The sequence below is a fragment of the Neoarius graeffei genome, chromosome 1 (genome assembly GCF_027579695.1).
Source record: "Neoarius graeffei isolate fNeoGra1 chromosome 1, fNeoGra1.pri, whole genome shotgun sequence".
NCBI lineage: Eukaryota > Metazoa > Chordata > Actinopteri > Siluriformes > Ariidae > Neoarius > Neoarius graeffei.
Genome location: NC_083569.1, coordinates 26,487,732 through 26,559,820, shown reverse-complemented (window position 1 = coordinate 26,559,820; position 72,089 = coordinate 26,487,732). Strand labels below are relative to the sequence as shown.

The window sequence follows — 72,089 nt, the reverse complement described above, 5'->3', positions numbered from 1 at the left end:
ACCATCTTAAGTACATATTGCCCTATGTTATATCTGACCTAAAGGGGTGTACGTAAGCAATGACCTTTAAAATCTGTCTGTACCTTGCTATCATGGCATATCATCAGAAATATGTCATTATGTTATGATTTACACACACACTGATGGAGATTATTTGACCTGCCCCAAGATCAAGCTGCTCACTTGCACGCAAGTCAAACACACACACATACATCTGAACATTCCATCAGAACAGTGATGTAATTAAAATGTGACCTGCTCTTACACACACACACACACACACACAAACACACACACACACATAAACACAGATATCAAAATGATGTCACTCACTCACACCCCCCCATAGACACACACATACACACATTCATGCACACACGCACATAGATATCAAAAAGTGATGTCATTTACACACAGATAACACTCACATATAATAACCCTCTGTATTCTTGTCCAATGGGGGGAACTTGCGAATAAAGATGTGAACTACATTGGGGTTCCTGTCTTTCTTGGCGACTAACCCCCCCAGAGCTCTGGGTGACACGAGGGCGGGGGTCCCGAGAAGTAAGTTGACCGTTTCCGACTGGGTGAAGCCCAACAGATACTGAGGTCAGTGGGCAATTCAAGAAATAAAGCCAAGCAAACTGAAAGGAATCTGTGATAGCTCACCTTCGGAGATCGTCAGAGGAGCATAAAAGCAGTGTGAAGAAAAGCAGTGTGCAATTAGTTGATTTGGTCATTGCCAAGGTTGTGGGTTTAATCCAAATAGTGGCTGTTTTCACAGATGTGCTGCTTTGAATGTGGCGAAAGAAATTTGATCTTGACTTGGCTGAAAGTGCAGATGATTCGGCTGGTTTGCAAGATGACAAGAAAGGTTTTCTCTATAAAATGCAAGTAAGATGGCAGCTTTGGAGAACGTGGGCATCAATCCCACTACCGCTTACATACAAAGCAAGCGCTCTACCACTTGAGCTAACTCCCCCGCTGTATTCAGGGGTTTGTCCAACTAACAACCACAAGCACCCCAAACTGCCCTTCCTGGCCTGCTCGTTGCTCACTGGAACCATGCCTGAGTTTCCATTGGTTGGTTGGTTGTTTATTTTCAAGTGAGCGACTGCCCAGAAGCAGACTTTTGTTCTGGGGGAGTGGATTCTGACTCCCATTTGCATGAATACCAGGTGGTAAGCTTCACGGGTTTTGCCCCTAAAACAACCCAATCTCCTCACATGGAGTCCCTGGCATGCTTCTCACACTTTTGGGGCATGCCTCAGGAAGCATTTGTTGCTTCATTGTTCAATGAGAGCAGTTGGCTGGAAGGTGGTGAAAAGTGCCTTTTCAGGACAGCAGCTTGCTTTTCACCAGCAGCTTTAAGAATACAAGCAGGTAAGCATCATATTTTCAGTTTGTAAAAGCTGTCTCAGCTGACTTTGCACTCGAGCGACAGTTAGAATTTCATAGTGGATGGTGGGAATAACAAGCCTGTTGAAAAATGTGAGTTGGAGATACTCAGGTCAGTGGGCAATTCAAGAAATAAAGCCAAGCAAACTGAAAGGAATCTGGGGGAGCTCATCAGAGGAGCATATCAGCAGAAAAGCAGTGTGCAGTTAGTTGATTTGGTCATTGCCAAGGTTGTGGGTTTAATCCAAATAGTGGCTGTTTTCACAGATGTGCTGCTTTGAACATGGTGAAAGAAATTTGATCTTGACTTGGCTGAAAGTGCAGATGATTCGGCTGGTTTGCAAGATGACAAGAAAGTTTCTCTCTATAAAATGCAAGTAAGCTGGCGGCTTTGGAGAATGTAGGCATCAATCCCACTACCTCTTACTTGCGCCTACTGTGTCTCACTGTTACCGCTAAAGTAAGCCCAAAGTAAGCCCACAGTGGCCAATCAGGGCTTACTTTTGACCAATGAGGTTGCCTCCCATGGGCTTACTTTGGGCCAGTGGGCTTACTTTTGACCAATGAGGTTGCCTCCCATGGGCTTACTTTAGGCCCTGCCCGCTCTTTCTCTTGTCATTCGTGATCGGAACATCACAGCGATTCAACGAGGTAAGCGGACTTGCATTTCTCCTAGGTAAATGTATATGTAACTTTGAGATTTTTGGTGGATGATACGGAGAAATGTAGTCGCTACTGATTCTTGATTTTACATAAAATGCTGAGCGTAAAATTCGTAAAGTTTCGTGATACACGGTGTTGTTCTTCTGCCTGTGGTAATTGACTACCATTAACGTAGGTGGCTGTAAAGGAAATCTCTTACTTATACGAAAAGATATTAAACCCAAACGGTTTAAAATTTGTTGTTGTGCTTCATTTCTGGTGAAAACGGGTTAAATGGTCAAACAAACAGCCTGCCCACCTGAAATCTGGCTTACTTGTATGAGGAAGGGGGAAATTGTCACATTTGTTTAATCAGACTAAACCGATTAAATGTAAAAGGCAAACTGCGTACTGAAATGTATTTGTATGTACTCAAAACGGTTTATTTGTTTTAAAACCGACCATGGTTTAGCCGATTCAATGAGGAATGTGCAGATGTAAAGACTGTAAACAGTGCTACCGAATGTCGAGTAAACAGAAGAATATGTGACGTTGATGTATGCTCTAGTATATTCCGTCATATTAATGTCTCAAGCGGTTTGAATATCGAAAATAGCAGATTTTATTTTATTCGTGTTAAAAAAGAAACAGTCTTTACAGTCGCCTAATTACGAGATCTTGCGGTCATGAGGAGAAACTCATTAACGACAATGAGAAAATAAGGCTATTGTGAGAAGTTTCGGTGGTCATTATTTTCTATCACCTGTGATGGGCAATTATGTAGATGGGTCGTGTTTTTCCAACATTGGAATGCCGTCTTTTGTCCACTGCCATTAAGCATGGGGGAAGGCAATCAATGTTGTAATCCCACACTTAAATAGAATGCATGCCAGCTGGTTAAATCATTACATGATTTACTACTACCCCATACAGGTCCAGCTATTTTAAGAGTAAGGGTAGACAAGTAATCAGTAGAAATTACATTAAATTAAATTACATGGCGTAATACATTTATTGTAGTATAGTATAGTTGTTTTGAAGATGACTACAGCTAACAGCCTATGTTCACTTTCTTTCAGAAAATGCATGCGTATCCAGTTTTCCATCGGCAGTCAGCCACATCAGCCCGGCTCCTCATGGCACCCACAAGCGAGGCCAACCGCGTGGAAAACAAAGTGTCTGCAAGGGCCCAACCCAAAGAGGAGGTACTGAAGGAGGCATCCAACTTTGTCAGGAGCAATGGGGGAGATCCATCTGACCAGTTTTTGGTGTTGGCTCACTGTCTGCTACAGTTTGGTAAATACCAGGGTCAGAGATTCATTTGGCTTCTGGAGAACTCGCTTGGCTACGCATTAGCCTTGCTACATAGCATTTCCAATGAAACAGCACTCCCAAACCCTCTGTCAGAAAATAAGCAACTGTTTCTTCAGTACACATCACACATTAAAGAGTTGCCTGGAGAAGTGGAGAAATATGCCAAGAAGAAAGAGCTTCAGGCTCAAGCGCAGGCAACAGGAGACACGGGCTGTTTGTTGTTGGAGTTTGGAGACTTTGAGGGCCGCTCTCTGAAAGAGGTGTACGAGGACCAGAGCCACGGGGCCCAGAAACTCGTCAGGTACGTGCTACAGTCAAATGCACGGCCCAACACCAACATGGCCCTTTTCAAGGCATATATTTTGAAAAGACGGTCAGCTGAGGGTACCAGTACCAGGGAGCATCAGCCATCTCCAGCCTCCAGTGCCAGCGCCTCTTCTCCTGCCCCGTCACCTACCACCATCCAAACGGGTCCACGGACGCCTGCCTCTGTAAAAGCTCTGCTGGCACGTGGCAAACACTTGCCTCCCTCACAGCTGGCCAAAAAACTTGTGTCACCTGTGAAACCCTGTAATTGGTTTTCAGTATTCACCAACTGTTAATATGCATGCATGCAGTATGTTGCCTTAATCATTTTGCCTTACCTTTCCGGTCTTTTTTTTTCAGCTCCAGCACCGCAATTGTCTGGCTCCAGCACTGCACATCGGCGCCCAGAACCCATTCCCCAACAGTTGCGCTTCCTCTGTGGTAAGCAAGCACCATCTTCCATACATTCATGTCTGTGTGTTGTCTCTGTGTACATTTGTCTTACTTTTCATAGGTGAATTTTGGCCATGGAGTACCTGTACAGCCAGACTGGCATATCACTTACTCCAACGCTCCACAACCAAGAGGAGGAGGACCAGCTGGTGGAGGACATTGATGACGAGGACATTGAGGACGAAGGCTTTGAGGAGGAGACAGAGGACATCACAGTTCCTGTGCTGACTGACGATGACCATGACATTGAAAGGAGGCCCTCAACCACAAGGCGTCGGGCACCTTCACCACCACCTCTACCAGAACTGCCGTCCACGTCCACGGGTGGAGGTCAGCGTCCAGTTGCTGCTGCCGCCGTTCCGTCCACGTCGGGTCAAGGACTGCACCCTGCTGCTACTGCTGCTGCCACCACTTCATGGGCTCAGGTAAGACACTAACAGATATTTCAATTCCAAGTTAATGTTACTACATTTTACATTTACCACTACTAATGAATACTTTTTAATTTTTTTTTATTTAGGGCGTCGTCGTTGGACCGGATGGCATTCCTGGGTGGGACAAAGTGCAAGAGCTGGCTGCTTACCTGGTGGACCTGCGAGATGCCACCTACCTCACTGAGCCACAGGTGACCGAGGTCATCCAGCTGTGGGCGGCACTCCCAGACAGCGACAAGGAGAGGATCGACTACCAGCCACATCACCAGGAGCGGCTGTCGTCTGGTCGATTCAAGGCACCGAAGCGGTCTGGAGTCACACCGAGTGTGGAGAGCGTCAAGCGCAGCTTGATAGGTCACCCTGGGGGGCCGGCTCAGTGGCCTGGTACCAGCCACTTGGTAGACGCCATGTGCACACGCTTGTGCACTTTGCACAAGTGAACTACCAGGAAGGCCGGTGTTTCCACTCCCAGGTGGACCAGAATTCTGGATGATTACCACCACATCCATGACTTGATCATTGCCAGCCCACGGTTGATGGCAGATACAACAATTCAGTTGTTTCAAATCAACCAGCGGACACTTATTCAAAAGGTCAGGAGATGAGTACACTCACTCAGGGACTGACTCCAGCACCCCAAATTCCCGTCGCCCCTGCCCAGCTTCCGCAGCCGCAGGAAAAACTGATCGTCCCTCCTGCATCATCTGGGCAACGACATGAATTTGTGTTCCCCCCGAATCTGGAGGGCCGGGCTCCTCTGCTACGCCCAGGCCGTCGCCCCAAAGACCGCCAAGACCGTCCAATTGCCCCCACCCCACCACCCGTTTTTCCTCTCCCTGCAACATTAGTCACCAGTGCACTGCCAGTGCCAACTCCCTTCACATTGGTACAGCTCCCAGCAATGACTGTTCCTGCACCACCTGTTCCCTTTCTCCAGCTCCCAGCCACGACTTTGGCTGCCTCAACACCTGGTGCAGCCCCATCTGTACCTGCGCCACCTCCGCCCGCTGGCCCGCCGCCTCCTCCCGCTGGCCCACCACCTCCTGTTTCACGGTACACAGAGAGGAACAGGCGTCGGCGAGCCACTGAAGAGGCCAGTGGTAGTGCGGAGAAAAGAAAATATGTAAGGGGTGCGACATATAACATGTGTAGCCAATGTGGCAAACCCAAGACTAAAGAGTATGGGCATAGTCGCTTTGGGAGCGCGACTTTCTGTTCCCAGGCCTCAGGTGGCAAGTCTGTTGAAGAGTGGTTGGAAGAACAGAGAGCTCAAAAGTAGTTCTTCTATTGTACAATATGTATATAGTGTGTGTATAAGTTCTGCTGCTATTGCTTGTATATAGTGTGTTTGTGTGTGTGTATATACCACATATATTATGTAGTTTTTACATGTACATAGTTTTCCTGACAACCTTCCCCCTTTACTCATGCACATTTCTCCCTGTAAATTGTACATTGGTTTGTGTGAGTGATTAAATACATGCTTGGTTTTTAAACTTGATGTTTCATCTCTTGTTTTTTACTGTCCAATTTCAGATACATTAAAAGTGATTGATTGCACTCAGATGTATTTGTCTCGGCCTGTGTATCATCATAAAAAAAACCTTTATCATACAAAATACACCACATATTGTGTTACTGTCTTTTTGCACTTAACTTCACCATCAAACAACCTGAACATTAAATGGACTGACTATATGAAGATAATTATTATTGGCAAACTTTTAGTAGTAATTCTACTAATATAAGGAGAAACACCTCTCCCTATTAGGTCTACTATAAAGTTACTGTATCCTGTGTATCATCCTAAGTCAACAGTTGGAGCAGCTAAAAAAAACCAGCATATTGTGTCTGTGCCACTTTATTATTACCATCAAACAATTAACATGAACATGGGAAAGCATTACTATTAATATACACAGTTCTTGTCACTGCTAATATAAGGTAAAGACATTTTCTTTTATTACCACCATTTGTCATAGCATTGCATTGCCATAAGTTAGAGTACAGTTAGCCATAGATAAACATTTCAAATAAACGAATGAATGCATCGGTGGAGGAGGCATCGAAGAATCCCGCGCTGCTCTTTTTATGGTGGAGGCATCAATGAATGGCGCGCTGCGCGGTTTTCTTTTTTTCTTTTTATTTTTTCCACGCCGAAAATTGAGACGGAGAAGATCGACAATCCCTCCCCATGCAGGAGTCTGTTGGGAGATGAGATGTGCTGCGCTGTTCTTCGTGGAGGAGGAGTCGACAAATGACGCGCTGCGCTGTTTTTTTATTTTTTTCAGAACGACAGAGAAGATCACCAGACCCCCATGTAGAAGTGTCGCGGTATCGAATCCCGTCCGGCGCGACAACCTGCAAACTTTCAACTCAAACACAACATTAATACACTTCCACACAAAAAGCCCACGGTAGAATTTCACCAAATCCCCTTCACTCCGTTGGCGTTTATTTTGGCGATGTTTCCTGCATGCGCCGAGAGCTCGAAGATTGGGCCCCTGCCTGGAGAACTGCACAGTCACGGTTTGAGAGTTAATAAGCAAACGTGTCTGAATGTTGGCCGGCAAATACTCGTTGAGACAGGATGAAGCATTCCAGAGTCAATGCCAATTTGCAGCGTTCTGATGCCGTGTGCAGCCCTGTTGACCTGACCTCACTCCGTAAACGAGCAACCAAGTGGTATTTGAGAACACCACCTCACCGTGACGAATTGCAATGTCCATGCTTCCACAGTCAACAGACATGTAGATAATGCCCGATTTTGGTTTTAAAGCAGCCGTCATGGACCTTGACGGAAAACCAGAGAGGCAGGAAAACCGTTCAAACGAGGTTTTGTCCCGATGGTCGTCTGCACGTAGGAGAACATGACAACCACTAATCCACAGAAAGCAATCCGGTCACGTTAAGGGTCTGTCTTTCTGGCTGTTTTGAGAGTACCTGATCTTAGCAAGGCGAGAACTGGACGTTAACGAAAGCAGAGCTCAAAAGGCAAAGCATGGCTCTGCCAGGTTTCTCAGGAGTGTCTATTCGCTTGTTAGGTGCAAGGGGAAACCACTGCACAGCAGAAAACAGGCGAAGCTTTTTCAGCGTCTCAGTTTGGGATTGTTCCAAAAGGCGCGGACAGAGCAGAGATGGCAGCTCGACATTTGTTCGCTGCCAAGTTCAAGAAAACCAGCACCGTTTCCGCCCGGTTTCGAATCGCGGACCGCTCTCGTGTTAAGTGAACGTGGTAACCAATGCAATACGGAAACCATGCATGTGTTAGCTCTTGCCTGGGCCTCAAGAAGAACGCGGGTCACACTTAAACAATTGTCACGAGAATAGGGGCACGGCCTTGGCATCGTAGAGATGAGCTGGTGGTCGAGTGTGACAAAGTTCAGCATCGAAAAGCGCTGCAACAACATCATGGGAAGAAATCAAATGCCATGTTTGGAGGGGCCAAGGAGGGGACTGAGGACTGGTCTTCCCACTAGCAACGTAAGTACTTGTTTGCAGGTTTGAATGACATCAGTTTGCCCCTGCGTACGTTCGACCCATGAAGCGGTGAAGAACACGGGCTCCTGCGTGTTTTCCTTTCGTTGGCAACAAGCGACAGGTGTATATTTGTCCACAAACAGAGAACTGTAGAGTCACTGTTTAAGATTTGTTCAGCAAATGTGTCCATACCTTGGCTGGTCAAAAGCAAATACGTGCTTCCGGAGTTGGCATGGACAGAGCAGAGATCACTGCTCAGCAGCCACTCACTGGCGAGTTCAAAAAATAAATAAATAAACCAACCCAGCGCTGTTTCAGACCGGTTTCGAACCAGGGACCTTCCGTGTGTTAGACGAACATGATAACCGCTACACTACAGAAACCTCAGCTCTTAAACTGATCAGCTGTTGCCAAATCACTACCATAGTATATTTCAAGCTTTTAGTATATTTCATAGCTTTTATGAAGCTATGACCTAAGTTTCAACTGAATGAATTAACATAAACATGAACTTTAATTCTACCATTTCAGAGTGTGTGTGGGTCGATCTAACACCAAAACAGACCTTGGCGTCGTTCAGACACATCTCTGATCAAAAATACACATTTCATAAACAAAATGTTCCCAAACAATGTCCAGCCGGACCTAAGGTCGTTTCAACTTATATAATTTTGACACAGAATAATTTTGCTGAATTCTTGGCCAAGAATTAATACTTATATAAACCTAACAATCCCCCCCTTTGATAATAGTATCACTATTATCAAATCCTAGCATCCTCATGATCATATATGTGATTACATCGAGAATTAATCTTGAGTTAATCTTTGCCCTTCTTGACATATATTGGTGCTCAGAGGGCAGGCATGCCCAATCAGCCCTCGTCCCACCTCACCGGAGCTTAGAGAAACTCAAAACCTCTTAATTCCCAGATACACGCTACTTCCTTCAGAGTAATTTGTTCTAAAACAGTGAGGGAAAAATGAAATTAGAAGGCATATAGACCTATAGTGAGAACAGAGTCCTGTAAGAATACAGAGTTTCAGAGCATAGAGATGTGTAATAATAGTAGAAACGGCATCAGATGAAAGACATAACACATTCGTGTGGTGTGCGCTTGTGCAGTCCAGTTAGCGAAGTTAGTCCAGAAGATGTTGTCTCGAAGTCCAGCTCGAGCGGGTAACCCTGCCCCGAGCAATGAAGTGGTCCAGAAGGCTCGGGCGGGTAACCCTGCCCCGAGCAATGATGAAGTCACGAAGGCTCGGGTGGGTAGCCCTGCCCCGAGCAACAATGAAGTCACGAAACCCGTGATGAGGACTGTCATGGTTGTAGTGAGGATGATTGGTTCCAAATGGGGCGCAAGATCTCTTCTCCTCTTTGTTTACAACGTCTTGAGGATTCTCAGTCGAATCTGTGTAGAGCTTAGAAATAGAGAGAGAGAGAGAGAGAAAACTGGCCAGAGGGAGATTAGATAGGGACACAAAAAGCGTTAATAGCAGCAAACTTGTTATTGTAACACAACTTTGTTATGGTGCCTTCTTCAATCGAGTGGCATGGATCCACTGTGGAAAAAGATCAGTTAAAACAGCAGTAAAAGTAATGGCAACTATGTCTGCAGGCCCATTATATTGTTTTCCCAATTGTCCAAATCATTACTTTAAAAAAGTCACACCAGCACCTGTCTCCCACGTGAAAGGGGTGTGTGGTGGAGATAATATTGTATTATTGACCTTGGTACAAATTTTATGCAACTTATCTATAAGGGCTGCAGAATACTCATCCATATGCATTTTCAAATCAGAGGTACCCGGAGCCGGAGTTCCCTTCTTCCAGGGGAGAATAATTTCTTGGTGTCACACGAATTTCAGCCAGAATGAATTATGGATTACAGAACCAAACCTGTGTCCTGCATGATCTTAATTTGTCTTTCAATGTTCGATTAGTACGTTCTACGATACCAGAGGATTTAGGAATGTGAAAACACCAGTTTAGTTTAGAGATACTTACAAAGGTTTTGTGTGACTTTTGAGGTAAAACGGGTGCCCTTGTCTGAGTCTATGGCATTTGAAACCCCATAACTATAACAATAATTATTATTATTGATTTCTTATTATTTTATTGTAGTTGTTTTGTTGTTCTGCTTTTATTGTTTGTCTTTCTTTTTTACTGTCCAGTGTTCTTAGGTACCTTGAAAGGCACTTATAAATAAAATTAAAACGAGTAACTACCTTCGTGTTCTCTCGAAAACAGGGAAAAATTTCTACCCATTTAGAGAATTTGTCCACAATCAAGATGACAAAATCAAATGAGAAAGAAAGAGCGTATGTCTCATGCAGAATATCAGGCTGATATTGATTGAACACACAGAATAACCACAGAGGTGTGATAATATTATAAATTATAAAACAAGAACCGTCTGAGAGTTTAGAACAAGAACCATTAACAAAGATCCCTAGAGGGCTGGAGGGAAGAGATCAGACCTGATACTAGTAGTATGTACGATTTTTAGACAGCCCAAGTATCATCCCGAGAATTAAGGAGGCGTGCGAGAGCGCGACCTACATTATCAAAAGAGGATGTGACACGAATTTCGAGATTGTTAGTAGAACAGAGAATAAATAGTCATATGTTAATTTAATTATCTATTAAATTACTGATTAATTAATTTAATGGGTCTGTAAATTTTACCATCAAACCATCAAAGCACATGCGGAGACAGCCCCCAGACGCACAGGTAAGCCTTGAGCAACAATGTCTAATGTTTTGGATAAAAACGCACAATGATGCATTCCCCCCCCCACGTTCCCCAGAGGCCGTGCCCCGGTGTCCACAAGCATAGAGGTGGAAGGGCTTGAAGTGAGCAGGTGACCCAGGGGCGGAACAAAGGGTGCTTCTGAGGGAGTGATAAGTGGCCACCATAGCGTCAGTCCAGGTCAAAGGATGTTGCAGTGGAGGAGGTTTTGTGTCTAGAATGACAGCCTTGAGAAAGTTCAAAACTTCAAAAGTTCAAATACTTAAGTGTCCATGCAATATTGCAGCTTAGTTCTGGAAACCTTAAAGCCCGTATGCGCCAGATGTTGGAGCAGGCGCAAGTGTCAGTGTCTTGGCAGATTTCTGGTGACTCAGCAGACACCAGAACACACAGACCACAGAGTCCTGAGGGAGGGAGAAGGTCACAGAGCACGTTATGAATTACAGCTGAAAAAACAACAACAGGAGAGTCAAATGAAACCTTGAGTCCAAACGCTATCTCCTCATGTGCGTAGAAAAAAAGGCAGAACAGAGATCATTAATGGCAGGAACCTGTGATATTACAGAAGAAGCAATCAATTCATTAATCTTACGTAAATCTTGTGTAAAGTGTCTCAGCACGCCTTGCTCGAGAAGAGACTGTAGGATGACATGGATCCAGAGAGAGAGGTACTGCTTATTAAATCATATTTTGTGTAGTTTCATGTCAATTTAAGTGCAACAAAATGCGGAAAGGTTCAAGGACAATGAATACTTAATGTATAAACCCAAGTCTCTGATTTATAAACAAAAAGTTATTCAAGTAAACGTTTGTTAACTGTTTCTTGCTGAAAGAAATTATGGTTAACTAAATACATTTTTAATTCAATTAACAGTATTAATGGGAATGAGAATTGGTTGTCTTGGACATTTTGACTTTATGTATATGGAATTTACCTAATAATATAAAGAGATTACTTATTAAATTTATTATTGTGAGAAAGTGGCAAAAATAATGATTTTCTCTGCCCATTGCAGATTTCTGTGTGTTCTTGCCTGCTGTTCTTGCATGAGTTGTTTATATTATAGCTATCTGTAACAGTCTGGGAGCCCTTATCTCAATGTTGACTGAGAAAGAGACAGAGAGACTATAGAGACGGATTATAATAGGACGACAATTATTCAAAAAATGTCAAAAATGAAGTAAAAAGCGGGTTAGCTCGCTGTTGAACTAATTGCATGCTTCCCAGACAAGACAAGTTCGCTAAAACGCGTTAGAAACAGGAGTATATAGGATATTTAAAGGTTAGAATTGCATATGATTAATAAAAATACCACTACATCAGCGGCGGTGAGAGGATAAATGGTTAATTATGGTTTTCCTGAGTGTCAGTTTGGATCTCTCTTGTATAAATGGCAGATTTGTCTCTGTGTCTGTATCATTACCTCCTACATCTACATTCAACATTTCAAATAAACCTTTTGTTATGCAAATAAAATTACCTAAAATAATACTAAATGACTTACCAACATTGGTAACAACCATGAAAACAGAGAGGAAGAGTAACATGGTTGTTCTGAGTGTGTCTCTTGCAGTCGATATGAATGGGAGTGTTGTCTCTGTGAAACTGTGTAAACTGTATCTTACACATCTCGCTCCACCCACTGAGGATTATAGATGGAGTCCTACAGATTGTGTTATCAGTCCCTTAACTAACAATATTGTAAACTCAAACCTCATTTTATCTGATATTGCTTATGTGGTGCAACAAATCCATTAAAGAAAGTAATTAATTAAAATCCTGATAATGTAGTTAATGATGCTTTGTGTTGTTAATTGTGTTTATGTTGACTTTGCTGAATTTGATAATATTACACTGTTCGTTAATATAAGGTTTTCTGAGCACATCCCTTAATTTATTCATTTGTCTTCAGTAAGTGCTTTATCCTGGTCTGACTGCTGTGGATCGGGAGCCTAACACTACGTGTGAGGAATTCACCCAGGAAAGGACACCACTCTGGTGTGTGTGACACCACTTTGTATGTGACACCACTTTGGCCTCTGATCAGGGCTGTGTCTCCCTGCTTGTATTGCTTGACCTTAGTGCAGCCTTTGACACCACTGATCATACCATTCTCCTTGATAGACGAGAACATGTTATTTCAAGGGAACAGCCCTCTCCTGGCTCAGGTCTTATTAAACTGATCGTTATTAGTTTGTTGATGTAAATGGTGATTTTTCTATGCACACTAAGATAAATTTTGGTGTTCCACAAGGTTCTGTCTGAGGCCCACTGCTTTTTTCTTTGTTATGCTGATGACACAAAGTTGTATGTTTCTGCAAATCCAGATGAGAGACACCAGTTTAATAAAATTGAGGAATGTGTGAAGGAAATTAGATACTGGATGCTTATTACCTTCCTTCTCCTTAAGAAACCAAGCCTTTATTTGTCACACATACACTCAAGGACAGACTTAAGCACACAGTGAAATTTAACCCATCTGATGCAGTTAACACACACAAGTGAGCAATGAGCACACACACAGAGCAGTGGGCAGCCATGCTACAGCACCCAAGGAGCAGTTGGGCATTAGGTGTTTTGCTCAACTGCACTTCAGCCAAACCTCATGGCCACCCCATGTTAACCGAAAGACTGCATGTCTTTGAACTGTGGGGGACACTGGAGCACCTGGAGGAAACCCATGCAAACACAGGGAGAATATGCAGACTCCACATAGAAAGGCCCTTGTCAGCTGCTGGGCTCAAACCCAGAACCTTCTTACTATGAGGGGACAGTGCTAACCACTACACCACCCTGAACTCTGACAAGACAGATGTACTTGTACTAGGACCACATGCAGCTAGAAGTTATTTTGCCTGCCCTAACTTTTTCCCTATTTTCTGGTTTTCTCCAGAAACAACAACATAGGTGTAGAACTGGGTATGGACGGCATGGGCGTGTCCCTACCAATATTTCTGACTGAAGATAAAGTGAGGCCATGGTTCTGCGTATCTCGCTCAAGGGCATTTCAGCCCAACACCACCCCATGTTAACCTAGAAGTACTTTGAACTGTGGGGTTAACCAGAGCTGACACAGGGAGAACATGCAAACTCCACACAGAAAGGCCCCCGCCAGCCGATGGGCTCAAACCCAGAACCTTCTTGCAGTGCGAACCACTACATCCCCCTGCTGCAAAAGTTAATAAGTTTTTAAAGCCTCCCCGTCGGGGAATTGAAACCCAGTCTTCCACATGACAGGCAGAGATACTGTCCACTATACTAACGAGGATGACATCATGAGTTTTGTTAGGTTTTATTATTATGTAGGTTTATATGTAGATTTATATAAGTATTATTCTTGACCAAGAAGGCAGCAATTTATATTTGTGACAAAATTAAGGATTAATTTCTGTTCAGTTAAAATGACCTTATGTCTCGGCTGGACATTGTTTGGGGACATTTTGTTTATTTTGATATGAAATGTGTATTTTTGATCAGAGATGTGTCTGAACGGTGCCAAGGTCTGCAATGATGCCACACACACCCACAGCTGCATATCCAACATGTATTTGGGATTAAAGTTAAATTTAAAGCCATGATTCATGTTAGTTTTATAGTTTATAGTTTTGTATTAGCCTTATTGCTGCACGAAGTGTTAAGACTTTATATGGGAGAGCTTTTTAAGATCCTTTATTATTTTGGACTATTGCATATACTATGGCAGTGATTTAGATTTAATTGTTAGATCTAAGATGCATTCAATGATTTAAGTTAGTTTTATAGTTTTAAGTTAGTTTTATAATTACAGAATATAATTTAGGATTGTTAAGACTTTATGATTCTAATGTTAAGACTTTATGAATTTAATCCTGAATCCTGTTTGACCTTCCTGATGTTGCACTTCTTTGTTTATGTTTCGTATGACTGTCTTTGTTTAGGTTTGTTCTTATTTTTTGTTTACTTTCTTATAACATATCTTTGTTGAAAAATTCCATCACCATCTTAAGTACATATTGCCCTATGTTATATCTGACCTGAAGGGGTGTACGTAAGCAATGACCTTTAAAATCTGTTTGTACCTTGCTATCATGTCATATCATCAGAAATATGTCATTATGTTATGATTTACACACACACACACACACACACACACACATACATCTGAACATTCCATCAGAACAGTGATGTAATTAAGATGTGACACACACACACACATAGACACAGATATCAAAATGATGTCACTCACTCACCCCCCCCCCATAGACACACACATACACACATTCATGCACACATACACATAGATATCAAACAGTGATGTCATTTACACACAGATAACACTCGTATATAATAACCCTCTGTATTCTTGTCCAATTGGGGGGAACTTGCGAATAAAGATGTGAACTAAATGGGGTTCCTGTCTTTCTTTGCGACTAACCCCCCCAGAGCTCTGGGTGGCACGAGGGCGGGGGTCCTGAGAAGTAAGTTGGCCATTTCCGACTGGGTGAACCCTAAGAATTTGGTGTCAGAAGTGGGATACTTCCAATCAGGTAAGGGGTCTCTTTTAATTGATTAGTTGGGGGGGACTTCTGCCTGGTTGGTAGTATCAGAAAAAAAACCAGTTGTTTATTATTTTGGTTATGTTATTGGTAATCCTCGTGTATAGGCACGGGATGTTTTTATTTTGGTGAACCTCGTAGACTTTTGTTTATGGGATGTTTTTATTTTGGGGATCCTCGTAGACTTTTGTTTATGGAATGTTTTTTGGTGAACCTCGTGGAAGAGCCACGGGTGATTGGTTAAACCTCGTGTAAAAGCACGGGAAGGCTATCCTCGTAATTTGTTTACGGGAAGGTGATCCTCGTGAAGTGAAGGAGCTGTCACGGGAAGACCGTGCTTTTTATGTTAAACCCATAATAATTACCCTAATTAATCTCGGCACTGATTCCTTCGTGCCACCATGGGGGGAAAATTGTATTGTATTAAGGTCCCTGGACCCCGAGAAAAAACCCACGGGATTGGATGAATTGCTGTGGTTTAGCATTCTACACAAATTCTAGACAATTTGGCCGGCTCAGTTTTGATTTATCCTCATTCAGGTATTTGCAATCTCTAGGAGCTGTATAATGTATCTTTTATTGTTTCAGCATTTACAGTGGTGTTTGAAAGTTTGTGAACCCTTTAGAATTTTCTGTATTTCTGCATAATCTGTGGTTGGTAGAAGAGAGCAACTGGACTTGCTTGAAAAGTCTTGAAGACGTTTCGCCTCTCGTCCGAAAGGCATCATCAGTTCTGTCTGTCTAGTAGGGAGTATCAAGTATTTATCCTCTCATGGATCATAATAGAATCCGAATCAGAATGCTGATGGCTGCATTGAAGGTGGCTGATAGATGTCATAGACACCCACCTCTGTTCAGTGATGGTTGTTCCAGGCTGACAAAAATGAACGATCCTCTCTGGCTAAGATGTCTGCCAGTTTTCTGGAAGTCCTCTCATACTCCCGCACTAGTCGAAGGGAACTCATCCCAAAGTGTGTAGAAACATATCTGTGAAGATACTCAGTCGTCCAGGTACATAGTAATCTGTGGTTGGTAGAAGAGAGCAACTGGACTTGCTTGAAAAGTCTTGAAGACTTCTGCATAAATATGACCTAAAACATCATCAGATTTTCACACAACTTCTAAAAGTAGATAAAGAGAACCCAGTTAAACAAATGAGACAAAAATATTATACTTGGTCATTTATTTATTGAGGAAAATGATCCAATATTACATATCTGTGAGTGGCAAAAGTATGTGAACCTCTAGAATTAGCAGTTAATTTGAAGGTGAAATTCGAGTCAGGTGTTTTCAATCAATGGAATGACAATCAGGTGTGAGTGGGCCCCCTGTTTTATTTAAAGAACAGGGATCTATCAAAGTCTGATCTTCACAACACATGTTTGTGGAAGTGTATCATGGCACGAACAAAGGAGATTTCTGAGAACCTCAGAAAAAGCATTGTTGATGCTCATCAGGCTGGAAAAGGTTACAAAACCATCTCTAAAGAGTTTGGACTCCACCAATCCACAGTCAGAAAGATTGTGTACAAATGGAGGAAATTCAAGACTATTGTTACCCTCCCCAGGAGTGGTCGACCAACAAAGATCACTCCAAGAGCAAGGCGTGTAATAGTAGGCGCGGTCACAAAGGATCCCAGGGTAACTTCTAAGCAACTAAAGGCCTCTCTCACATTGGCTAATGTTAATGTTCATGAGTCCACTATCAGGAGAACACTGAACAACAATGGTGTGCATGGCAGGGTTGCAAGGAGAAAGCCACTGCTCTCCAAAAAGAATATTGCTGCTTGTCTGCAGTTTGCTAAAGATCACGTGGACAAGCCAGAAGGCTATTGGAAAAATGTTTTGTGGATGGATGAGACCAAAATAGAACTTTATGGTTTAAATGAGAAGTGTTATGTTTGGAGAAAGGAAAACACTGCATTCCAGCATAAGAACCTTATCCCATCTGTGAAACATGGTGGTGGTAGTATCATGGTTTGGGCCTGTTTTGCTGCATCTGGGCCAGGACGGCTTGCCATTATTGATGGAACAATGAATTCTGAATTATACCAGCGAGTTCTAAAGGAAAATGTCAGGACATCTGTCCATGAACTGAATCTCAAGAGAAGGTGGGTCATGCAGCAAGACAACGACCCTAAGCACACAAGTCGTTCTACGAAAGAATGGTTAAAGAAGAATAAAGTTAATGTTTTGGAATGTCCAAGTCAAAGTCCTGACCTTAATCCAATCGAAATGTTATGGAAGGACCTGAAGCGAGCAGTTCATGTGAGGAAACCCACCAACATCCCAGAGTTGAAGCTGTTCTGTACGGATGAATGGGCTCAAATTCCTCCAAGCCGGTGTGCAGGACTGATCAGCAGTTACCGGAAACGTTTAGTTGCAGTTATTGCTGCACATGGGGGTCACACCAGATATTGAAAGCAAAGGTTCACATACTTTTGCCACTCACAGATATGTAATGTTGGATCATTTTCCTCAATAAATAAATGACCAAGTATAATATTTTTGTCTCATTTGTATAACCCTTTGGTGACTGACCCCTTGAACATGGTTCCTCCAGGAACGATGACGTTTCAGTCGTCAAGACAACGGAAAAACTAAAATACAAGAGCATTTTGTTTTGTGCACAAGAGCATTGTGACGTATCTTTCTGTTTTTGTATTTTAGTTCTTCTGTTGTCTTGACAACTGAAAAGTCATAGTTCCTGGAGGAACCATTTTCAAGGGGTCAGTCACCTAACTGGGTTCTCTTTATCGACTTTTTGGACTTGTGTGGAAATCTGATGACGTTTTAGGTCATATTTATGCAGAAATATAGAAAATTCTAAAGGGTTCACAAACTTTCAAACACCACTGTAGATAAGGCATTACTGGATATGCACAAAATAATGAAACAACAAATCAGTACTCTGGACATGAACAGTCAGAACTGTGTTCCTGGTGTGCATAAATGTCAAACCTTTGGTCAATCAAACCTGTATAACCAACTTCCAAAATCCTTATTTCCCTTATAAAATCCTTATAAGATGCAAATTAAAATAATTTACCTAAAATTTGAATGATAATTAACAATGATATATCCCGGTTACTTTTTATTCAATATTAATAACAATAAACTTTAAGAATGAATACAAGGCTTCAATGTTTGACAAAAAAAAAACAAAGTGTAAATGTTATGTGCTCTTTATCATCGTGGGAATTTATTATAGCTCTAAATAAATATTGAAGGTTTTTTTTGTTAAAAAGAATCCGTATAACTTTATTTGTACGCCCGTATACTATGTTTATTGAATCAAATCCGTATAAAATACGGACATTCTGTATATTCATTATGATCTCAACGAAAGCTTCACTGAATCGATTCTTTAGAACCAACTCGCATGCGTGTGAATCAATTTTCTTGATTCTTGACTCAGAAACTACGGAAACCTTATTTGTATTCCTGCTTTTAAAATGTAAACAATAATCACACTTTCATGCTGCATGAAATTAAAGTATGAACTTTCCTCAAACCATTAAGTGTGCATGAACTCAAACAAATGCAGTCCATGCGTCTGTATCGATTCGCTCGATCGAGTCATTTTTATGTTTCGTCCCGAAAAAGATCCGAATCGTTTATGAATCTCATCACTGTTACGGGAGGAGAGAAGAGATCCTCTTCCCTCAACAGAGAAAATCTGCTTCTTAATCAATTAGTTTCAGCGTTTGGTGAGTAGATCATCTGTATTTTATATTCATTGTGTGTCGATAGTCCGAAACTTGTAACTGGAAATTCAGGAGTGGTCCGCGAGCAGTCTACAAGACTATTAGTGTGTTTTAATAATTAATAGTGCATCGATTAATGCAGTTTCATGTCTAGATCTTATAAATGATGAATACGAAGTAGTTAAAACTAAGACAGAAGTATGTGACGGCAAAATTGTGATGATTATGTGTTAACATTAGAACTCCAGTTCCCATAATGCTTGTGAGCTAGGCATGCGCACTAGATGGGAGAGAACAGATATGGAAAAGGTGTAATAAAAGGCATCAAATATATTTACCCTACTTGTGAATGGAAATGCCGAAAAGTTTAATGTTTAACCTAATGTTTAATGTTGATCTAAAACATTTTAAAACTGATCGTGTAGTGGTATTTTTATTAATCATATGTAATTCTAACCTTTAAATATCCTATATACTCCTGTTTCTAACGCGTTTTAGCGAAATGTGGACTTGTCTTGTCTGGGAAACATGCAATTCGATCAACAGCGAGCTAACCCGCTCTTTACTTCATTTTTGACATTTTTTGAATAATTGTCGTCGTACAACCCCGATTCCAAAAAAGTTGGGACAAAGTACAAATTGTAAATAAAAACGGAATGCAATGATGTGGAAGTTTCAAAATTCCATATTTTATTCAGAATAGAACACAGATGACATATCAAATGTTTAAACTGAGAAAATGCATCATTTAAAGAGACAAATTAGGTGATTTTAAATTTCATGACAACAACACATCTCAAAAAAGTTGGGACAAGGCCATGTTTACCACTGTGAGACATCCCCTTTTCTCTTTACAACAGTCTGTAAACGTCTGGGGACTGAGGAGACAAGTTGCTCAAGTTTAGGGATAGGAATGTTAACCCATTCTTGTCTAATGTAGGATTCTAGTTGCTCAACTGTCTTAGGTCTTTTTTTGTCGTATCTTGCGTTTTATGATGCGCCAAATGTTTTCTATGGGTGAAAGATCTGGACTGCAGGCTGGCCAGTTCAGTACCTGGACCCTTCTTCTACGCAGCCATGATGCTGTAATTGATGCAGTATGTGGTTTGGCATTGTCATGTTGGAAAATGCAAGGTCTTCCCTGAAAGAGACGTCGTCTGGATGGGAGCATATGTTGCTCTAGAACCTGGATATACCTTTCAGCATTGATGGTGTCTTTCCAGATGTGTAAGCTGCCCATGCCACATGCACTAATGCAACCCCATACCATCAGAGATGCAGGCTTCTGAACTGAGCGCTGAGAACAACTTGGGTCGTCCTTCTCCTTTTTAGTCCGAATGACACGGCGTCCCTGATTTCCATAAAGAACTTCAAATTTTGATTCGTCTGACCACAGAACAGTTTTCCACTTTGCCACAGTCCATTTTAAATGAGCCTTGGCCCAGAGAAGACGTCTGCGCTTCTGGATCGTGTTTAGATACAGCTTCTTCTTTGAACTATAGAGTTTTAGCTGGCAACGACGGATGGCACGGTGAATTGTGTTCACAGATAATGTTCTCTGGAAATATTCCTGAGCCCATTTTGTGATTTCCAATACAGAAGCATGCCTGTATGTGATGAAGTGCCGTCTAAGGGCCCGAAGATCATGGGCACCCAGTATGGTTTTTCGGCCTTGACCCTTACGCACAGAGATTCTTCCAGATTCTCTGAATCTTTTGATGATATTATGCACTGTAGATGATGATATGTTCAAACTCTTTGCAATTTTACACTGTCGAACTCCTTTCTGATATTGCTCCACTATTTGTCGGTGCAGAATTAGGGGGATTGGTGATCCTCTTCTCATCTTTACTTCTGAGAGCCGCTGCCACTCCAAGATGCTCTTTTTATACCCAGTCATGTTAATGACCTATTGCCAATTGACCTAATGAGTTGCAATTTGGTCCTCCAGCTGTTCCTTTTTTGTACCTTTAACTTTTCCAGCCTCTTATTGCCCCTGTCCCAACTTTTTTGAGACGTGTTGCTGTCACGAAATTTCAAACGAGCCAATATTTGGCATGAAATTTCAAACTGTCTCACTTTCGACATTTGATATGTTGTCTATGTTCTATTGTGAATACAATATCAGTTTTTGAGATATGTAAATTATTGCATTCCGTTTTTATTTACAATTTGTACTTTGTCCCAACTTTTTTGGAATCGGGGTTGTATTATAAATATAATATTTTGAATAATTGTTCCGTAGCAATATGCTCTGTCTCTTTTCTCAGTCAACATTGAGATAAGACTCCCAGACTGTTACAGATAGCTATAATATAAACAACCAACCCATGCAAGAACAGCAGACAAGGACACACAGAATTCTGCAATGGGCAGAGAAAATCATTATTTTTGGCACTTTCTCACACAATAAGAAATTTAATAAGTAATCTCTTTATATTACTAGGTAAATTCCATATACATAAAGTCAAAATGTCCAAGATAACCGATTCTCATTCCCATTATTTGTAATTGAATTAAAAATGTATTTTGAGTCTCTGTCACATATTGAATCCAACAAAGAGTGCTTATCAGCTATTCAATTTTATTCAAATTACATTCAGTGAAATTGTTTGTCATTTCAATTTGCTCTTTTATATTTCTTTCTTTAAACTTATTGCTCCTTATGAGGCTAAGCTTAAACATGTTCCTTCTAATTTCGAACTATTGATATGAAATGTTCTGATTAACTGTTTGCTGAGTTTTAAACCTCCATACTTTTGCCTTTAAAAACCACAGAGGATATGGAATGGATAGGCCTTTAATGTATTTAGTTAACCATAATTTTTTTCAGCAAGAAACAGAGTTAACAAACGTTTACTTGAAGAATGTTGAGAAAAAAAAAGGAGAAAAAATTTTTCCTTCCAGTGGTGTTTATAAATCGGAGACTTGGGTTTATCTTTATTTAACCATTAAGAAAAAAAAAGTCATAAATTATCATGATTATGATACATTGGCTTGTATAAGTATTCATTGTCCTTGAACCTTTCCGCATTTTGTTGCACTGCAACCTGGAACTTAAATTGACATGAAACTAAACAAAATATGATTCAATATTCATGTGCATCCTGTTTATGTTAAGCAGTACCTCTCTCTCTGGATCGATGTCATCCTACAGTCTCTTCTCGAGCAAGGCGTGGTGAGATCATGCACCAGCTCGCACAATACACCTGTCAATCCAGTACCTAAACCCGATGGTACCTGGCATTTTACACAAGATTTACGTAAGATTAATGAATTGATTGTTTCTTCTGTAATGTCACAGGTTCCTGCTCATCATTGCTGTTTTTCCATTAATGATCTCTGTTCTGCCTTTTTTCACGCACATGAGGAGATAGCGTTTGGACTCAAGGTTTCATTGACTCTCCTGCTGTTTTTTTCAGCTGTAATTCAAATTCATAACGCACTCTCTGACCTCTCCCTCCCTCAGGACTCTGTGGTCTGTGTGTTCTGGTATCTGCTGAGTCACCAGAATTCTGCCAAGACACTGACACTTGTGCCTGCCCCAACATCTGGCGCACAAGGGCTTTAAGGTTTCCAGGACCAATGGACACTTAAGTATTTGAACTTTTGAAGTTTGAACTTTCTCAAGGCTGTCATTCTAGACACAAAACGCCCTGCAACTAAACATGCACTGATGTCTTTTCTGGGTCAGAAAATGGATCCCTGACTGCTCTTTATATGACAAGCTTCTCCGTTCTGCAATCTCTCATCACGATCCACTGCAACATCCTTTGACCTGGACTGACACTATGGTGGTCGCTTATCACTCCCTCAAAAGCACCCTTTGTTCCACCCCTGGGGTTACCTGATCACTTCAAGCCCTTCCACCTCTATGCCTGTGAACACCAAGGCACAGCTGTTGGCCGGGAGCATGAAGGGGGGAGATGCATCATTGTGCGTTTTTATCCAAAACATTAGACATTGTTGCTCAAGGCTTACCTGCATGTCTGGGAGCTGTCTCCGCATGTGCTTTGATGGTTTTAGATGCGGAAAAATTGGTCTTGTCTCACTCACTGATCTTGCACTCGTCACATCAAGTTAAACAGGTGTTGCAAAATTTACAGACCCATTAAATTAATTTATCAGTAATTTAATTGATAATTAAATTAACATATGACTGTTTATTCTCTGTTCTACTAACAATCTCGAAATTCGTGTCACATCCCCTTTTGATAATGTAGGTCACGCTCTCGCACGCCTCTTTAATTCTCAGGATGATACTTGGGATGACATTGATATTGTCTGTCTAAAAATCGTACATACTACTAGTATCAGGTCTGATCTCTCCTCCAGCCCTCTAGAGATGGGGGAAGTACTCTTTGTTGATGGTTCTTGTTCTAAACCCTCAAACGGTGTATAATATTTATAATTTATAATATTTATCATACCTCTGTGGTTACTCTGTGTGTTCACTGCCTGATATTCTGCATGAGGCATACGCTCTTCCTTTCTCATTTGATTTTTGTCATCTTGATTGTGGACAAATTCTCTAAATGGGTAGAAGTTTTTCCTGTTCTCGAGAGAACACGAAGGTAGTTACTCGTACTCTGGCAAAAGAAATAGTACCTAGTTATAATAATAATACTAATACATTTTATTTATAAGTGCCTTTCAAGGTACCTAAGGACACTGGATGGTAAAAAAGAAAAACAAACAATAAAAGCAGAACAATAAAATAACAACAGTAAAATAATAAGAAATCAATAATAATAATTATTGTTATAGTTATGGGGTTCCAGACGCCATAGACTCAGACAAAGGTACCCCTTTCACCTCAAAAGACACACAAAACATTTGTAAGTATCTCTAAACTAAAGTGGTGTTTTCACATTCCTCAATCCTCTGGTATCGTAGAACGTACTAATCGAACATTGAAAGACAAATTAATTAAGGCCATGCAGGACACAGGTTTGGCTCTGTAATCCATAATTCATTCTGGCTGAAATTCGTGTGACACCAAGAAATTATTTTTAGAAGACCTTTCCCTCTCCCTTGGAAGAAGGGAACTCTGGCTCCAGGTACCTCTGATTTGAAAATGCATATGGATGAGTATTCTGCAGCCCTTATAGATAAGTTGTATAACATTTGTACCAAGGTCAATAGTACAATATTATCTCCACCACACACCCCTTTCACGTGGGAGACAAGTGCTGGTGTGACTTTTTAAAGTAACGATTTGGACAATTGGGAAAACCTAGATATGGTGGGCCTGCAGACATAGTCGCCATTACTTTTCTGTTTTAACTGATCTTTTTCCACAGTGGATCCATGCCATGCGATTGAAGAAGGCTCCATAACAAAGTTGTGTTACAATGACAAGTTTGCTATTAATGTTTTCTCTGTGTCCCTTTCCAGTCTCTGTGCTCTCTCTCTGTCTCTCTATTTCTGAGCTCTACACAGATTTGACGTGATCTGTGTGCAGCCCTGGCCGACTGAGAATCCTGGGGTTGCTGCCTGCGGGACGTTGTGAACATAGAGGGGAAGAGATCTTGCGTTCCGTTTGGAACCAGTCATCCTCACTACAACCATGTCAGTCCTCATCACGGGTTTCGTGACTGCTTCATTGTTGCTCGGGGCAGGGCTACCCGCCCGAGCCTTCGTGACTGCTTCATCTTTGCTTGGGGCAGAGTTACCCGCCCGAGCCTTCTAATTTCACTTTCCCTCACTGTTTTAGAACAAATTACTCTGAAGGAAGTAGCGTGTATTTGGGACGAATTAAGAGGTTTTGAGTTTCTCTAAGCTCCGGTGAGGTGGGACGAGGGCTGATTGGGCATGCCCGCCCTCTGAGCACCAATATACATCAAGAAGGGCAAAGATTAACTCAAGATTAATTCTCGATGTAATCACATATATGATCCTAGGATTTGATAATAGTGATACTATTATCAAAGGGGGGGATTGTTAGGTTTTATTATTATGTATTATGTATTATTTTAGTATTATGTATTATTATTTATTTATTATTATGTCCAACTAACAACCATAAGCTCCCCAACCTACCCTTCCTGGCCTGCTCGTTGCTCTCTGTAACCATGCCTGAGTTTCCATTGGCTGTTTGTTTATTTTCAAGTGGGCGACTGCCCAGAAGCAGACTTTTGTTCTGGGGAAGTTTATTCTGACCCCCATTTGCATGCTTCTCACACTTTTGGGGCATGCCTCAGGAAGCATTTGTTGCTTCATTGTTCAATGAGAGCAGTTGGCTGGAAGGTGGTGAAAAGTGCCTTTTCATTACAGCAGCTTGCTTTTCACCTGCAGCTTTAAGAATACAAGCAGGTAAGCATCATATTTTCAGTTTGTAAAAGCTGTCTCAGCTGACTTTGCACTCGAGCGAGAGTTAGAATTTCATAGTGGATGGTGGGACTATGACAAGCCTGTTGAAAAATGTGAGTTGGAGATTCTGAGGTCAGTGGGCAATTCAAGAAATAAAGCCAAGCAAACTGAAAGGAATCTGTGATAGCTCACCTTCGGAGCTCATAAGAGGAGCATATCAGCAGAAAAGTAGTTTGCAGTTAGTTGATTTGGTCATTGCCAAGGTTGTGGGTTTAATCCAACTAGTGGCTGTTTTCACAGATGTGCTGCTTTGAATGTGGCGAAAGAAATTTGATCTAGACTTGGCTGAAAGTGCAGATGATTCGGCTGGTTTGCAAGATGACAAGAAAGTTTTCTCTGTAAAATGCAAGTAAGACTGTGGCTTTGGAGAATGTGGGCATCGATCCCACTACCTCTTACATGCTAAGCAAGCACTCTACCACTTGAGCTAATTCCCCTGTTGTGTTTGAGCATTTGTCCAACTAACTACCGCAAGCTCCCCAACCTGCCCTTCCTGGCCTGCTCGTTGCTCTCTGCAACCATGCCTGAGTTTCCATTGGCTGTTTGTTTATTTTCAAGTGGGCGACTGCCCAGAAGCAGACTTTTGTTCTGGGGGAGTGGATTCTGACTCCCATTTGCATCAATACCAGGTGGTAAGCTTCAAGGCGTTTGCCCCTAAAACAACCCAATCTCCTCACATGGACTCCCTGGCATGCTTCTCACACTTTTGGGGCATGCCTCAGGAAGCATTTGTTGCTTCATTGTTCAATGAGAGCAGTTGGCTGGAAGGTGGTGAAAAGTGCCTTTTCATTACAGCAGCTTGCTTTTCACCTGCAGCTTTAAGAATACAAGCAGGTAAGCATCATATTTTCAGTTTGTAAAAGCTGTCTCAGCTGACTTTGCACTCGAGCGAGAGTTAGAATTTCATAGTGGATGGTGGGACTATGACAAGCCTGTTGAAAAATGTGAGTTGGAGATTCTGAGGTCAGTGGGCAATTCAAGAAATAAAGCCAAGCAAGCTGAAAGGAATCTGTGATAGCTCACCTTCGGAGCTCATAAGAGGAGCATATCAGCAGAAAAGTAGTGTGCATTTAGTTGATTTGGTCATTGCCAAGGTTGTGGGTTTAATCCAAATAGTGGCTGTTTTCACAGATGTGCTGCTTTGAATGTGGCGAAAGAAATTTGATCTAGACTTGGCTGAAAGTGCAGATGATTCGGCTGGTTTGCAAGATGACAAGAAAGTTTTTCTCTATAAAATGCAAGTAAGCTGGCGGCTTTGGAGAATGTGGGCATCGATCCCACTACCTCTTACATGCTAAGCAAGCACTCTACCACTTGAGCTAATTCCCCTGCTGTGTTTGAGCATTTGTCCAACTAACTACCACAAGCTCCCCAACCTGCCCTTCCTGGCCTGCTCGTTGCTCTCTGGAACCATGACTGAGTTTCCATTGGTTGGTTGGTTGTTTATTTTCAAGTTGGCGACTGCCCAGAAGCAGACTTTTGTTCTGGGGGAGTGGATTCTGACTCCCATTATGCATGAATACCAGGTGGTAAGCTTCACGGGTTTTGCCCCTAAAACAAACCAATCTCCTCACATGGACTCCCTGGCATGCTTCTCACACTTTTGGGGCATGCCTCAGGAAGCATTTGTTGCTTCATTGTTCAATGAGAGCAGTTGGCTGGAAGGTGGTGAAAAGTACCTTTTCACGACAGCAGCTTGCTTTTCACCAGCAGCTTTAAGAATACAAGCAGGTAAGCATCATATTTTCAGTTTGTAAAAGCTGTCTCAGCTGACTTTGCACTCGAGCGAGAGTTAGAATTTCATAGTGGATGGTGGGACTATGACAAGCCTGTTGAAAAATGTGAGTTGGAGATTCTGAGGTCAGTGGGCAATTCAAGAAATAAAGCCAAGCAAACTGAAAGGAATCTGTGATAGCTCACCTTCGGAGCTCATAAGAGGAGCATATCAGCAGAAAAGTAGTTTGCAGTTAGTTGATTTGGTCATTGCCAAGGTTGTGGGTTTAATCCAAATAGTGGCTGTTTTCACAGATGTGCTGCTTTGAATGTGGCGAAAGAAATTTGATCTAGACTTGGCTGAAAGTGCAGACGATTCGGCTGGTTTGCAAGATGACAAGAAAGTTTTTCTCTATAATACGCAAGTAAGCTGGCGGCTTTGGAGAATGTGGGCATCGATCCCACTACCTCTTACATGCTAAGCAAGCGCTCTACCACGTGAGCTAATTCCCCTGCTGTGTTTGAGCATTTGTCCAACTAACTACCGAAAGCTCCCCAACCTGCCCTTCCTGGCCTGCTCGTTGCTCTCTGGAACCATGCCTGAGTTTCCATTGGTTGGTTGGTTCTTTATTTTCAAGTTGGCGACTGCCCAGAAGCAGACTTTTGTTCTGGGGGAGTGGATTCTGACTCCCATTATGCATGAATACCAGGTGGTAAGCTTCACGGGTTTTGCCCCTAAAACAAACCAATCTCCTCACATGGACTCCCTGGCATGCTTCTCACACTTTTGGGGCATGCCTCAGGAAGCATTTGTTGCTTCATTGTTCAATGAGAGCAGTTGGCTGGAAGGTGGTGAAAAGTACCTTTTCACGACAGCAGCTTGCTTTTCACCAGCAGCTTTAAGAATACAAGCAGGTAAGCATCATATTTTCAGTTTGTAAAAGCTGTCTCAGCTGACTTTGCACTCGAGCGAGAGTTAGAATTTCATAGTGGATGGTGGGACTATGACAAGCCTGTTGAAAAATGTGAGTTGGAGATTCTGAGGTCAGTGGGCAATTCAAGAAATAAAGCCAAGCAAACTGAAAGGAATCTGTGATAGCTCACCTTCAGAGCTCATAAGAGGAGCATATCAGCAGAAAAGTAGTGTGCAGTTAGTTGATTTGGTCATTGCCAAGGTTGTGGGTTTAATCCAAATAGTGGCTGTTTTCACAGATGTGCTGCTTTGAATGTGGCGAAAGAAATTTGATCTAGACTTGGCTGAAAGTGCAGATGATTCGGCTGGTTTGCAAGATGACAAGAAAGTTTTTCTCTGTAAAATGCAAGTAAGCTGGTGGCTTTGGAAAATGTGGGCATCGATCCCACTACCTCTTACATGCTAAGTAAGCACTCTACCACTTGAGCTAATTCCCTTGCTGTGTTTAAGCATTTGTCCAACTAACTACCGCAAGCTCCCCAACCTGCCCTTCCTGGCCTGCTCGTTGCTCTCTGGAACCATGACTGAGTTTCCATTGGTTGGTTGGTTGTTTATTTTCAAGTTGGCGACTGCCCAGAAGCAGACTTTTGTTCTGGGGGAGTGGATTCTGACTCCCATTATGCATGAATACCAGGTGGAAAGCTTCATGGGTTTTGCCCCTAAAACAACCCAATCTCCTCACATGGACTCCCTGGCATGCTTCTCACACTTTTGGGGCATGCCTCAGGAAGCATTTGTTGCTTCATTGTTCAATGAGAGCAGTTGGCTGGAAGGTGGTGAAAAGTGCCTTTTCATTACAGCAGCTTGCTTTTCACCTGCAGCTTTAAGAATACAAGCAGGTAAGCATCATATTTTCAGCTTGTAAAAGCTGTCTCAGCTGACTTTGCACTCGAGCGAGAGTTAGAATTTCATAGTGGATGGTGGGACTATGACAAGCCTGTTGAAAAATGTGAGTTGGAGATTCTGAGGTCAGTGGGCAATTCAAGAAATAAAGCCAAGCAAGCTGAAAGGAATCTGTGATAGCTCACCTTCGGAGCTCATAAGAGGAGCATATCAGCAGAAAAGTAGTGTGCAGTTAGTTGATTTGGTCATTGCCAAGGTTGTGGGTTTAATCCAAATAGTGGCTGTTTTCACAGATGTGCTGCTTTGAATGTGGCGAAAGAAATTTGATCTAGACTTGGCTGAAAGTGCAGATGATTCGGCTGGTTTGCAAGATGACAAGAAAGTTTTTCTCTGTAAAATGCAAGTAAGACAGTGGCTGTGGAGAATGTGGGCATCGATCCCACTACCTCTTACATGCTAAACAAGTGCTCTACCACTTGAGCTAATTCCCTTGCTGTGTTTGATCATTTGTCCAACTAACTACCGCAAGCTCCCCAACCTGCCCTTCCTGGCCTGCTCGTTGCTCTCTGCAACCATGCCTGAGTTTCCATTGGCTGTTTGTTTATTTTCAAGTGGGCGACTGCCCAGAAGCAGACTTTTGTTCTGGGGGAGTGGATTCTGACTCCCATTTGCATCAATACCAGGTGGTAAGCTTCAAGGCGTTTTGCCCCTAAAACAACCCAATCTCCTCACATGGACTCCCTGGCATGCTTCTCACACTTTTGGGGCATGCCTCAGGAAGCATTTGTTGCTTCATTGTTCAATGAGAGCAGTTGGCTGGAAGGTGGTGAAAAGTACCTTTTCACGACAGCAGCTTGCTTTTCACCAGCAGCTTTAAGAATACAAGCAGGTAAGCATCATATTTTCAGTTTGTAAAAGCTGTCTCAGCTGACTTTGCACTCGAGCGAGAGTTAGAATTTCATAGTGGATGGTGGGACTATGACAAGCCTGTTGAAAAATGTGAGTTGGAGATTCTGAGGTCAGTGGGCAATTCAAGAAATAAAGCCAAGCAAACTGAAAGGAATCTGTGATAGCTCACCTTCGGAGCTCATAAGAGGAGCATATCAGCAGAAAAGTAGTGTGCAGTTAGTTGATTTGGTCATTGCCAAGGTTGTGGGTTTAATCCAAATAGTGGCTGTTTTCACAGATGTGCTGCTTTGAATGTGGCGAAAGAAATTTGATCTAGACTTGGCTGAAAGTGCAGATGATTCGGCTGGTTTGCAAGATGACAAGAAAGTTTTTCTCTGTAAAATGCAAGTAAGATGGTGGCTGTGGAGAATGTGGGCATCGATCCCACTACCTCTTACGTGCGCCTACTGTGTCTCACTGTTACTGCTAAAGTAAGCCCAAAGTAAGCCCACAGTGGCCAATCAGGTCCGACATGGGCTTACTTTTGACCAATGAGGTTGCCTCCCATGGGCTTACTTTGGGCCAGTGGGCTTACTTTTGACCAATGAGGTTGCCTCCCATGGGCTTACTTTAGGCCCTGCCCGCTCTTTCTCTTGTCATTCGTGATCGGAACATCACAGCGATTCAACGAGGTAAGTGGACTTGCATTTCTCCTAGGTATATGTAACTTTGAGATTTTTGGTGGATGATACGGAGAAATGTAGTCGCTACTGATTCTTGATTTTACATAAAATGCTGAGCGTAAAATTCGTAAAGTTTCGTGATACACGGTGTTGTTCTTCTGCCTGTGGTAATTGACTACCATTAACGTAGGTGGCTGTAAAGGAAATCTCTTACTTATACGAAAAGATATTAAACCCAAACGGTTTAAAATTTGTTGTTGTGCTTCATTTCTGGTGAAAACGGGTTAAATGGTCAAACAAACAGCCTGCCCACCTGAAATCTGGCTTACTTGTATGAGGAAGGGGGAAATTGTCGCATTTGTTTAATCAGACTAAACCGATTAAATGTAAAAGGCAAACTGCGTACTGAAATGTATTTGTATGTACTCAAAACGGTTTATTTGTTTTAAAACCGACCATGGTTTAGCCGATTCAATGAGGAATGTGCAGATGTAAAGACTGTAAACAGAAGAATATGTGACGTTGATGTATGCTCTAGTATATTCCATCATATTAATGTCTCAAGCGGTTTGAATATCGAAAATAGCAGATTTTATTTTATTCGTGTTAAAAAAGAAACAGTCTTTACAGTCGCCTAATTACGAGATCTTGCGGTCATGAGGAGAAACTCATTAACGACAATGAGAAAATAAGGCTATTAATAAGGCATTAAAATAAGGCATAAAAATAAGGCATTAAAACGGGCACCCTGAAGAAAGGCGACGTGGTGCTCAACTGCTACAGGTGTGCCCGTGGCTCCACCTCCCTGGAGTCTTTCCATCTTCACCTGACTAGGTTTATCCCAGGTATTTACTTTCTCTTTTTTTTGGGGGGGGGGTACTTTATTAATAGTTTGATATGACTTCTTGTGGCGGCCCAAAGGGCGTGTCTTGGTTTTTCCACCCTCCTGCTTTTTTTTGTGTCTTCTCAGGTGTGCAAGATGTAGCCGATTAGGCTGACGAGGGACGCGTGGGTCCACCTGATGCTCCTTCAAAATGACCTGGCTCTTTTTTCTACGTAGGAGAGAGCAGCGAGGGCAAGACGACGTCCTTCTCAGTGCCTCCCGTTCAATCTTGAGCGGCGTGCCTCTTTGAAGGACTTTAAAGTTCATATTCTGGCTTTTGTTTTGTTTCACTCTTTGGTTGAATTTGTAGCGCTGGCTTTGAAAAGTAAAATAAGTGAACTGGCTCCATGCCTCCTCTACATTATTTCTCACTTGTGATGTGAGCGTAACACTCCTTTTGTAATGTATGTTTGGTTGTAATGGAAATTGTGTTATAACAGGAGGAGCATGGCATATAATTCTGTGACCTGGGGTCCTGACTTTTTTGTGTTCATGTATTTATCCATCAGGAACCAGTGCCAGCGCCTCGCATTTCCAGGCGTATCTTCTGGAAGGACTGATGCGCTGGAACGAGGACAGAATGAAGGACTCTGTTCAAGCACCCACTTCCATGCGCACCTACGGCAGTGTTCTGCAGGAGGCCGTGGATCGGCTCAGCCAAGCCGTTCTGGGAAAACGTTGGGATGAGCAGTACCGCAGTCCTGGAGTCTACACAGGTTAGCACTGATCACTTATTCAAAAAGGACAAAATTACCTCAGGCAGTGTATCATATAGTTACATTTTAATGTATTACTTGAATATGAACAATTTTCTGTTTTACTTTTCATAGGTGAATTGTTGGCCATGGAGTACCTGTACAGCCAGACTGGCATATCACTTACTCCAACACTCCACAACCAAGAGGAGGAGGACCAGCTGGTGGAGGACATTGATGACGAGGACATTGAGGACGAAGGCTTTGAGGAGGAGACAGAGGACATCACAGTTCCTGTGCTGACTGACGATGACCATGACATTGAAAGGAGGCCCTCAACCACAAGGCGTCGGGCACCTTCACCACCACCTCTACCAGAACTGCCGTCCACGTCCACGGGTGGAGGTCAGCGTCCAGTTGCTGCTGCCGCCGTTCCGTCCACGTCGGGTCAAGGACTGCACCCTGCTGCTACTGCTGCTGCCACCACTTCATGGGCTCAGGTAAGACACTAACAGATATTTCAATTCCAAGTTAATGTTACTACATTTTACATTTACCACTACTAATGAATACTTTTTAATTTTTTTTTATTTAGGGCGTCATCGTTGGACCGGATGGCATTCCTGGGTGGGACAAAGTGCAAGAGCTGGCTGCTTACCTGGTGGACCTGCGAGATGCCGCCTACCTCACTGAGCCACAGGTGACCGAGGTCATCCAGCTGTGGGCGGCACTCCCAGACAGCGACAAGGAGAGGATCGACTACCAGCCACGTCACCAGGAGCGGCTGTCGTCTGGTCGATTCAAGGCACCGAAGCGGTCTGGAGTCACACCGGGTGTGGAGAGCGTCAAGCGCAGCTTGATAGGTCACCCTGGGGGGCCGGCTCAGTGGCCTGGTACCAGCCGCTTGGTAGACGCCATGTGCACATGCTTGTGCACTTTGCACAAGTGCACTACCAGGAAGGCCGGTGTTTCCACTCCCAGGTGGACCAGAATTCTGGATGATTACCACCACATCCGTGACTTGATCATCACCAGCCCACGGTTGATGGCAGATACAACAATTCAGTTGTTTCAAATCAACCAGCGGACACTTATTCAGTGGTAGGTCTCCCCCTTTTTTATTGATTTCCCTCAAATTTACACAATAATGGTCTCATAATTGTCCCATGAACACACAAATGACCCTCCCACAAACTCTCTCATTTCAGGTTTCAACAGCGGCTGAAAGGTCAGGAGATGAGTACACTCACTCAGGGACTGACTCCAGCACCCCAAATTCCCCGCAAATACTTGCTTCCGTAGTTGGCACGGACAGAGCAGAGATCACAGCTCAGCACTCACTCACTGCCGAGTTCAAAAAGTAAATAAATAAATAAACCAACCCAGGGCTGTTTCTGCCCGGTTTCGAACCGGGGGCCTTTCGTGTGTTAGACGAATGTGATAACCACTACAATACAGAAACCGCAGCCCTGGGACAGATCAGCTGTTGCCTGGGCCTCAAATACAGGAGCAATGGCACTTAGGCATGTGTCGCCAGGGTAGGCCTGCAGCGTTGGTGGTATAGTGGCTAGCATAGCTGCCTTCCAAGCAGTTGACCCGGGTTCGATTCCCGGCCAATGCACACCCTTTGACGCTTCGTTGCCCTGATGAAAGGCGGAGAGCATGGCGAGGCACTTGGGAGGAAACAGCAGGAATGGATCAGTTGCTCGTCACTGCCTTGCCGAGGAGGTGACCGAGGGCTGCTCCTTCTGCTTTCCGCTCGCGTTGCATGTAGTCGAATAGCATCGGTTTGCGCAAACCTGGGCGTGTTTGCAGGACACGGGCACCTGCGTGTTTGTCTTTCGTTGGCGGCAAGCAACTTTGCTTGTTTTCCACAAACGGAGAACTGCACAGTCACGGTTTGAGAGTTAATAAGCAAACGTGTCTGAATGTTGGCCGGCAAATACCCGTTGAGACAGGATGAAGCATTCCAGAGTCAATGCCAATTTGCAGCGTTCTGATGCCGTGTGCAGCCCGGTTGACCTGACCTCACTCCGTAAACGAGCAACCAAGTGGTATTTGAGAACACCACCTCCCCGTGACGAATTGCAATGTCCATGCTTCCACAGTCGACAGACATGTAGATAATGCCCGATTTTGTTTTTAAAGCAGCCGTCACGGACCTTGACGGAAAACCAGAGAGGCAGGGAAACCGTTCAAACGAGGTTTTGTCCCGATGGTCGTCTGCACGTAGGAGAACATGACAACCACTAATCCACAGAAAGCAATCCGGTCACGTTAAGGGTCTGTCTTTCTGGCTGTTTCGAGAGTACCTGATCATAGCAAGGCGATAACTGGACGTTAAGAAAAGCCGAGCTCAAAGGGCAAAGCATGGCTCTGCCAGCGTCTATAGCATCAACAAGCGTCTATTCGCTTGTTAGGTGCAAGGGGAAACCACTGCACAGCAGAAAACACGCGAAGCTTTTTCAGCGTCTCGGTTTGGGATTGTTCCAAAAGGCACGGACGGAGCAGAGATGGCAGCTCGACATTTGTTCGCTGCCAAGTTCAAGAAAACCAGCACCGTTTCCGCCCGGTTTCGAATGGCGGACCGCTCTCGTGTTAAGCGAACGTGGTAACCAATACAATACGGAAACCACGCGTGTGTTAGCTCTTGCCTGGGCCTCAAGAAGAACGCGGGTCACGCTTAAACAATTGTCACGAGAATAGGGGCACGGCCTTGGCATCGTAGAGATGAGCTGGTGGTCGAGCGTGACAAGGTTCAGCATCGAAAAGCGCTGCAACATCATCACGGGAAGAAATCAAATGCCTTGTGTGGACGGGCCAAGGAGGGGACTGAGGACTGGTCTTTCCACTAGCAACGTAAGTACTTGTTTGCAGGTTTGAATGACATCAGTTTGCCCCTGCGTACGTTCGACCCATGAAGCGGTGAAGAACACGGGCTCCTGCGTGTTTTCCTTTCGTTGGCAACAAGCGACAGGTGTATATTTGTCCACAAACAGAGAACTGTAGAGTCACTGTTTAAGATTTGTTCAGCAAATGTGTCCATACCTTGGCGGGTCAAAAGCAAATACTTGCTTCCGTAGTTGGCACGGACAGAGCAGAGATCTGTCCGTGCCAACTACGTGCAGGGTCCGTGCAGGGTAGGCCTGCAGCGTTGGTGGTATAGTGGCTAGCATAGCTGCCTTCCAAGCAGTTGACCCGGGTTCGATTCCCGGCCAACGCACACCCTTTGACGCTTCGTTGCTCTGATGAAAGGTGGAGAGCATGGCGAGGCACTTGGGAGGAAACAGCAGGAACGGATCAGTTGCTCGTCACTGCCTTGCCGAGGAGGTGACCGAGGGCTGCTCCTTCTGCTTTCCGCTCGCGTTGCATGTAGTCGAATAGCATCGGTTTGCGCAAACCTGGGCGTGTTTGCAGGACACGGGCACCTGAGTGTTTGTCTTTCGTTGGCGGCAAGCTACTTTGCCTGTTTTCCACAAACGGAGAACTGCACAGTCACGGTTTGAGAGTTAATAAGCAAACGTGTATGAATGTTGGCCGGCAAATACTCGTTGAGACAGGATGAAGCATTCCAGAGTCAATGCCCATTTGCAGCGTTCTGATGCCGTGTGCAGCCCGGTTTACCTGACCTCACTCCGTAAACGAGCAACCAAGTGGTATTTGAGAACACCACCTCCCCGTGACGAATTGCAATGTCCATGCTTCCACAGTCGACAGACATGTAGATAATGCCCGATTTTGTTTTTAAAGCAGCCGTCACGGACCTTGACGGAAAACCAGAGAGGCAGGGAAACCGTTCAAACGAGGTTTTGTCCCGACGGTCGTCTGCACGTAGGAGAACATGACAACCACTAATCCACAGAAAGCAATCCGGTCACGTTAAGGGTCTGTCTTTCTGGCTGTTTCGAGAGTACCTGATCATAGCAAGGCGATAAGTGGACGTTAAGAAAAGCCGAGCTCAAAGGGCAAAGCATGGCTCTGCCAGCGTCTATAGCATCAACAAGCGTCTATTCGCTTGTTAGGTGCAAGGGGAAACCACTGCACAGCAGAAAACACGCGAAGCTTTTTCAGCGTCTCGGTTTGGGATTGTTCCAAAAGGCACGGACGGAGCAGAGATGGCAGCTCGACATTTGTTCGCTGCCAAGTTCAAGAAAACCAGCACCGTTTCCGCCCGGTTTCGAATGGCGGACCGCTCTCGTGTTAAGCGAACGTGGTAACCAATACAATACGGAAACCACGCGTGTGTTAGCTCTTGCCTGGGCCTCAAGAAGAACGCGGGTCACGCTTAAACAATTGTCACGAGAATAGGGGCACGGCCTTGGCATCGTAGAGATGAGCTGGTGGTCGAGCGTGACAAGGTTCAGCATCGAAAAGCGCTGCAACATCATCACGGGAAGAAATCAAATGCCTTGTGTGGACGGGCCAAGGAGGGGACTGAGGACTGGTCTTTCCACTAGCAACGTAAGTACTTGTTTGCAGGTTTGAATGACATCAGTTTGCCCCTGCGTACGTTCGACCCATGAAGCGGTGAAGAACACGGGCTCCTGCGTGTTTTCCTTTCGTTGGCAACAAGCGACAGGTGTATATTTGTCCACAAACAGAGAACTGTAGAGTCACTGTTTAAGATTTGTTCAGCAAATGTGTCCATACCTTGGCGGGTCAAAAGCAAATACTTGCTTCCGTAGTTGGCACGGACAGAGCAGAGATCACAGCTCAGCACTCACTCACTGCCGAGTTCAAAAAGTAAATAAATAAATAAATGAACCAACCCAGGGCTGTTTCTGCCCGGTTTCGAACCGGGGGCCTTTCGTGTGTTAGACGAACTTGATAACCACTACACTACAGAAACCGCAGCCCTGGGACAGATCAGCTGTTGCCTGGGCCTCAAATACAGGAGCAATGGCGCTTAGGCATGTGTCGCCAGGGTAGGCCTGCAGCGTTGGTGGTATAGTGGCTAGCATAGCTGCCTTCCAAGCAGTTGACCCGGGTTCGATTCCCGGCCAACGCACACCCTTTGACGCTTCGTTGCTCTGATGAAAGGTGGAGAGCATGGCGAGGCACTTGGGAGGAAACAGCAGGAACGGATCAGTTGCTCGTCACTGCCTTGCCGAGGAGGTGACCGAGGGCTGCTCCTTCTGCTTTCCGCTCGCGTTGCATGTAGTCGAATAGCATCGGTTTGCGCAAACCTGGGCGTGTTTGCAGGACACGGGCACCTGAGTGTTTGTCTTTCGTTGGCGGCAAGCTACTTTGCCTGTTTTCCACAAACGGAGAACTGCACAGTCACGGTTTGAGAGTTAATAAGCAAACGTGTATGAATGTTGGCCGGCAAATACTCGTTGAGACAGGATGAAGCATTCCAGAGTCAATGCCCATTTGCAGCGTTCTGATGCCGTGTGCAGCCCGGTTTACCTGACCTCACTCCGTAAACGAGCAACCAAGTGGTATTTGAGAACACCACCTCCCCGTGACGAATTGCAATGTCCATGCTTCCACAGTCGACAGACATGTAGATAATGCCCGATTTTGTTTTTAAAGCAGCCGTCACGGACCTTGACGGAAAACCAGAGAGGCAGGGAAACCGTTCAAACGAGGTTTTGTCCCGACGGTCGTCTGCACGTAGGAGAACATGACAACCACTAATCCACAGAAAGCAATCCGGTCACGTTAAGGGTCTGTCTTTCTGGCTGTTTCGAGACTACCTGATCTTAGCAAGGCGATAACTGGACGTTAACGACAGCTTAGCTCAAAGGGCAAAGCATGGCTCTGCCAGCGTCTATAGCATCAACAAGCGTCTATTCGCTTGTTAGGTGCAAGGGAAAACCACTGCACAGCAGAAAACACGCGAAGCTTTTTCAGCGTCTCGGTTTGGGATTGTTCCAAAAGGCACGGACGGAGCAGAGATGGCAGCTCGACATTTGTTCGCTGCCAAGTTCAAGAAAACCAGCACCGTTTCCGCCCGGTTTCGAATCGCGGACTGCTCTCGTCTTAAGCGAACGTGGTAACCAATACAATACGGAAACCACGCGTGTGTTAGCTCTTGCCTGGGCCTCAAGAAGAAGCTCAAAAGGCAAAGAATGGTTCTGCCAGTTTTCTCAGGAGCGTCTATTTGCTTGTTAGGTGAAAGGGAAAATGTTGAGTTATGTTCTCATACAAATATTATTTGTGTTAATTTTTTGTAATTAATGGTTTCCTACCATGTGTGAATGTGTGATGTTTTGACTCTGCAACATGTGCAATGTTTCATCGGGGACTCTTATTTTGACCTGTGTGCAATCTATGGGAAGTGAGTTTTTTATGTGTTTGTTTTCATTCGCGTGGGCAACATTGTGCCGTGCACATGAGTACCTGCTGATGCCTTGTACAACCCCAATTCCAAAAAAGTTGGGACAAAGTACAAATTGTAAATAAAAATGGAATGCAATAATTTACAAATCTCAAAAACTGATATTGTATTCACAGTAGAACATAGACAACATATCAAATGTTGAAAGTGAGACATTTTGAAATTTCATGCCAAATATTGGCTCATTTGAAATTTCATGACAGCAACACATCTCAAAAAAGTTGGGACAGGGGCAATAAGGGGCTGGAAAAGTTAAAGGTACAAAAAAGGAACAGCTGGCGAACCAAATTGCAACTCATTAGGTCAATTGGCAATAGGTCATTAACATGACTGGGTATAAAAAGAGCATCTTGGAGTGGCAGCGACTCTCAGAAGTAAAGATGGGAAGAGGATCACCAATCCCCCTAATTCTGTGCCAACAAATAGTGGAGCAATATCAGAAAGGAGTTCGACAGTGTAAAATTGCAAAGAGTTTAAACATATCATCATCTACAGTGCATAATATCATCAAAAGATTCAGAGAATCTGGAAGAATCTCTGTGCATAAGGGTCAAGGCTGGAAAACCATACTGGGTGCCTGTGATCTTTGGGCCCTTAGATGGCACTGCATCACATACAGGCATGCTTCTGTATTGGAAATCACAAAATGGGCTCAGGAACATTTCCAGAGAACATTATCTGTGAACACAATTCACCATGCCATCCGCCGTTGCCAGCTAAAACTCTATAGTTCAAAGAAGAAGCGGTATCTAAACACAATCCAGAAGCGCAGATGTCTTCTCTGGGCCAAGGCTCATTTAAAATGGACTGTGGCAAAGTGGAAAACTGCTCTGTGGTCAGACGAATCAAAATTTGAAGTTCTTTATGGAAATCAGGGATGCCGTGTCATTCGGACTAAAGAGGAGAAGGACGACCCAAGTTGTTATCAGCGCTCAGTTGGCTGCATCTCTGATGGTATGGGGTTGCATTAGTGCGTGTGGCATGAGCAGCTTACACATCTGGAAAGACACCATGAATGCTGAAAGGTATATCCAGGTTCTAGAGCAACATATGCTCCCATCCAGACGACGTCTCTTTCAGGGAAGACCTTGCATTTTCCAACATGACAATGCCAAACCACATACTGCATCAATTACAGCATCATGGCTGCGTAGAAGAAGGGTCCGGGTACTGAACTGGCCAGCCTGCAGTCCAGATCTTTCACCCATAGAAAACATTTGGCGCATCATAAAACGGAAGATACGACAAAAAAAACCTAAGACATTTGAGCAACTAGAATCCTACATTAGACAAGAATGGGTTAACATTCCTATCCCTTAACTTGAGCAACTTGTCTCCTCAGTCCCCAGACGTTTACAGACTGTTGTAAAGAGAAAGGGGGATGTCTCACAGTGGTAAACATGGCCTTGTCCCAACTTTTCTGAGATGTGTTGTTGTCATGAAATTTAAAATCACCTAATTTTTGTCTTTAAATGATACATTTTCTCAGTTTAAACATTTGATATGTCATCTATGTTCTATTCTGAATAAAATATGGAATTTTGAAACTTCCACATCATTGCATTCTGTATTTATTTACAATTTGTACTTTGTCCCAACTTTTTTGGAATCGGGGTTGTAGATATGTTAATAAACAGTACCTAAACGGTATCTAAAATGAACGAAACCGAGTGATTCATTATCTTTACCATTAAATAGACAAAGAAAACATTTACCACATAAACATGGACAGAGAAGAAAGCTCTACAGGTTATAGGCCCAGGCGCACCAATTCTCCAGGAGGAAAATGGGAAAGGTTAGTCTTCAACAGAGATGAAAACAAGTATGAACTGTGTGAAGTAAAATTCCTTGGACATTTAAGAATGCTGGGTTTGAAAGAAACCATACTGTCCACTGCTGATGCCATCGACCAAGATAAGAATGAGGAGTGCTACGCTGAACTGATTCAATTTCTTGGCGATAAAAGTTTGTCACTCATAATGCGCGAGGCCACAGATGATGGCAGAAAAGCTCTGCAGATACGTCGGAGTCATTACGCCAGCCCGGGCAAGCCTAGAATTATAGCCCTGTACACCGAACTAACATCATTAAAGAAAGATACTAACGAGACAGTAACAGACTACATTATTCGAGCTGAGAAAGCAGTGACTTCCTTGAGAAACGCGAAAGAGGTAATAAGTGACGGACTGATTATAGCAATGATTCTAACGGGCCTCCCAGAACCCTACAAACCCTTCGCCATTCATATAACACAGAGCAGCGAAGAAATGACATTCATACAGTTCAAAGGCAAACTGCGAAACTTTGAAGAAACAGAAAAGTTTGAATGTAAAGCCAAAGATGACATCTCAACAGTGACCTGCTACGGATGTGGAAACCGAGGTCACGTAACGCGCGACTGCTGACAAAGGGGGATGCAGAAGTGGTGCAACTATCACAAAAGTTCAACTCACAGTGACGAGACATGCCGGAGAAGGGACAAATACAAAGATGAGGCGAAACAAACAGCAGAAAGACACGAACGTAACAACTGGTGCAGTTACCATAAAAGTTTTACACACAATGATGAACTGTGCTCACTCTAGGACCCAAATTGTTTTAGTGAAAAGTGCTAAAGACTCAAATTTTTCTTTAGCAATTTGCAATTTCGCTTAGCAAGAAATGCTAAAAGAACAATTTTCTTTTTAGCAAAGTAATTTTTTTAGCAAGATATGTTATACTTCTAAATGTTTCTTGCACTGACATAATATTGAAAAATGAATTGTCATTGTAGTTTGTTGGTGTTTCAATCGTGTTTGCAAGCTTGTTTCCTGCCTTTGTCTTTCCATGTTCTTGATTTATGTTCATAGCATGCTTATTTATTCTTGAATCCTCTTATTTTGATCATTTCATCAACTGTATATATGTAATGAAATTGTGTGTTTAATTTAACCCGCTTAATCTGGTTTATGGAGTCCATATTTTTCATTATAATTATATCTAACATCTGGTGTGATGTGCTTTGCATTCTTTGTTATCTATGCACCTTTTAGCCCTTAGTCACCCTCTGTAGTATGCTGACTGGCCGGTGTGTGTGTGCGTGTGTGTATAATTGGGATCCGTGTGTGTGTGTGTGTGTTTAGGGGGAGGGGGGTGTCTTTATGGGTAGGATGAAGGGAGCTCAGGGAGTTAAAATCAATGGTTGTTTCTTATAAATTAATCTCATAACCCAAATATAATGATATTCACCATTAATTTCTCAAATGAAACACTTGCAGTCAAAACTTTGAACCATGTGCGTCAAAACGCTCTGAAAATAAAGTACACTTGGTCAATATATCCTGGTTCATCTGTGAGTTCTTCCAAAGTTCTGTCAGGGTTGATATTATGTAGAAAATACGTCTTTAGAATGGTTATAACGTGTTTTTATCCCTAACTGAGAAAGCTAACAGAATATTCTAATATGTTATCTCACTTTTTAGATAAGTTTTTGTCATATGTAAAGTCGGATAATTTATTTTAAACAAACCTCGCTATAATCTTGTTCACTAATGAGCGAGAATTGCCTACATTATCAGCGCAACTCGGAAATTGATCATTTTATATGTAAGGTCCGATGCTCTTGGAAGACGTAATTTGCGGTCAACCAATAAAAAGCTTCGAAACTCGGGGGCGTTGGTTATAAATCAAAACATCGAAGATGGACACGAAAGGCAGGGCCTGAATTTCATTTTTTAGAATGGGGGGGAATTCCTCCCCTCAGTGACTCAAATGGGGGGGGGGGGGGGGGGATTTACAGTTTGGGGGGATTTATACAGTTTGTGGGGAACGCTGCTTGTGGGCTTAAATAGCTTAGGTCTTACCTTCTGCCACTACTCAGATTGAAGATCTCTACAGTATGTAACCTTTTGTCACCATTTGAGGTATCCTTTTTAGTAGACTTTTCATTTTGATATCTCCAAATTTGGATAGCATTGTCAGACAAAGGCCGGGTGGATAAATGCAAGTATTATTCCCACCAGCCATCTAAGATATGGACTGTTCAGTTTCGGGTGGAGGGTAGAAAACCACCACAAAATGAAAGAGATCCTTTACAGCATGACATTGCTGACTGACTGTATTATGCCATCAAACACCAATAGCCTTTTTCTAGCAGTGCGAGTAAGGCTCTAGGAAGAGTTTGGAAGGTTGTGTGCCTTTTAATTAAGCTAATTTTACAACCTCCTTAGTGTTGCTTTACACAGCTGCTTCTTCCTCATCTTCATGCACTATTCTTTGTCACTGCTTTGTTTAATTATAAAAAAAGAAAAAAATCAGTCTGTTCTTAATAGCACTCAATGAATTTATTGACACAACAAGTCTAACTTAAAATCTAACTTAAACCAGTCTGCTGACTTTTCAGGATTCTCTTAACTATGTTTGTGTTATTTGTCTCTTCTTTTAGTGACCATCTCTTTAATCAGTGACCTTTGCTTTTTCCTTTTATAACATTTTTATATCATCTTTTTTTATCAACTTTTATATCATTTTTCTATTCTCATGTCTGATCTGATCATCCCTGTCCTCTGTTTAATGTCTACAATTAAAATAAGAAAACACTATCAAACTGTTCTTAACACTGAATGAATTTACAAACTTTGTTTCAGTCCACATATAGAACATTAACATGACAACAGTCTTTGTTGACTTTTCAGGATTCTCTTATACCATATAGCCCTGTCTCCTGTGTCATATGCCATCTTTAATTTAAAAAAAATCAAATTGTTCTCAACACTGAAGAATTCATCTTTGCTGAGTGCAGGATTCTTGTACATATGTAGTCTTTCCTACTCTTTCTCCTAGTGGTCATCCATTTTGTCAGCATCAGCGTCCTTTGCTTTTCCTTGCAAATACTTTTTTCTTATAGCCATGCTCTGATCTAATCCCCTTCGCAACGTCGACGTTAACGTCTCGTCCTGTGTATTCTCAACGGTATCACTCACACTGCTATTACCACCATCGGATTCAGGAGTTTTCCTCTTAGCAGGGGAAACTTCTGCCACTGCACTTGTACGTTTTAGCCAGCGGTCCATGTTTGTTTTACCACTAAAGTCCGAGAGAGGAAGAGTGCGTGTGCTGTATCTGTGTGTGTGTGTGAACTGTCTGTGTCTGCTGGTTTTTTTTTCTGAGTAGGCTACGGGGGGAGAGGGGGGGTGTCAGTAAAAGGAGGGTTCAATTCAAGTAACTTTGAGAACAGAAGGTAGTCGCGCATTCACACTGATCCATTATTAGATTGACGTTGTCAGGCAATGCAGTAATGTGTGCGGGAATCTCTCACATTAGAATCGTTAAAGGTGTGGGAATTAAAAAATATATATATGCGCGATACCCGCAATCCCGCGCCCAAATTCAGGCCCTGAAAGGTACTGTTTATCTTGAGAAATCGCAATTGTTTGATGGATTTTGCTTAAACTTTAAATGACTTTCGCATAAAATGCGAATACAGATGATTTTCTTTTCGCAAATTGGAATAAAACTTCGCAATTTGCGGATGTGCGATCGGCTAGCATGAGCCCAGACGAGACATACCGAAATAGAGACCAGCACAAAGATGACGCAAAACAAACTGCTGAAAGACAACAACGTGATAAAGAAGAAACATTTGCGTTTACAGTCAGTCATACAACTTTCCCTGTGAACATCAAGAAAAACTGATTAATGGTGGATTGTGGAGCAACCTCTCACATTATTACAGACATGAACAGCTTCATGATGTTTGAGGAGAATTTCAACCCAAGTGCCCACTACATGGAATTGGCAGATGGAACGAGAATGAACAACGTTGCACTGAGACGAGGAGACGCAGAGGTGCTGCTACAGGACGTGAGAGGGAGAATTGTCACAGTCACACTAAAGAAGGCCTTGTTCATACCAACATACCCCCAGAGCATCATCTCTGTACAAGCTGCTACCAATGATGGGGCCAAGGTGATCTTTGAAGAGGAACGGAATGAACTGATAAACAGAGATGGAAGTGTGTTCATGAGCACATGAGCGGCTGTATTACTTGACCACTGTAAATCACCTTAGACACAATGTCAGTGCATCAGTTAATGATATGATGTCCCAGGACAAAGTTAATCTAACTTGTGATATTAAAACATGGCATGAGATAATGGGGCACTGTAATGTTGATGATGTGTTGAAATTGCCTGAAGTGGTAGAAGGCATGAAAATCACTGGAAATACGAAACTAGACTGTAATGTATGCATTGAGGGAAAATTCATAAACACCAGAAACAGGAAGCCTGATGCAAAAGCTACTAAACCTCTAGATCTTGTACACACAGATTTAGTCGGCCCCATTGAGCCAATATCTCATGAAGGATATAAATATGCAGTGTCATTCACAGATGATTATTCAGGTGCAGTGTCTGTTTACTTCCTTAAGAATAAAAGCGACACAACTCTAGCCACAGAAAAATTCCTTGCAGATGCAGCACTGTACGGTACAGTTAAATACATTCGATCTGACACCGGTACAGAATACACAGGCAATGCGTTCCAATCACTTCTGCGAGAAAGAGGAATAAGGCATGAAACGTCATCGCCTTACTCCCCTCATCAGAATGGTACAGCCAAAAGACAGTGGCGGACCGTTTTTGAAATGGGAAGGTGCCTGCTACTAGAGAAAGGGTTACCAAAAACACTCTGGCCTTATGCGATCCAAACTGCAGCTCACATTCGAAACAGATGTTTTAGTGACAGGACACAAAATACTCCATATTTCCTGTTAACAGGAAGGAAACCGGGCGGCACGGTGGTGTAGTGGATAGCGCTGTTGCCTCACAGCAAGAAGGTCCTGGGTTCAAGCCCCGGGGCTGGCGAGGGCCTTTCTGTGTGGAGTTTGCATGTTGTCTGCGTGGGTTTCCTCTGGGTGCTCTGGTTTCCCCCACAGTCCAAAGACATGCAGGTTAGGTTAACTGGTGACTCTAAATTGAGTGTGAATGGTTGTCTGTGTCTATGTGTCAGCCCTGTGATGACCTGGCGACTTGTCCAGGGTGTACCCTGCCTTTCGCCTGTAGTCAGCTGGGATAGGCTCCTGCGACCCTGTAGAAGGATAAAGCGGCTAGAGATGATGAGATGAGATGAGGAAGGAAGCCAGACCTCTCAAAAATTTGGATTTTTGGGTCTGACTGCTATGCGTACAAACACGATCATAACAAATTGGATCCTAGATGTGACAGGGGAATATTCATAGACTATAGCAGGAACAGCCCTGCTTATTTAGTATACAATCCAGAAACCAGGAAGGTTTCAAAACACAGATTAGTGAAATTTATCAGGAAGAACAATATTGAACAGCAGACTCAAACTGATGATGATGACTACGAACTCCCAAAATACAGAGATAGGATACGTGATAGTGAGAGCAGAAATGACAAATCACAAAGTGAGAACCAGGACATAGATGCAAATTGTGAGACCACAAACACAGACAACAAAGATGAATCAAAAGATGATGACACCACAGAAACCGAAGTTGAAGAGATTGATGGAAACTTTGCAGGGACACCAACAACAATCAACCAAAAGCAATACCATTCAGAAAGGGAAAAGAGACCCCCAAAATGCTTACAAGATCACGTAACAGTCTCCAAAGATAAGATAACCAATGCAAATGTTGATTCTTGTTACAGGGCAGTGTTCGGGATTCCCCAAACATATAGAGATGCCATCATGTCACCTGAAGCTTCTATGTGGGAACAGGCTATGAAGGAAGAAATGGCTTCACTTAAAGAAAACGACACATTTGAATTGGTGACTTTGCCAAAGGATAGAAACACAGTGGGGGGGATGGGTCTATGCTTTGAAAGAAAATGCAGACACAGGAAAAATTTTCAAAGCTAGATATGTTGCTAAAGGATACAAACAAACAGAAGGAATAGATTACCATGAGACATTTGCTCCTACAGCAAATCTCACTCAGTGCGAGCACTGATGCAGATAGCGGCACAGAATGACTTTTCTGTACATCAGATGGATGTGAAAACGGCATACTTACATGCCCCCATTGAAGAAGAGATCTATTTAGATCAACCAGAGGGTTTCGAAGAGGCAACGGAAACAGGAGGGAAACTAGTGTACAAGTTGAAAAAAATCCCCCTATGGCCTCAAACAACCTGGAAGAAATTGGTACAAACTTTTAAACGATCATTTGGAACAAAACAGCTTCGAGAGAAATTGGGTAGATCACTGTGTATACAGGGAAAAGATTGAAAATGACACAATCATAGTAATCATCTGGGTAGATGACTTGATCATTGCAGCAAGTAGTGAGGATCAGCTAAACAGGTTCAAGGAATCAATGAAGTCTCAATTTAATATGAAAGATTTAGGACAAATATCATACTTTTTGGGCATCCAGTTTGAACAAAAAGAAGGAGAAATCAAAATGAGTCAAGAAATATACATAATCAAAATGCTTGAGAGGTTCGGAATGTCCAACTGTAAACCTAGAGCTACACCTAGAGTTGAAAATGGAATGTAACAGAAATGTAGAAGAAAACAACACTGAAATAGAAAATCCCAAAGACTACAGAGAAATTGTTGGACGCTTGATCTATGCAATGACTTGCACCAGACCTGACATCAGTTGGATTGTCAGTAAACTGTCACAATCCTTAGCAAAACCTAAAGTACAAGACTTGGTGGCAGCCAAACATGTTTTAAGATACTTGAAGGGTACTTCTCACTACGAGCTATGTTTCAAGAAAACAGATGAACACGAGTCTGTCAGCATTCAGTGATTCGGATTGGGCATCCTCTGTAGAGGACAGATGTAGTACCACAGGTTACTGTTTTAGTCTGACAAAACAAGGCCCTGCAATATCTTGGAAGTCTAAGAAACAACCCACAGTGGCACTGTCAACTTGCGAAGCTGAGTATATTGGCTTAGCAAACACAACTCAGGAAAGCATCTACCTAATGCAGTTATTAAATGATTTGGACTCAAATGTTTACAATTGTACAACAATTTATGGTGACAATCAGGGAGCCATAGCACTGAGTAAAAATCCAGTACATAGGTCAAGGTGTAAGCACATTGATGTGAAATACCATTTCATCCGTGATGTACTTAGGGCAGGAAGAATAACTATTAAATACTATCCAACAGAAAACATGGTTGCAGACATACTCACTAATGGGGCTTTTCCACTACCATACCATACCTCCATTTTGAAGGTCAAGCTAGCTAATGTCAACATCATAGTAGCTAGTATGTTACTGTAGCAATGTTTACGTTCAGTCATTTGGATGACTGTTAAAACCTTTCCAGCCTGCCCGAGCGCGCTAGCTCCCAGCTTGCCCGAGCGCGCTAGCTCAGTAAACTAGTAAATACAGTAAAGGAAAAACTTGAGACTGAAAGGTTTTAACAGTCATCCAAATGACTGAACATAAACATTGCTACAGTAACATACTAGCTACTATGTTGTTGACATTAGCTAGTGCTAACAGCTAGCTGCTAGTACACTGCTACAACACAGACAGAGACCCTAATAATACAGTTCTTGGTGGTAACAGCAAATTTATAACGGGCCATGTCTCAACAAACTAAGAAGTTATTTCAATGACATTTAATAACATTTTGTTTATCCTGAGGACCGAAAGTAAATGAAAATGTGAACAAACCTTAGCTGTAATAAGATGGCGACCACCGGCTCCAGGGACGGCCCACTGATGTAGGCATGTTTCCCAGCCTGACACAAAATATTTGTAGGCTTCCAAACTCTTATACGCTTTCAGATCAATACCTGTGTATGGCGATGGGTTTTTAACGACATAGGTATACAGATCATGTGGGCCGAAGTCAGGTAAAGATGAGGGCTCCGTGTACTTCCGTACGTCAGTGAACAATCCTGGTGGAAGCAGGTAAACATCGTTCTCTAAGCCTGCTAACCTCAATTTTTGCAAATACCTCTCCTTCTGCTCGGCCTGTAAATGCCCTACGTCGCTGGATAGTGAAGGTGTTTTCTGCATCTCGCTCCTTTTTCTTTTATGTTTTTCGTTTGTCGCCTTCCTCGCATTCAAACTGATTCAAGCCGTGACGTCCAAAATGGCAGCCTCACATGACTTGGTCACGTGGGTGAAAAACCTTAATACCAACTTTCTGCACCTCCAATCCAATGTCACTAACCTGATCCAGTGTTAAGTGCAGCTCAGGTTTCTCTTCATTGATGCATAAATCTTTCGCCTTTTACTAAAGATTTCCGTGGAGAGAAATGTTAATGAGTTCAGTATATTTTTGCAGGCTTTGCTCTGGCGGAGCTGAACATTTTTAGTCAACAAATGTTAGAACTATTGATTTTTTTGCATTAAAGCATCTCCCACACGCCCCACAAAGCGATGTCTCTCTTCAAAAGGATCCAGCTGTTGGGGGCGGAGTCTAGCTGTGTTTACCTTTCTGGATTTTAATATGTGGAAGTGGTTTATTTAAAGCCATTAGCTACAGTAAATTATCATTTCTCTGTATTTTGACTAGGATTGAGTGTAGTATCTATTTTAATTAATTTGATATCTGATTTGCTCTCTAAATGAGAGTGTTATATCAAGCAAATTTCTTTTAGAGCAAGGAGCTGCAGTAGAGGTTTGCTCTTTTGGATGTATATATCAACTTGATGTTGCAGTACCTCTATCTTTGTTCTAGGAAAAGTTTTTTTTTTTATTATTTGGTACACAGTTTAAATTAAGTTGATAAATGGGTTTTTTAGAGTAGAAAATAAAAATAAGGATTTGGTCCTTTTATTCTGTACTCTCATATGGTGTTATAGTAGATTTAGGAATGGTTACCTTATTTTAAAAAAGAAAAAAATCTTTATTTTGCCTGCCCTAACTTTTTTCCCTATTTTCTGGTTTTCTCCATGCTCAACAACACAGGTGTAGAATTGGGTGTGGGCGGTATGGGCGTGTCCCTACCAATATTTCTGATTGAAGAAAAAAAATCCCGCCCCGTGCGCGGTACACAAAGGGTTACTGTAGGTTTCCACTGGGCGAAACACCACGCCCAATTCACTCATGAATATTCACTCTGGGGGCGTAGTTTATTTCAAACATGGAAACAAACAATGAATAAATAAGCAGATAACAAGAAAAACAAAGCATTTGCAACAAGAACATGTAAAAAGCCACTAAATTAGAAAATAAGCCTTAAATAATATGGGTAATAATAATATATCAAAATCAAAACAAAAGAAAACAAGACAAAAATACAAACAAGGATGCACTAAGCAGTTTTGAGTTTATGTGTCTGAAAAGGGACGGCATGGTGGTGTAGTAGTTAGCGCTGTCGCCTCACAGTAAGAAGGTCCTGGGTTCAAGCCCCGGGGCCGGCGAGGGCCTTTCTGTGTGGAGTTTGCATGTTCTCCGTGTGGGTTTCCCCCAAAGACATGCAGGTTAGGTTAACTGGTGACTCTAAATTGACTGTGAGTGGTTGTCTGTGTCTATGTGTCAGCCCTGTGATGACCTGGTGACTTGTCCAGGGTGTACCCTGCCTTTTGGCCGTAGTTAGCTGGGATAGGCTACAGCTTGCCTGTGACCCTGTAGAAGGATAAAGCGGCTACAGATAATGAGATGAGATGTCTGAAAAGGAGTGGGCTGAAGTAAAAACTTATTTAATCCCACCCCTCTACTTTAGTCAATATAAATTGATTATCAAGCTTCCTTATATATATATATATATATATATATATATACGAGTATATATATATATATATATATATATTGTATATTACTTATTACTTCAACTATTCAGATATCAATTCTCTATGACTATATCATATAATTAATTAATTATATGTGTATATCCATCTGTCTACACACAAGTTTACTACAAATCCCACACTCACAATGGAGAACAAAATAAAAACAAAACAAATAGATGAAGACTCAAAAAAGAAAAAAAGAAAATTTACACAATAAACAGCCAGTTATGATTAATCCCCTTCATCCTTATACCTTGTGAAAATCACATTTTTGTACATCTTTTTAAACCGCTTCATGTCTGGACATCCCTTGAGCTCCTCATTTAAACTGTTCCACCGCTTTACCCCACAAACAGAAATACAAAAACTTTTCTTGGTTGTGCGCACCCTATAATTTTTAAATTTAAATAAACCCCTTAAATTATAACTCCCATCTCTTTCAGTGAACAGTTTTTGAATATTATGTGATAGTTGATTATTGTTTGCTTTGAATAATATTTGTGCTGTTTGATAGTCCACCAGATCTGCAAATTTCAGTATTTCTGACTGTAAGAGTAATGTGTAGGGACAGCCCAGTCCCGTCTAGGACTACAAATCCCATCAACTAACTTCCGCGATGACCTACATCACGGCTGGGCGGGATCACCTACGTCACTTCCTCCATGACTCTATAGGTGACCCAGAAACCCTCAGTTCAGCCTCTTTGGCGCTGTGGACCATGCGTTGTACAGACATAAAGAGACACCCTCTCATCAGAACATCCGAGATCAAGATGTCTGCCTTGCAAGAAAAGAAGACTCAGCGCGCTTTCGTGTTTACCGCTGGCCGGTAAAAATGCTGCTTAAGTGTGCCGTCTCACTCATTTTGAGTTAAAACCGGCTTTTATTTGTTCATTATAAGTAACGTTACGACTGCAGCCCAAAGCAGTTAATTAAAAGTTAGAAGCGACCGGATTCCTTCTGACTTAATCGCTGTGCACATTGTTTGATCAGAGACTTTTCCTCACGAACGCTGAAGTTCAGACCAAGAATTCTCTGCTTTTTTTTTTCACGGAAGCGACCCACGTGCTCCGGTGAACTCCAGAAGTTTTGGAACATCTCCATAATCTTGCATATAAGCAAGATACTGGAAGTAAGACTGGCATTTTTGGGCAAAAAGACTAGTCTTAGGAATTAGGTTTATGAAGTAGTGTGAATTTAAACTCAGGAACTGTTTAATTTTGCACACTGTTGGGTTGATCATTGTTGTTCTATTTTTGTTCTCTCAATTGTTAATAGATAGGCTGTTGCATGCCTTTGCTATCCTTTCTAACATCCTTTAATTTCATTATTACACATATCTTGACCTTATCAAGATTTCAGTAGATTTAGTAATGTTATAAGCTAGTGGGTTAGCTACCACGGCTAATTCCTTTGTCTCAGAACACGAGGTGAATCCTAACCTCCCCCACCTTAGATAACATTCCAGGCCCTGATTCATTCCAAACTTTACAGCGCATTCTCCCACGCTTACATTCAAACCCCCCTTTCTCTCCCTCACACACACACAGACACACGCTCACACACACCTACACACACCCACATATATCACTGTATGACCATTTGAATGTATTTCAGCTGCTATTACTCATTTTTATCATTGTTATAATAAATTCAATTAATTTGTAAACTGTGTCTGTGTTGCTACTACTGTATATACTGGAAGTCACACAATCTAAAAGACCTCCAAATTGCCTTTATCCAAGGTGTATATGAGTGCTATTGGCTGTCTATGTAGTACGGTAAGTGATACATTATTGCTGCATTGGTAGTGATCATAATAATTTGGAATATACCATAATTTAGCTGTTTGGTAATTTATTATTAAGCACCAAAATTAAAGGTATTATTAATGAGACTGATTTAATGAGATTGATCACTTAAGACCAATTGCACCTACAAATGTAAATAAAAACAGAATGTGGTGATTTGCCAATCATGGAAACCCTATATTTAATTGAAAATAGTACAAAAGACAACATATCAAATAAACTGAGAAATGTTATTGTTTTTTTTTTTTTTTAAATATATGCTCATTTTGAATTTGATGTCAGCAACATATTTCACAAAAGTTGAGACGGGCAACAAAAGAGTGGAAAAGCTGTGTAATGTAAAAAAAAAGATTAATTCGCAACAGATCAGTGACGTTCTAACATTTAAAAACAGATACAAGTAACTGCAGTGAGAGTATATGATCAAATATTGTCATAAAACAAGGAAAAGTGAATTCAACTGACAGTTTCCTTATTCATCCATTTCATCTTTACTGTATCTGCACAACCAAACTCACATCTCTTCAGACTTCATCAAAACCATTTGTCATAGCTCACATCAACTAAAGTGACATGCATTTGTACATACATGCATAATAAAAAAAACATGAATGAAAATTGATTACAATGAATCATTGGGAAAAACTGAACAGAAACGAATTAATTCCACAAGGTGTACACCAATAACACCTGACACAATGACTGTGATATTTTCCTTAAAATATATTTTGGAGCATCAAAAAATGTAGATTAGTGAATTTACTGTGATTGATATGTCGTTGTTGTGTTAATCTTTATTCTTCTTTTCTGTTTCTTTCAGCTGCAGATGCTGCCATAATTGTTGTTTGTGTCTGTAGTTAACTGATAAGTTGGAATCTTTAATCTTCTGTGGATAGAAACTTCATATACACCATTTGTATGTTTTTGTACAGCCTTTCATTGACTCTGTATTACTGTGCTGCTACTCCAAGAGCACAGTGATAGAGCGCAGAACCTGAGAGCTTTAGACCTCTGATAGTAAGTTCAGTAGAGTCTGAGGTTGTTGCTGTCTCTAATCGAGTGTCAGTAGGAGTGCTCCCAGAACTATATGACCTCGCACCTTTATACAGTAAAAACTGTGGTGTGCTGTTAGGATATTGTTTGTACCAGTAAAGGTCAATGTTATTGCTGCTTGACTCATATGAACATTTCAGAGTAACGGTGTCTGTTTCTTTCCCCATAATGTTGGCATCTTCATCCATTGGGACAATTTTATCTGCAAAACTGCCTGTTGTAAAAAGAAAATAAAGAAAGAAATCTGGGAAATATGTTTTGTCAACAATATTGACTGAAGAAATTATGAAATCACTAGATTAATACAAAGTTGGGTATTCATTAATACAATTAATTAATTTATGAAAGTGAATTACCTGTTGTGACAGTGAGAATCAGTGGGATGTATCTCACTGTGTACAGGAAGTTGTATATTTGAAATATACCTCATGCTTATGGTTTTGGAATGGGATGTTCAACAAACTCATCAGACTGGTCAGGTCTCCTATATTACAGTGTCATATATAATCACATACAGAGCCAGTCTACCATAGAAACAATATAAGCAGCTGTTCGCCGATGAAAATACATTTTTAGAGATAACAAATAGTGTTAGTTTAAAGTTTAGAGGCATCTATGATCTAATAATGATGCTCTCAATTTTATAAAATTAAACTTTGCCTTAGGATGTACGGTAGCACAAGCGAATATTTTTGCCTCGAGCCCCAGGAAAAAGTTGTCAATAATTTAGGTTTTCAGTCCAGTGATCAGAATATTTTTAAAGAAATATTGCCGCTGGCTCATCCAAGTTTAATACTTCATTGAAATGTGCTTTGATTTGTTTATTTGTATGTTGGTCACATTTGGCTTGTGTTTCTAAACTTATACTTTTGTAATGTCAGGGTTCAAAGCTCACACAGCTGCAGTCACGTGACCGCGCCTTCTGATATGACTTAGTGTTCCGACTGATTCACAAATCACAACAAAGGAAGGAGGACAAGGACAGAGACTGAAGATCTTAATTCATTTACTTAAAGAAAATAGAAATATTTACTAAATGAATGTGGTGTGAGAAAGGCAATTAATCAGTAGTGTTAGACAGTGCAAGCATGTGATGATAGTGGAGTGAAGAGCTGTAATGTGAAAGAAAAACAAATACAAAACAAAGCCATAACAAATAACCAAACCCAAGCCAGCAGGTGATGAGCTCCGAGCCCCCGCCATTTCCCAAAGGCTCCTCCTTTTAAAGGAGATCCCAGGTGTTTCCGTAATGAGCTCCTCAGCCACAACTCCAAGCATCACAGCGGCAGCGCTGAGAGTCTCCCAGCCTCCAATCCAGTGTCACTAACCTCGGCATCATCAGAAGTGGTGTCTTCTTCTATTATTCTCTTTCCTTTCCTATTTTATATATCTTTTATATGATCTACTGTAATAAATAACTGAAAAGACGACTCCTAAGCGTTCTGAAGTGTTTATTAGAAATTTCCATTACGGGTGCAGTGTTTTTTTTAAATCTATACTCCTTCTTCTTCTTCCTTCTTTTCTTGTTCTCGTCATCGAACAGCATCTTGATGGCTTCCTGTAAGAGAAGTGCACAAGGTCAGAAACGACTCCTGAACGTTTTTGATCTCTGTGTAAACTGTGATGTGACGAAACGTTTCAATAGAAATCGAATACAAAATATCGTTGTGTGTCTCAGAACTGAATTTCAGCAGACATCCAGTTTTTATTAAAAGATCCTCACCGGCTTGAGACCAGCTTCCCTCGCCTTCAGGATCGCGTCCATTTCATCCACCTACACACAGAGAGAGAGGAGGAAAGAGGGATTGGTGGGTGGGGGTTTGTTTCCACATAGCCAAAGTTAATTCATCATTTCAATATCAGACGTTTTTAAGAATCAGAGATGAAACACTCTGTAAATTGCTTGAGTGTGTGTGTGTGTTGGTGCAGTGTGTGTGTGTGTATTGTGTGCGCGCTCACTTTGGCATACAGGAGCTCAGGATCGCTGATCATATTCATGATTTCGTAATTGTTCTGGTTCCCTGCAAGCATCCAGGTGATCTTATTTGCCAAGTTCGGGTGGATTTCCTCAACAAGAGGCAACAAGTGATCATCTGTTTTGTCAAAGGCTTGGGGTCTACAAGCAAAGTCAGGCTATGTGTGTGCATGTTAAGCGCAGCGTAATATTAGCCACTGATGACTGGGATCCTGGGGACCCCGGCCATAGTGGCCTGTTTGTCTCTGTTTCCACAGGCATAACTCCAGCAGAGGTGCACCCCAAATTGGCAGGAGTTCCAAATTCCGTTTGGGCGAAGGGTAAACATGATGTAGGCCTAATAAAGAATGCTGAACCAGTGGTGATCACCCCCAAATCAGATTTCAGGCCTAAACAGACCCAGTACCCACTCAAACCAGAAGCAATCGCAGGTATAAGACCGGTCTTTGATTCGTTGCTGAAGGCAGATGTAATTGTCCCTTGCCAGGACTCTCCAGTGCGCACTCCTATTTTTTCCAGTTAAGAAGGCAAGAAAACCATCCCAGCCCGATGAGTGGAGGTTTGTCCAAGATCTGCAAGCAGTCAATGTTGCGGCTGTCCCGCATGCGCCTGACGTCCCTAAAGAGTGCTCTGCAGACCACACCCACTTTGGGACTGCCTGACCCCAATAAACCATTTGTTCAAAGTGTAGATGAAAAGAAGGGTTTTTATGACCTCTGTTCTTTTGCAGAAACACGGGGATAGATTGAGACCTGTAGCCTACTTCTCCAGCAGGGTGGATCCAGTGGCGGCTGGACTTCCTGTTTGCCTCCGTGCAGTTGCTGCAGCTGAAAAGGCGGTAACTGCTTCCAGAAATATTGTGGGGTACTCTAACCTCACCCTTTTGGTCCCACATGCTGTCTCCCTGCTTCTGTTGGAGAAGAGACGTCACATTTGTCAGCACAGAGATGGTTGAAGTATAACACTGTCATACTTGATATGCCTAACATCATTGTGAAACGTTGTTCTGTTCTGAATTCTGCCTCTATTCTCCCTACAGAGGATGATGGAGAACCACATGACTGTGTTGCTCTCACTAATGATTTTTGTTCCCCCAGGGCAGACTAAAAGAGTGACCCTTTTGGAAAATCCAGACATGGTCCTCTATGTGGATGGTTCAGCCTCCAGAGACTCAGAGACAGGAAAGAGCAAAGTAGGTTTTGCCGTAGTCTCAGATCACGAGGTCCTCAAGGCATTGTGTCTGCCCTCAAACCTGTCGGTGCAGGCCGCAGAGCTCTGTGCCCTTATTGAGGCATGCAAATTGGCTGCAGGGCAATCTGTCAATATTTTTATGGACAGTAGGTATGCATTTGGTGTTGTGCACGATTTTGGCACTATTTGGAAACATAGAAATTTTCTCACTAGCACAGGATCTCCCATTGCACATCATAAACTGGTCTCTGAGTTGTTGGATGCTGTTCTACTCCCTAGAGCCATTGCTGTCTGTAAGTGTGCTGCCCATACTAACAATACTGATCTTGTGTCTCAAGGGAATGCCAGGGCAGATGCGGCAGCTAAGTGTGCAGCCTCGGCTTCCAGTTCACTCTCTAACCTTGCCTTTCCTCAGGTTTCTACCCCTTGTTTACAGCTAGCGGACCTTCAGAGCACTGCCACCCAGGACGAGAGACGAGTCTGGAAACAGGCAGGCTGTATCCTTGCAAACTCGGTCTGGGTTTGTCCCTCGGGCGGTCCCTGTCTACCAAAATACATGTTCCCTTTCTATGCAAAATTGGCACATGGGCTCACCCATGTGTCAAAAGGGGGGATGGTAGCAGAAGCAACAAAGAGATGGTTCACAAAGGGGTTTTCAAATTATACTGCGAAATTTTGCAAGCAATGCTTGATATGTGCACAACATAATGCAGGTCAAGGTATCAAACTAACTCAAGCAGCACAACCAATACCAGACAACCCATTTGATCATCTCCAAATGGACTTCATTGAACTGACACTTAAAAATAAACTAAGCAAAGCTTGTGCAGAAACAGGGCTAGGATGGACAAAGGTCCTCCCTGTAGTACTCGCACAAATGAGGATGCAAACTAGACCTAAACATGGGTTAAGCCCATTCGAAATTCTGTTTGGACGAGTACCCAACACGGGGGTAGGGCCAGCTCAAGGAACACTGCCAGACACCACACTGTGTGATGATGCAATGTTGAATTACTGTGCAACGTTGTCCTCTGCTTTGAAATCTATCCACAAACAGGTACGGTAAAGAAGCACTTCCCAAACCCGCTAACGGACCTCTGCATGATCTACAACCAGGGGATTGGATCGTGGTGAAGGACTTCCAACAAACCAAGTGGAACAAGCCACGGTGGAATAGCCCATTCCAGGTCCTGCTCACGACCCCAACAGCAGTGAAGGTCACAGGCAGAGTGACGTGGATCCACGCTAGCCACCGCAGGAGGGTTCCTGAACCGGCTGAGCAGGAGGAAAAGAAGGCCTAAGTGACCCAGACGCTGACTAAAGCTCGTGAGGAAGAAAGGCATCACTGCATGGAACAGTGCAAGTATCACATCAATCACGCACGCACCCTCAATAGGGAAGAGTATTTCAGTGTCTAGCTGATAGATAAGCCTTAGGATTTCGAGTTTCCTCCAAGTCCCGGTGAGGTGGGACGAGGGCTGATAGGGCGTGCCCGCCCTCTGAGCACCAATACTCATCAAGAAGGGCAAGGGTTAACTCGGTAACATCATTGAGGCACTGAACAAGATGTGCAAGGTTGCTGAACAATTACAAGCAGATGAACATGGAGGAGTTGAAGACAGCTGATCGTGTTAGTTCAGTGGATGGAAGACTCTGATTCTATCCACCATACCGGTCCTGGGCTTAGTGATTGTGATGCTATGTTTGCTCCGTTTTCTGTCAATGTTGTATGTCTGTGTTTCAGAGGCAGCTGACAAATATCAGTTACCAGATGGTGAAAATAGACTCTGATGACTTGCCTGACTGGCCTCCAAACTCACATGAAGACTATAACCCACCGTTCGATGACATCAGCACAGTTGACATGAAACTAGTCCTGACTTAAAACATTTTCATTATGATTGTTTCCTGTTCTATTGTTTCCTGGTCTATGTATGTAGCTTGCTAGCGTTAACTTAAGATGTCTATGTCTTATAAAAACAGCCTTAGCATTATCCCTGTACACTCAATGACGTGTTAAGTCGAATCTCTCTGGGAACTCTTACCACTGAAATTGTGTACATTTTTTTTCTTTTAGCAATTATTATCCTATAGGATAAAAAGGGGGGAGAATGTGAGGGAATTTTAATGGATGAACATTATTATTCTCTGTGTTTCTGTATGTTGAGCTCAAGTGACTTAATGGATGGATGAACATTATTATTCTCTGTGTTTCTGTATGTTGAACTAAAGTGGCTTAGTTACTGAGAAGAGATGTTTTTCCACATGCTATAATCGCTTTTCTGTGGCCTTGGTGGTAATGAGCAGGGTGCTTGAGTTCGTCCTAACTACGCATCTTCTCATGATGTAATCACCTTTCCTGACCTCGGTGGTGATAAGCAGGGAGCTTGAGCTCTCCCTAACTCGCATCTGCCTGCACATACCAGAGCACGCCAGGTGCACTCATTAGTAAAACTTCATAGAAAATCTTGAGCCAATCATGTGACGACACAAGCAGCGAGCGAATGCTTTCAGAGTATAATAGATAACATTCCTAAAACACAACTCAGAGTGCGCGTACTCTCGGCATCATCAGAAGTGGTGTCTTCTTCTATTCTTCTCTTTCCTTTCCTATTTTATATATCTTTTATATGATCTACTGTAATAAAGAACTGAAAAGACAACTCCTAAGCGTTCTGAAGTGTTTATTAGAAATTTCCATTACGGGTGCAGTGTTTTTTAAAATCTATACTCCTTCTTCTTCTTCCTTCTTTTCTTGTTCTCGTCACCGAACAGCATCTTGACGGCTTCCTGTAAGAGAAGTGCACATGGTCAGAAACGACTCCTGAACGTTTTTGATCTCTGTGTAAACTGTGATGTGACGAAACGTTTCAATAGAAATCGAATACAAAATATCGTTGTGTGTCTCAGAACTGAATTTCAGCAGGCGTCCAGTTTTTATTAAAAGATCCTCACCGGCTTGAGACAAGCTTCCCTCGCCTTCAGGATCGCGTCCATTTCATCCATCTACACACAGAGAGAGAGAGAGAGGAGGAAAGAGGGATTGGTGGGTGGGGTTTTGTTTCCACATAGCCAAAGTTAATTCATCATTTCAGTATCAGACGTTTTTAAGAATCAGAGATGAAACACTCTGTAAATTGCTTGAGTGTGTGTGTGTTGGTGCAGTGTCTGTGTGTGTGTATTGTGTGTGCGCTCACTTTGGCATACAGGAGCTCAGGATCGCTGATCATATTCATGATTTCGTAATTGTTCTCGTTCCCTGCAAGCATCCAGGTGATCTTATTTGCCAAGTTCGGGTGGATTTTCTCAACAAGAGGCAACAAGTGATCATCTGCAGACAGACAGAGAGAGTGAGTGAGGTGTGAGAGAACAGAAATCGAGTGAATGGTCCCAGCCATCCAATCATGTAACATGGGCGGGGTTCAGGCACCAGACTCTTTCTATTCTCAATTATTGAGGAACAAAAGCAAGACGAGTTGAAAGCAGGTGCTTGGAGAAGTTTTCAATCTCGACAAGGAAACACATCGCAAACCATAATGGGGGAGAAAAAAGGTACCCTATGGGTCCATGTGGCTACTGTTTATAAATAAAATAGTTTTCTGATCCCATGTCCATACAGTAAATATAGCATATATACACATGAGTGCTGTGAACTCGATCGTTTTTCCAAATAGTACGAAAGCACTTGTTCATGAATTGTCTTTGAAGCATTATTTAGAACTAATGAGCCCATTTTGTTTCACAAGTGGAGTGTAAAGACTCTGAAATAAAAAATACAATTAAAAAATTAAAGCCAATAGCAGAAGTTTGATATCGGCTTCTCAAGCTATCTGCCAAAAAGCTAAAAAAAAAAAACCTTTCAAAACCTTTCATTTGACCTTTCAGAAGGACCAAACAAAAGCCATGATAATCAAAAAGGTACATTTTCTTCAAATGAACACCACTTACTCGATATCGAATCAGTAGCCTTGGTGAACCACAAAGTGAATTTCGTTTATCTTTTTATCTGCCCATTATCTTACAACACTACGAAGTTATAACGAGGTTTCTCTTATTCCATTTCTGGTTCTGATTGGTTCTGAAGTCTATCAAGAAGTAGAACGGGTAATCGAACTTGATCAGGATAAGTGCTGATTGGTTACGAAGTCTCACTATTGTTACACTCATTCTTACAACATGATGACATAGTGGCTACTGCCTCGCGTCGCCTCTTTGAGGCAGTGGCCACAAAAACAAACAGTGGATTATACGCTGAGCTGCAGAGCAGGAGTGTGTATGAGCCAGATGTTGGTGTGTGTTTTTTATGCGTGTATGAGTGTGAAACTCACGCGCCATCTGGACTTGTTCATCTACAGGACATGATTCCAACATGTAGATGGTCAGCCTTTTCCCAGCAGATGGTGATGTGGGTCCATCCTGGACACAGAGGAACTCAGTCTTCTTCTTCTATTATTATTATTATTACGACTCATTACTCGTGTTTTGTTCTTACTGTTGCGTCCTTGTCTGGCTTAACTTCACTCACAGGTGACACAGCTGTAGGAGGCACCGCATCCGTTGTAGCTGGAAGTTCTTTTGCAGCTGAAACTGGAACCACAACTGGACTGCTGTCCCCAACTGCAGCTGTCTCAACAACTGGGACGCTTTCCAGCGCTCGCTCAGCTGAAGGAACGAAAACACATCACAGCTCATTCATTTCAGTGAAAAAAACATTATCGGTATCAATTATACTATGTGCATGCAGTCAGATTCAGAAGTACTGGCATCCTTGGTAAAGATGGGTCAGAAAGGTTATGAAAATTTGAATATTATATATACACACACAGTATATATGGCTTTACATTAACTTTTTTGCTCACCGGCCACTGTGGCTAGTGGTTTTCCTGAGTCACTAGCCATTCAGCCTTTTCACTAGCCACAATTTTGTTGCCAGGAAATCGGAGTTTTTTATTCACCATGATATGTTAAAGTTCGGAAGATCTAGATTTAATTATGGATGGCAGCATATAATGTATCTCTACAATAGCACTCAAGTATTCAGTGCTGTTAAGGTAGCTCCCTATATGAAAACATGCAACCAATTCAGACAAAAATATAAACAGAGTATTTTGTTTATTGAACTCAAATTCAAGCCCCTTACAATATGAAATATCGTATGATATGAAAAATAACATTCAGTACAACTGAACTGATTCTAATATTAAAAGTCCAATTCAAAACATTTATCATTGAAAAACATTTGATGTTTTGATATGCAAGTATTATGTGTATTATCAAGTATTATTATGTATATTATGTATTATCTATTAATAGTGTGTGTGTGTGTGTGTGTGAACATGTGTAGAGAGAGACATTAAATGTCCTCATTACATTCATCATCAGTTGAGTCTGAATGGTCCATGAAAAATGGTCTTCGTGACCTGAGGCTTCCAGCTGGCCATAAGTTGATAGCTGGGGTGAGATCAACTTCTTTCCAATCGCATGAACGTTTCTAAACAGCAACTCCAGCCTCTCCAGCTCAGCCGACTTCATGACAGCCAGGGACTGAAAGCAATGCTGTCCTGTAGTGACCAGCCGTCTTCGCCTGTTTTGATGTTATAGTACCAGTGTGTGCATTTGACTTTTCGTGGTCCTTTATAGTTTTGAGTTTAAAATTACTGGTGCCCGTCTTTGCCAGACTTTCTACAGTCTTCACAGTACATGTTATTTTTGGTTTTGCTATGAACTAGCCAATCTCACCCGAACTTCCATTTGTCATTGAACTGTCTTATCTTCCTATTAGTGTCTTGTTCATCTCCATGGCCGCTGCCAGCTCTGAGGCCCCTGCGGTCCGGACCTTGGTCATTTTTAAGAGCTGAAAATACATTGGTACGCTAAATATTCAACTGGATAAAAAATAAAGAATAACATTAAAACGTCTCCGTAAAAAGTGCATTGTTAATGATGTTAAACGCTTATTCTGTCTCTGTTTGGTGTGCGCGGCTCTGAGACCAAGAACAAAAAAGCAAATGAGCGCATGCGGGACTCGGGGGAGGAACGCAGTGCAGGAGACACGGGGTTTCCATGGTAACCATCAGCGCACTTTCATGAAGCTATTAAATTTACATTTTCGAACTTCGTAGTCAGCTGGGATAGTCTCCAGCTTGCCTGCGACCCTGTAGAACAGGATAAAGCGTCTAGAGATGAGATGAAAAAATAAATATATTATTTCCCAGCTTAAGGTCAGTCCGTATTGTGAAATACTGTGACCTTGGCCCAGAGGCCTCGGTCAGTATTTTCAAGACCTCGGTCATGGTATTTCACGATACTGACCCCCCAGCTGGTAAATAATACACACACACACACACACACACACACGACGGTACTGTTCCATCCGGGGTTATGAGAGATATGTTACACTGATTCTGACAACATGATGACATTGTGGCTACAGCCTACAAAAGAAACAAAAAAAAAAAAAAAACCCTTACGAATGACTAGGTACGCCTTTTCGACCAACAGGGAACAGGTTCTTGAACCAATTCCTTTCAGGATTCTTTGAACAAGAACAGAATCCGTTCTCTGTGGGTTGAAAAGGGGTAACGTCCCAGTTTGGTTATACTAAACATAGGCACGAATGGAACGCTGCTCAGCCAATCAAATTAGTGAGTCTGTATATTATTGAACTGTTGTATAATTAGTTAATTAGCTGATTATAGCTGAACCAGGGGAAAATGGTGCATTCCAGGACCACATTCAGGAACCTGTGGTGTAATGTGAACGTGGCCATGCTTCTAGTGGCTTTCCATATAGAATGCGCCATCAAAACCCTATATTCAACATCTTGAAAGAGGCTCAAGAGGAGCTCAAATGACTCTCTGAGCAGATTGGGTTTACTTTTCAGGTTTACTCCGGACTACATGTGCAGCAGTGCAGTTGTAGCCTGCTTTATTTGTGATTTTAAAAATACAGTAAATCATTCGATAAGCCAAAGCAATAGAGTGGAAAGTTTCAACTTATGTTTGCCTTGGATAACTTTGCCTAAAACATGGTGGTGTATACTGATTTTTTTTCCCCAGAATGTTTTTTTTTTTTTGTCGGTGTAACGGATGCCAGATTGTTAATGTATCTCAGTTCCATAGGCTACATGGTTAGGGGATCTTTTGTCCTCATTGCTTGGGCCAGAGGAAACCATTAAACAAGCTTCAATTATTCTTACTCTTGCCACATACATGATTTTTTTTTTTCAAAACTGATGATATTCAGTTCAAACACCATTAAAAGTAACTTCAGGAATAGATCTCTTGTGTGATGTGTAATTCACCCTCTCATTTAAATATGGAGAAAATGTTTTGGCGCGCGCTTTTCGCATCACGGACCTCGGTGATTTTAAAATGCTGCTCCGGCCCTGATCATCTCTGCCCCTTTTTCCCTGAGCAGCAGGGTTTGAAACTCCAGCTATATGCCGCCACATAGTGCACCTGTCAGTCGTCAGCAACTTTGTTGCTTCGTTCATTAACCGCAGGTTACCGCATCACTGATTTTACCTGAGATGTTAAAGTATGTTCTAAACAATTCTAACATGTTGTCAGAATGTTTACGCAGGTGCTCATGGGAGTTGTAGGCGTGTAATGTTACATTGCAATGCGTTTATTATATCAGATGCCTTCAGAGAAAACTACAAAAAAATATATTGTCATACCACAGAATAAACCACCCACCAAAGTGGCTAGTGAGACTAAAGTCATTACCCGCCAGAGCCAATTTTACCCACATTTGTTGGGTGCTAATGTAAAGCCCTGATTTTATATGTATTCTAAGAGAATTTAAAAAACTTCAAAAAATTAAGCTTTTTAGAGGCACATATTTTAACTTATCCATGTATGAAAGCAGTAACATCATACATAAATCACACATGGATCCTTGAGCAGGCTATAAACTGGTATTAAAAATGCAGAAATAGTGTCGGGAACAGCGTTCTCCTGTCTTTTGTATGGTTTCTACTGTCTTACCATCAGCTCGATGCAGAAAGTTGACGAAAGTGTAGCCGCGTGAGGAGAAGGTCTTCTTGTCCCTGCACATGTGGACAGAGTGAATGGGTCCTGCACGGCTCACCATCTCCACCAACATCATCTCGGTGACATCAGGGTGCAGATCACCCACATACAGTGAGGTCATTGTGGAGTTTGAGTTCATTTTACCTAGAGAGAGAGAAAAATCAGACTTTCAGTGGTGGAGAAAAGCAAGGAGACCAACTGAATGATGGACAGAACATTGTCAGCATCGACAAGTTAACCTCCTGTTTTAAACAGACAAAGCTGAGGATAAGTACACTAAAATGCATTTCTCAATGGAGACTGGAGGAATTGTAAAACGTAAGGACCTAAAGGCTGAACGTCGGTTTCCCAAAAGCATCGCAGCAAAAAGATTATCGGTAAATGGTAGAGCAAGCAGCACAATGCACTCTCTCTCTCTCTCCTAGTTAAGAATGTCTTAGCGTTAAGAGGCTTTTGGGAAACCCAGCCCTGATCAGTATGAAGGTAAAGAAGAAGGAATGAGAATACACAGTTATGAGATTAGTGTGTGTCGTGTTAGTAAACTATTAAAACTTAAAAAAAATACAAATCACTCAGTTAGTACAAGGTGACTTACTACGAAGGAGAAGATTAAATGGCTGGAAACTCGCTGTGACTCGCTGTGAAGGTTTGTGTCGCTCTGAAGCTCTGTGTGGATGTGTGGCTCTTATATAGCTGCAGATTTTGAAACATAACTAATTAAACTGTTTTCATTTAAACTGTTTTCAATACAGTCAGGTCTGAACAGTATTTATTTGTCACATAATTCACTGTCACAATATTCATGCAGCTTGTGACAAATAAATACTGTTCAGACCTGACTGTAAGAGAAAGATAAACTGAAATAATTTCCGTAAAAATAATTATAGCAGTGGGAAAAAAGTCAGGAGAAACTTGTCTTGGGGCCAGTTTGATCGGATATGACGGTTTAACACACAAACCAAATCCACGCGATGTGAGGGGTAAGATGGCGGCCAGATGGCTTCACTCTGACGAGCCTATGAGCTCTCGGTCCGGGAGAGAAGATGTAAAGCCGCCCACACACAACACTGAATGGGCTACTGAGCAACACAGAGCGATCAGGATGCTCTCTCTCTCTCTCTCTCTCTCACTCAGGGAGCTGATGTCACCTGGTCACGTGACCTGGGAAAAACCCAGGTCACATGATTCAGACAGTTTAATTAGTTCAATTAGTTTAAATGAAAACAGTTTAATTAGTTATGTTTCAAAATCTGCAGCTATATAAGAGCCACACATCCACACAGAGCTTCAGAGCGACACAAACCTTCACAGCGAGTCACAGCGAGTTTCCAGCCATTTAATCTTCTCCTTCGTAGTAAGTCACCTTGTACTAACTGAGTGATTTGTATTTTTTTTAAGTTTTAATAGTTTACTAACACGACACACACTAATCTCATAACTGTGTATTCTCATTCCTTCTTCTTTACCTTCATACTGATCAGGGCTGGGTTTCCCAAAAGCCTCTTAACGCTAAGACATTCTTAACTAGGAGAGAGAGAGAGAGTGCATTGTGCTGCTTGCTCTGTCATTTACCGATAATCTTTTTGCTGCGATGCTTTTGGGAAACCGACGTTCAGCCTTTAGGTCCTTACGTTTTACAATTCCTCCAGTCTCCATTGAGAAATGCATTTTAGTGTACTTATCCTCAGCTTTGTCTGTTTAAAACAGGAGGTTACCGTGTCGATGCTGACAATGTTCTGTCCATCATTCAGTTGGTCTCCTTGCTTTTCTCCACCACTGAAAGTCTGATTTTTCTCTCTCTCTAGGTAAAATGAACTCAAACTCCACAATGACCTCACTGTATGTGGGTGATCTGCACCCTGATGTCACCGAGATGATGTTGGTGGAGATGGTGAGCCGTGCAGGACCCATTCACTCTGTCCACATGTGCAGGGACAAGAAGACCTTCTCCTCACGCGGCTACACTTTCGTCAACTTTCTGCATCGAGCTGATGGTAAGACAGTAGAAACCATACAAAAGACAGGAGAACGCTGTTCCCGACACTATTTCTGCATTTTTAATACCAGTTTATAGCCTGCTCAAGGATCCATGTGTGATTTATGTATGATGTTACTGCTTTCATACATGGATAAGTTAAAATATGTGCCTCTAAAAAGCTTAATTTTTTGAAGTTTTTTAAATTCTCTTAGAATACATATAAAATCAGGGCTTTACATTAGCACTCGCCAAATGCGGGTAAAATTGGGCTTTGGCGAGTAATGACTTTAGTCTCACTAGCCACTTTGGCGGGTGGTTTATTCTGTGGTATGACAATATATTCTTTGTAGTTTTCTCTGAAGGCATCTGATATAATAAACGCATTGCAATGTAACATTACGCGCCTACAACTCCCATGAGCACCTGCATAAACATTCTGAGAGCATGTTAGAATTGTTTAGAACGTACTTTAACGTCTCAGGTAAAATCAGTGATGCAGTAACCTGCGGTTAATGAACGAAGCAACAAAGTTGCTGACGACTGACAAGCGCACTATGTGGCGGCATATAGCTGGAGTTTCAAACCCTGCTGCTCAGGGAAAAAGGGGCAGAGATGATCAGGGCCGGAGCAGCATTTTAAAATCACCGAGGTCCGTGATGCGCAAAGCGCACGCCAAAACATTTTCTCCATATTTAAATGAGAGGGTGAATTACACATCACACAAGAGATCTATTCCTGAAGTTACTTTTAATGGTCTTTGAACTGAATATCATCAGTTTTGAAAAAAAAAAAAAATCATGTATGTGGCAAGAGTAAGAATAATTGAAGCTTGTTTAATGGTTTCCTCTGGCCCAAGCAATGAGGACAAAAGATCCCCTAACCATGTAGCCTATGGAACTGAGATACATTAACAATCTGGCATCCGTTACACCGACACACAAAAAAAAAACATTCTGGGGAAAAAAATCAGTATACACCACCATGTTTTAGGCAAAGTTATCCAAGGCAAACATAAGTTGAAACTTTCCGCTCTATTGCTTTGGCTTATCGAATGATTTACTGTATTTTTAAAATCACAAACAAGGCAGGCTACAACTGCACTGCTGCACATGTACACTGTAAAAAAAGAATATTTGAGAATACTTGAAATTTCAAGGCAACCGTCTGCATTAAGAATTTTATGTTTTGCCAACGATGTGCCCATGATAATCCAAACTATGATAACACTGTTATCTTTATTAAGAATTCTTAATGAAGTCAATTTTCAATTCCTCATTCTGCCAACATAGATTTCTCTTTTTGCTGAACAGTGGCATTCACAGTAGTACAAAAAGGCAATTGAGGTTATCACAATTTTTTTACATTTATTGGATAGGACAGTGTAGAGATAGGAAATGAGCAGGAAATGACCTCAGGTCAGAATCAAACCCAGGTCACTGGATTTATGGTATGGTGCCTTATCCACCTGAGCCACGACAACATGAACTTGAATTGGAGAGAGAACCACATTGCCCAGCCCTTGCATTTGGGAGAGGAAACCCCGTGTCTTGGTCATTAAGAGCATGCGCTGAATAAACACCTGTGGCAATTATGTATTTTCAATTCAGATTATTCACTATTGTATATTTACACATCATTGAGGTGCACCCTATCAGTTTGATGTGGATTTTTCTGTTCGTTAATAATTATTCATATTTTCTTGTCCATTCAATTGTGAATATGGAATTACTTGAACAAAGCATAATTCTATTTTTTTACAGTGTAGTCCGGAGTAAACCCGATCTGCTCAAAGAGTCATTTGAGCTCCTCTTGAGCCTCTTTCAAGATGTTGAATATAGGGTTTCGATGGCGCATCCTATATGGAAAGCCACTAGAGGCATGGCCAAGTTCACATTACACCACAGGTTCCTGAATGTGGCCCTGGAATGCACCATTTTCCCCTGGTTCAGCTATAATCAGCTAATTAACTAATTATACAACAATTCAGTAATATACAGACTCACTAATTTGATTGGCTGAGCAGCGTTCCATTCGTGCCTATGTTTAGTATAACCAAACTGGGACGTTACCCCTTTTCGACCCACAGAGAACGGATTCTGTTCTTGTTCAAAGAATCCTGAATGGAATTGGTTCAAGAACCTGTTCCCTGTTGGTCGAAAAGGTGTACCTAGTCATTCGTAAGGTTTTTTTTTGTTTGTTTCTTTTGTAGGCTGTAGCCACAATGTCATCATGTTGTCAGAATCAGTGTAACATATCTCTCATAATCCGGGACGGAACAGTACCGTCGTGTGTGTGTATTATTTACCAGCCGCGGGGGGTCCGTATCGTGAAATACCGTGACCGAGGTCTTGAAAATACTGACCGAGGCCTCTGGGCCGAGGTCACAGTATTTCACAATACGGACTGACCTTAAGCTGGGAAAAAATATATTTATTTTTTCATCTCATCTCATTATCTCTAGACGCTTTATCCTGTTCTACAGGGTCGCAGGCAAGCTGGAGCCTATCCCAGCTGACTACAAAGTTCGAAAATGTAAATTTAATAGCTTCACGAAAGTGCGCTGATGGTTACCATGGAAACCCCGTGTCTCCTGCACTGCGTTCCTCCCCCGAGTCACAAATGCGCTCATTCGCTTTTTTGTTCTTGGTCTCAGAGCCACGCACACCAAACAGAGACAGAATCAGCGTTTAACATCATTAACAATGCACTTTTTACGGAGACGTTTTAATGTTATTCTTTATTTTTTATCCAGTTGAATATTTAGCGTACCAATGTATTTTCAGCTCTTAAAAATGACCGAGGTCCAGACCGCGGGGGCCTCAGACCTGGCTGCGGCCATGGAGATGAACAAGACACTAATAGGAAGATAAGACAGTTCAATGACAAATGGAAGTTCGGGTGAGATTGGCTAGTTCATAGCAAAACCGAAAATAACATGTACTGTGAAGACTGTAGAAAGTCTGGCAAAGACGGGCACCAGTAATTTTAAACTCAAAACTATAAAGGATCACGAAAAGTCAAATGCACACACCGGTACTATAACATCAAAACAGGCAAAGACGGCTGGTCACTACAGGACAGCATTGCTTTCAGTCCCTGGCTGTCATGAAGTCGGCTGAGCTGGAGAGGCTGGAGCTGCTGTTTAGAAACGTTCATGCGATTGGAAAGAAGTTGATCTCGCCCCAGCTATCAACTTATGGCCTGCTGGAAGCCTCAGGTCACGAAGACCATTTTTCATGGACCATTCAGACTCATCTGATGATGAATGTAATGAGGACATTTAATGTCTCTCTCTACACATGTTCACACACACACACTATTAATAGATCACATCACATCACATTATCTCTAGCCGCTTTATCCTTCTACAGGGTCGCAGGCAAGCTGGAGCCTATCCCAGCTGACTACGGGCGAAAGGCGGGGTACACCCTGGACAAGTCGCCAGGTCATCACAGGGCTGACACATAGACACAGACAACCATTCACAGTTGTACTGAATGTTATTTTTCATATCATACGATATTTCATATTGTAAGGGGCTTGAATTTGAGTTCAATAAACAGAATACTCTGTTTATATTTTTGTCTGAATTGGTTGCATGTTTTCATATAGGGAGCTACCTTAACAGCACTGAATACTTGAGTGCTATTGTAGAGATACATTACACGCTGCCATTCATAATTAAATCTAGATCTTCCGAACTTTAACATATCATGGTGAATAAAAAACTTCGATTTCCTGGCAACAAAATTGTGGCTAGTGAAAAGGCTGAATGGCTAGTGACTCAGGAAAACCACTAGCCACAGTGGCCGGTGAGCAAAAAAGTTAATGTAAAGCCATATATACTGTGTGTGTATATATAATATTCAAATTTTCATAACCTTTCTGACCCATCTTTACCAAGGATGCCAGTACTTCTGAATCTGACTGCATGCACATAGTATAATTGATACCGATAATGTTTTTTTCACTGAAATGAATGAGCTGTGATGTGTTTTCGTTCCTTCAGCTGAGCGAGCGCTGGAAAGCGTCCCAGCTGTTGAGACAGCTGCAGTTGGGGACAGCAGTCCAGCTGTGGTTCCAGTTTCAGCTGCAAAAGAACTTCCAGCTACAACGGATGCGGTGCCTCCTACAGCTGTGTCACCTGTGAGTGAAGTTAAGCCAGACAAGGACGCAACAGTAAGAACAAAACACGAGTAATGAGTCGTAATAATAATAATAATAGAAGAAGAAGACTGAGTTCCTCTGTGTCCAGGATGGACCCACATCACCATCTGCTGGGAAAAGGCTGACCATCTACATGTTGGAATCATGTCCTGTAGATGAACAAGTCCAGATGGCGCGTGAGTTTCACACTCATACACGCATAAAAAACACACACCAACATCTGGCTCATACACACTCCTGCTCTGCAGCTCAGCGTATAATCCACTGTTTGTTTTTGTTTTTTTTTGTGGCCACTGCCTCAAAGAGGCGAAGCGAGGCAGTAGCCACTATGTCATCGTGTTGTAAGAATGAGTGTAACAATAGTGAGACTTCGTAACCAATCGGCACTTATCCTGATCAAGTTCGATTACCCGTTCTACTTCTTGATAGACTTCAGAACCAGAAATGGAATAAGAGAAACCTCGTTATAACTTCGTAGTGTTGTAAGATAATGGGCAGATAAAAAGATAAATGAAATTCACCTTGTGGTTCACCAAGGCTAGTGATTTGATATCGAGTAAGTGGTGTTCATTTGAAGAAAATGTACCTTTTTGATTATCATGGCTTTTGTTTGGGCCTTCTGAAAGGTCAAATGAAAGGTTTTGAAAGTTTTTTTTTTTCTTAGCTTTTTGGCACGGTGGTGTAGTGGTTAGCGCTGTCGCCTCACAGCAAGAAGGTCCTGGGTTCGAGCCCCGGGGTCGGCGAGGGCTTTTCTGTGCGGAGTTTGCATGTTGTCCGCGTGGGTTTCCTCTGGGTGCTCCGGTTTCCCCAACAGTCCAAAGACATTTAGGTTAACTGGTGACTCTAAATTGAGTGTGAATGGTTGTCTGTGTTTATGTGTCAGCCCTGTGATGACCTGGCGACTTGTCCAGAGTGTACCCCGCCTTTCGCCCATAGTCAGCTGGGATAGGCTCCAGCTTGCCTGCGACCCTGTAGAAGGATAAAGCGGCTAGAGATAATGAGATGAGCTTTTTGGCAGATAGCTTGAGAAGCCGATATCAAACTTCTGCTATTGGCTTTAATTTTTTAATTGTATTTTTTATTTCAGAGTCTTTACACTCCACTTGGGGCGGCACGGTGGTGTAGTGGTTAGCGCTGTCGCCTCACAGCAAGAAGGTCCTGGGTTCGAGCCCCGGGGCCGGCGAGGGCCTTTCTGTGTGGAGTTTGCATGTTCTCCCCGTGTCCGCGTGGGTTTCCTCCGGGTGCTCCGGTTTCCCCCACAGTCCAAAGACATGCAGGTTAGGTTAACTGGTGACCCTAAATTGACCGTAGGTGTGAATGTGAGTGTGAATGGTTGTCTGTGTCTATGTGTCGGCCCTGTGATGACCTGGCGACTTGTCCAGGGTGTACCCCGCCTTTCGCCCGTAGTCAGCTGGGATAGGCTCCAGCTTGCCTGCGACCCTGTAGAAGGATAAAGCGGCTAGAGATAATGTGATGTGATGTGTACACTCCACTTGTGAAACAAAATGTGCTCATTAGTTCTAAATAATGCTTCAAAGACAATTCATGAACAAGTGCTTTCGTACTATTTTGAAAATAGATCGAGTTCACAGCACTGCATTTAGAACAAAATACACTAAACAAAACATGGTAACCAAAACACTCCAAGCCCTGATGCTGCTTGCAGCTTGGTGATGCTTGCAAGAGATGAGGCGAGTAGAATTGATAACATGTATATATGCTATATTTACTGTATGGACATGGGA

The 72,089-nt window shown here is 42.3% G+C and overlaps 1 protein-coding gene, 1 long non-coding RNA gene and 8 other non-coding genes across 10 annotated transcripts in view; 7 read left to right on the top strand and 3 right to left on the bottom strand.

Moving 5' to 3' along the window:
- Window positions 1–8,337: 8,337 nt before the first annotated feature.
- trnav-aac (transfer RNA valine (anticodon AAC)) lies at window positions 8,338–8,410 on the bottom strand. The gene has a single exon. It is a non-coding gene; the product is annotated as a tRNA-Val (tRNA).
- Window positions 8,411–31,256: 22,846 nt separating this feature from the next.
- On the top strand, window positions 31,257–33,096 carry LOC132884413 (uncharacterized). The gene is made up of 5 exons (XM_060918261.1): window positions 31,257–31,338; window positions 31,886–32,092; window positions 32,207–32,571; window positions 32,667–32,964; window positions 33,053–33,096. Exons 2-5 carry the CDS (start codon window positions 31,936–31,938, stop codon window positions 33,094–33,096), a joined length of 864 nt encoding a protein of 287 aa, XP_060774244.1. The 5' UTR covers window positions 31,257–31,338; window positions 31,886–31,935.
- Window positions 33,097–33,460: 364 nt separating this feature from the next.
- trnav-aac (transfer RNA valine (anticodon AAC)) lies at window positions 33,461–33,533 on the bottom strand. The gene has a single exon. It is a non-coding gene; the product is annotated as a tRNA-Val (tRNA).
- An 87-nt stretch (window positions 33,534–33,620) lies between these two features.
- On the top strand, window positions 33,621–33,692 carry trnag-ucc (transfer RNA glycine (anticodon UCC)). Its single transcript has one exon. It is a non-coding gene; the product is annotated as a tRNA-Gly (tRNA).
- Window positions 33,693–35,222: 1,530 nt separating this feature from the next.
- Window positions 35,223–35,294, top strand: trnag-ucc (transfer RNA glycine (anticodon UCC)). Its single transcript has one exon. It is a non-coding gene; the product is annotated as a tRNA-Gly (tRNA).
- A 1,553-nt stretch (window positions 35,295–36,847) lies between these two features.
- On the bottom strand, window positions 36,848–36,920 carry trnav-aac (transfer RNA valine (anticodon AAC)). Its single transcript has one exon. It is a non-coding gene; the product is annotated as a tRNA-Val (tRNA).
- An 87-nt stretch (window positions 36,921–37,007) lies between these two features.
- trnag-ucc (transfer RNA glycine (anticodon UCC)) lies at window positions 37,008–37,079 on the top strand. The gene has a single exon. It is a non-coding gene; the product is annotated as a tRNA-Gly (tRNA).
- An 11,509-nt stretch (window positions 37,080–48,588) lies between these two features.
- On the top strand, window positions 48,589–48,703 carry LOC132895521 (U5 spliceosomal RNA). The gene has a single exon (XR_009655761.1). It is a non-coding gene; the product is annotated as a U5 spliceosomal RNA (small nuclear RNA).
- Window positions 48,704–48,891: 188 nt separating this feature from the next.
- On the top strand, window positions 48,892–49,085 carry LOC132898519 (U2 spliceosomal RNA). Its single transcript, XR_009656545.1, has one exon. It is a non-coding gene; the product is annotated as a U2 spliceosomal RNA (small nuclear RNA).
- A 21,337-nt stretch (window positions 49,086–70,422) lies between these two features.
- Window positions 70,423–72,089, top strand: part of LOC132887061 (uncharacterized) — a 2,303-nt gene continuing 636 nt past the window's right edge. The window contains exon 1 of the long non-coding RNA XR_009654766.1: window positions 70,423–70,520. This is a non-coding gene — a long non-coding RNA (uncharacterized LOC132887061). The remainder of the gene's footprint in view (window positions 70,521–72,089) is intronic.

What these genes read in the sequence shown, in the direction of transcription:
- LOC132884413 (XM_060918261.1), top strand. Translation starts at nt 31,936, where the DNA reads ATGCGCTGGAACGAGGACAGAATGAAGGACTCTGTTCAAGCACCCACT. An exon ending in CAGTCCTGGAGTCTACACAG is followed by an intron (nt 32,093 to 32,206) that starts GTTAGCACTGAT and finishes TACTTTTCATAG; the next exon opens with GTGAATTGTTGGCCATGGAG. An exon ending in GGGGCCGGCTCAGTGGCCTG is followed by an intron (nt 32,965 to 33,052) that starts GTACCAGCCGCT and finishes TTCCACTCCCAG; the next exon opens with GTGGACCAGAATTCTGGATG.